Source organism: Rutidosis leptorrhynchoides, chromosome 11 (assembly GCF_046630445.1).
Source record: "Rutidosis leptorrhynchoides isolate AG116_Rl617_1_P2 chromosome 11, CSIRO_AGI_Rlap_v1, whole genome shotgun sequence".
Lineage (NCBI taxonomy): Eukaryota > Viridiplantae > Streptophyta > Magnoliopsida > Asterales > Asteraceae > Rutidosis > Rutidosis leptorrhynchoides.
The window spans coordinates 44,743,156-44,815,244 of NC_092343.1; the positions used below are offsets into that span (position 1 = coordinate 44,743,156).

The following is a 72,089-nucleotide window of genomic DNA, read 5'->3' on the forward strand; positions in this document are numbered from 1 at the left end:
CTAAACCCTAAACCCTAAAACTTAAATTCTAAAATGTAAACCCTAAACCCTAATCTATAAACCCTAAACCATATACCCCAAACCCTATACATTAAACCATAAACCCTAAACCTAAACCCTATATCCTATATCCTATACACTAAACTCTAAACGCTAAACCATATATCTATACTCTAAACCATAAATTGTATAAAGAACACCTGAAACCCAAAACCCTATATCCACAACCTTAAATCGTAAATTCTAAAATCTAAACCTTAAACCTTAAAGTCTAAATCATAAACCCTAAATACTAAACCCGAAACCCTATACACTAAACTCTAAACCCTAAACCCAATATCGAAACCCTAAACCCTAAATCTACCCTAAACCATCAACCCTTAAACTTACACACTAGACCCTAAACTCCAAACCCTAAACCTTAAACCTCAATCCCTTTTAGAAAAAGGTGGCTTAACTAACGAAAGAAAAATTGAACCAGATGCATTCTTACCTAAAATTTAAACCTTAAACCATAAACCCCTAAGCCTTATACCCTAAACCCTATACACTAAACCATTAACCCTAAACCTAAACCTTTAATCCTATACACTAAACCCTAAATCTTAAGCACTATATTTATACTCTAAACTATAAATTGTATAAACAAAACCCTAAGCCCTAAAACCTATATCCTAAACCTTAAACCATAAATTTTAAAATCTGGACCTTAAAACTTAAAGTCTAAACCCTAAACACTATACACTAAACTTCAAACCCTAAACCCCAAATCTAAACCATAAACCCTAAATCAACCCTAAACACTTAACCACCAACCCTTAACCTTAAACACTACACCCTAAACCCTAAACACTATACCATAAACTCCAAACCATAAATTCTAAAATCTAAACTCTAAACCCTAAACTATAAAACCTATACCATATAAACTAAACCCTATACACTAAACTTTAAACTCTAAACCCTAAACCCTATATGTAAACCCTAAATCAACCCTTAACCATAAACTATAAAACCCTAAACCCTAAATCCTAAAGTCTATACCATAAATTCTAAAACTAAACCCTAAACTCTAAAGTCTAAACTCTAAACCCTAAATCCTAAACCTTTAACACTAAACCCTAAACACTAAACCGTAAACCCTATACACTAAATCTTAAACGCTAAACTCTAATACATAAAATCTAAAATCTTAACCCTACACCCTAAATCCTAAATTGTAAACCATAAAGCGTAAACCCTAAATAGCAATTCCTTAACCTTAAACCATCAACTCTCAACGTGAATCCTTTTTATCCATTAAGCTTATAATAGTTGTCAAAATTAATTTAGTTTGTACTATAAGTATATATAATTAGAGTTGTACCAAAAATATTTAAAGGATATTTAACCATAGAACATTTACATCTTAGTCAAATACGTCTCAAGGCTTTCTTGTAAACAACATTCTTGGTGGTATTTAATCATTTCCATTGTCGTCCAGTATGATTTAGGGATGGCAATTATCATCCGATCCGATGGATATCCATCCGATCCGATCCGCTTAAAGCGGATATGGATGATTTAAATGGATGAATATTGGATATGGATATGGATATGGATGTTTTTTGGATCGGATATGGATGACAATTTGTAATCCATGGATGAACCCGATTTCACCCGAAATGATTAAATTTATATACATATAATATATAAATATAGATATATCGTTATAATTACTCGCAATTATATATTATATTTCATTATATATATACATATTCCGTTCACTTTTTATTACATTAAATTTCAATACGTCAAAGTCTTAACGTTGAAATTTTTTTCTACAAAGCTAATTGATATTTCGATCAACGTACCAGTAGAGGTGATCATATTCTTATTTGTATGATGTTTATTTGTTGTTATCATATCGTATATATGTAAATATACACACAAGTTATAACATATTAGTTAGCTAAGTGTTATCGAGCTTTTAGGTATATACATTATGACTTATTTTTAAGTAATTTTATAACAAGCGATGACTTTAACTAGAATTAAGTTGAAAAAAAAGATTAGAGATGACTTATCCAATGGATATCCATTAACCCGAATAATCCATCGGATATGGATATGGATGGATGAAACTTTGGTTAACGGATATGGATATGGATATTGATGAAACTTTGGTTAATAGATATGGATGTGGATATGGCGTAATCCGATTCATATCCTATCCATTGCCATTCCTAGTATGATTGGTTTTATTCCATTTATTGTAGTTAAATACGTATGTCTGCAATGATTGTTTATTCATTTTATTGAAAGAAGTAAATACATATTCATAATTTTTATTTTTTTATTCACACGATCATTCGTAACCTACGGATTTAGTTTCTTAATTCAATGTGACTACATATTTACAATATGCATTTGTAATTAATGGTTAATGATAATAATGTGAATATGAATGATCAAAGTTTAGGTTGTAATCCATACCTTTATTTGTTGATTTACTCTATTTTGAATTTGTAATTACAGTATTTATAGGTGGCCTTTGAGGTTCTATTTTTGTATCAATGCCTGTCTTCTCATTTTCATCATCTGTTGAGTAATTAACAGCATCAAGATCTAAACCCTAAACACTAAACCCTAAACTCAGAACTCCAAACCCTAAACCTCAAACACTAAACCCTATATACTAATCCCTAAACCATAAATCCTAAATACTAAACCCCAAACCCTATAAACTAAATTCTAAACCCTATATCTAAATCCTAAACCCTAAATCAACCCTAAACCCTTAACCACCAACCCTTGACCTTACACGCTAAACCCTAAACCTTAAACACTATACCCTAAACCATAAATTATAAAATCTAAACCCTAAACTCTAAACTCTAAAACTTATGCCCTATAAACTAAACACTAAACCATAAAAAATTAACGAATAAACTCGCGATTTATTCGTTAAAGACCCACAATTTCGCGAGTTTTATGGAATGATAATATTTTAAGACAATCTTCGACCATGATAACACAAATAAACAATAAAACATTCCAAAGGTTCAAATGCGTAAAAGCATAAATAAAAAATCTTGTTCAGAATAAAGTAATGGACTTAAATTCGAAAGTAACAGCTAATAATAGCCCAGCCTGCAATAATAATCACTACTCCGTCAATATGACGCCTTGAATAAGGCTTCTTGGTTGTACGACGCCTCTTCCTCACAGCCTCTTGAGCAATGTCCTGTTTAATTTTTTTTTTTTTTTTAAATCAAAATAATAAATTAGTATCCTTTAAAAGATCAACAACTAATTAATAAATATATAACAAAATGAGCAGTTTAGTAATCCTCTAATAACTTCTTATGCTGCTTTCGGTACATGACAGTCCATGTAAGCTTCGAAGGCTTCAACTTGTTGTGGAAGTACCTCTTACATTTCGAATTTGCAAACAAAAAGACCTATTTTTAAAACACAACATTCAATAAATTTAGAACTTTTAACACAGGGTGCAAGAAATCAAACAAAGAGAAAATGCATTCGTATAAAAATTCATAAATATATAATTCAAACACTAAAAAGCTTATTTACAAACAAACAAAGCATATGGGTGAAAAGCTTATTTACAAACAAACAAAGCATATGGGTGAGTCAGATCTGATGAATCTAATACCCCTACCAGGATAAATCTTTTGGCCACTGAATCGGCATAGCAAAAAAACCATGTCAAATTAAATAAGGGTACACGTTCTGATTCGATATATTAACAAGAAATTATGATTAAGATAGTGGCTAACAGATAAAAGAAATGCACAAATTAGGGTTACAATACAGATTAAAAAGGATGAATAATTAGGTCTCGTTGATGAAAGGAAGATTGAAAATGGACACACGTTCACATACAAGACTATATCAATCACTAATTATTCAAATATTAAAATCAAAAATTCAACAAAAAATAACAGAGTTTTAAAAATTAGCAGCGATGATACTAACCTCGTAAGTCGATAGAAGCTTAACACAGATTTAGGTTCAATAACACCAAGATTATCCACCCCGATTCTTGGATTGAACACACCATTTTTGATTTTGATCATGAGGCGATTTCAGAGAGTTTTTAGATTTTTGCATATGAAATATGAATGTGGTGAATGAATCGGATTATTATCGAGAACCTCTATTTTTGTTAAATTGTCCCGTGTTTAATGTTAAAGATTGGGGTTTAGGGGTAATTTAGGGAGATTAATGTTAAGAATGTATTATAACGACCAGTCCTAATTCATCTGGACGAATACATTACATTTGGTTACATCGCGAGGTATTTGACCTCTATATGATACATTTTACAAACATTGCATTCGTTTTTAAAAGACAAACTTTCATTACATCAAAAGTTGACGGCATGCATGTCATTTCATAATATATCCAACTATAATTGACTTAATAATAATCTTGATGAACTCAACGACTCGAATGCAACGTCTTTTGAAATATGTCATGAATGACTCCAAGTAATATCTCATAAAATGAGCAAATGCACAGCGGAAGATTTCTTTCATACCTGAGAATAAACATGCTTTAAAGTGTCAACCAAAAGGTTGGTGAGTTCATTAGTTTAACATAAATAATCATTTCCATCATTTTAATAGACCACAAGATTTTCATATTTCAATTCTCATAAATATACGTCCCATACATAGAGACAAAAATATCATTCATATGGATTGAACACCTGGTAACCGACATTAACAAGATGCATATAAGAATATCCCCATCATTCCGGGACATCCATCGGACATGATATAAAAACTCGAAGTACTAAAGCATCCGCTACAACGGATGGGGTTTGTTAGGCCCAATAGATCTATCTTTAGGATTCGCGTCAATTAGTAGACTGTTTACTAATTCTTAGGTTACCAAGTAAAAGGGGCATATTCGGCTTCGATCGTTCAAAAGTAGTTTCATGTACTTGTGTCTATTTTGTAAAACATTTATAAAGATTACGCATGTATTCTCAGCCCAAAAATATAAAGGGTAAAAAGGCAAATGAAACTCACTTATTGTATTTTTTAGTAAAAATACATATAACGGCATTGAACAACTGAACAATGCAGGGTTGGCCTCGGATTCACGAACCTATATCATTTGTATATTTATTAATACATGTGATCGAAATTGAATGAATATATATATATATATATATATATATATATATATATATATATATATATATATATATATATATATATATATATATATATATATATATATATATATATATAAATTTATTGGTTACACCATTTTTATGTTAATAATATATATTTTTAATTTGTATATTCATTTAAAATAGTTATTATTTTATAGTTGTATTAATATATGTATATGTGCTTAGTGTTATATTATAAATACCTAACTTGTTATATACGAATATTTCTAAAAATAATTTGTTAATATAGTTAATATATACTTAAAATCTTAACAACGTCGTTAAAACTTTTATTTTCATAGTTATAATTATTATTTTGAATAATAATAATAATAATACTTACATTAATCTAGTTAATATTAATAACAATGATAATAATAATAATATTAATAATAATAATACATGGTGATAATACTAATAGTTATAGCATGATACCAATACTAATACTTATAAACCGATAATAATTTGTATTATTTTCATAATGATAATAATAATACTTATTCTATTAATAATAACTAAGTAAATGATAATATTTAGGATAATGATAATAATAATTACTTTTAATAATAATACTAATTATTAATAATACTAATTAATAATAATAATTCTAATACATCATGATAATAATAGTAATAACAATAAGGATAAGTGTAATAATAATAACAATAATAATAATAATAATAATAATAATAATAATAATAATAATAATAATAATAATAATAATAATAATAATAATAATAATAATAATAATAATAATAATAATAAAAGGAAAACTACCTCATCTAAGTATGCTTTAAAAAGAAAAAGAATGCCACCAGCAGGGATCGAACCTAAGACCTCTCGCTTAATTCAAACACCACTAGCCAATACACTGTATGCTTCATTTTGTGATTTAGATCACAGGCTTATCATATATTTATATATGTATCTATTTATAAATAGTTGTTCGTGAATCGTCGGGAATGGTCGAAGGTCAAATGAATACATAAACACAGTTCACAGTTTTTGAGACTTCAACGTTACAGACTTTGCTTATCGTGTCGAAATCATAATAAGATTAAGTTTAAATTTGGTCGGAAAATTCCCGGGTCGTCACAGTACCTACCCGTTAAAGAAATTTCGTCCCGAAATTTGAGTGTGGTCGTCATAGCTAACAATAAAAATGTTTTCATGACGAATATGAGTTTGATAGATAGGGTTTTATCATCAATGAGTAATATGGATAAAACATTTCGATTATTAGAAGAGTACGAATGAAGCTATCACAAAAGAATGAAATGAGTAAATGCAAGTTCATCTTAACCAGTGACGTAGTCACGGTTGATTTCTGGAATTCAATGGATTTAAGAAAATCTTCGAAATTTAAAAGATTTGATTCTTCGACGAATAAGAAAATTAAGGTCTCTATAATTAAATACGGTGATCTGCCTCGATTACTCTGTCTGATATTTTCATTATAAATTAAACTCTTCCGTTCCATTATTCTCACCATTACTATACTTTCTTTCCTAGTTCATACATTCAAACGATTGTGAAAATGCTTCATCCAGTTCTAATCCTTGATATTTTTCTAATTATCATTTTTGTCATCCTTCTTTTTAATCTCCCACTAGAAGAATCTGTTTACTTCTACTATTACCTTGGGGTGATACTATTCTTAATTCTACCGTGTCTTTATATTGTTATTCGTATTAATATTCACTGTTTGTAACCTCTGTGTAGCTATTGGGCTTTATATTTTCTCTTATATTTTGGAGCTCTTTGCCTTTTTATTTTCCTCTCGACCTCTAGTAAAGCGAGTAATGGTCCAGAATTCGTAAGTATGGAGTTTCGACTGAACATGACTAATGTTCTAAGAGAGAATTTGTAATGGCACGATATTGATTGGTTAAATTACCCGAATTTAAGAGAAAAGATAGAACTATCAAGAAAATATGTTCTTGATATGTTTATAGATTAGATAGAATGTAAGAGTCGTGTAACATGTCACATGATGACGTTATAGTCTGTGAATCATCATGTTTCATTAGAAACTCTGCATGACTTACTGTAATATAATCATGTCGATCAAGTGTCATTATATTATACTAACTCATGCATCAATTCCCAACATTACTTAAAAATCATTCATAATTCAAATTTGAATTTTTAAGAATTTTAGAAACTAAAACAGTTTCTTTTATGATATAACACAGATAGAGCGGAGAGATAATTAATATTGGACAAGAATATTTATGAAAATATCTTCAGAAATATTGAGGATATTAATAAAGAAAGATACGATGATATCTTAGAATTTCAGAATCAAATTGTGATGAAAAAAATTCATTCACGATGATTTAGAGCGATTAAGGAGTAAGGTATACGCTAAAGATTTCATCAGAAATAGAATCATCAGGATTCTTTATGTACAAGTTTAGTCCTTGTAATTTGTCCAGAGTCTCCTTCATGATTCGCTCAATCCATTTTCCAGTTCCAACTTTTCTATCGAGCGTTCCCAACATTCCATTCTTTATTATCAAACTTTTGGCCGTTTAGACCATCTACAATTTTGTTGTTTCCTTTGCATTTAATGCTACCATATATGAATCATCGGTCATCAATCCGAGGTGGTTTCAAGAGAATTGTGTTTTTAGATGATTAAACGCTAATGGTAATATGGTGGAATATAAAAGGTTCCCTGGTAAAAATAAAAGAGCACGCATATATATCAAGGCTATAATAAAGTTGTTTCGAACGAAAAGCCGATGTTGACTTGCTGGAGCTGTGACAAAATTTGCTACTTTGAAATGGATTTTCAAGTTATTTTGGGTAATAATAACACTAAGGAATTAGCATAACTACGTTTTAAACGTTTACTCAATTGCCGAGAGTTTCTCAGGTGCATAATTATATGCATCAATCTTTTCTTCCGTAGATGAATTGTGGTTGGTTCATCCTCTAGATTGAGGTGTTTTCAAGAATTTATGAAGGATTTGAACGCAGATTGTAATCATCAAGATACAAATGAGGTTTAAGATGAAATCAAGTGGCAAACTTGAAGAATTGTTTAGTTTCATATGTTATAATCAATATTTTAATTCATTTTTAATTGTCCAATCTTGATAGTCCACAGTCGATAGTCCACAGTTAACAGTCAAATAATTCATATATAGTTTAATTTATAATATTCGAATTAATTAATACGTGTCGTAACCCGTGTACATGTCTCAGACTCGATCACAACTCAAAGTATATATATTATTTAAGAATCAACCTCAACCCTGTATAGCGAACTCGTGCATTACAGCATATAGAGTGTCTATGGTTATTCCAAATAATATATATAGATGCGTCGATATGATATGTCAAAACCTTGTATACGTGAAACAACCCAACCCGTACTCCGTACGATAAATTTTTTTTTTTTTAAATGATACACATTTACGCGCCAATTAAATATGTAAACCATTCCACACGCTTCATTAAAAACATACTACGAGTTTAATGTTTACAAAAAGGCACAAAGGCCATTAACGAATATGATAAAAGTTTGACCAACTACAAATGATAGTTTATAATCCAAACGACCCCTTGAGCATGGTTTGGGACTAAACTACCCAAAACGTAGGTCAACTTCCAAAAGCTTCATCATAACATCAATAAGGACACCTAGTGCCCAATAACCCCCTTGCCCTTGTCCACACCTGCATCTAAAAAGATAAACAATGAGAGGGGTAAGCTAATGCTTAGTGAGTGCAACAATTATACGTTTACATATACAACCTACTTACTTGCAATCACTTACGCATTTACTGCATACATGCTAGCATTATAAGTATTCATACTATCACAAGTATAACACTAAATCTTCCACCATACGAGCTAGCATAACAATAGCATATAGTTTAAATAATATAATATGCTACAATCCACACACACAACCATGGTTAACCAAACGAACGAGGGAACGGTGTTTAAAAACTGTCGGAGTTCATAACAACCATTAGTGCACTTAACACTTCGTACACTAACCCCACGGGTGGCATCTTAACACGTCGATACTTCACCTCGGGTGGTGCCTTAACACTTCGGCACTTCACCCCGAGTGGTGTCTTAGCACATCGACACTTCACTCGTTACATCTCTCGGAGTGGCATCTTAACACATCGATACTTCACTCCCGAGTGGTGTCTTAACACATCGACACTTCACTCGCCATGTGAGGAGTGGTGTCTTAACACGTCGACACTTTACAACTCAACTACACAAATAAATACATCATATATGCACGCATATAATTATTCCACTCACCTTAACACTTCGGTGATGATTATGCACTTCCGAGCTTCAAAGCAAAGTACCTAATACATAAGTACACATTCCATTACACAACTAGTGGAATTAACCACATTGCACCTACTTGAGCATTTAATGACCCAACTCGCATTAAATGACTCAAACACACCACAACCGCCCCTTTAATGGCCAAGACTCGACTTTAATCACTAAAGCTAGTGAATTAAAGTATAGTAACTTCAACTAGCACCAACTTAGGGTAATTTATACCCATTTCACCCAAACTAGGTCAACTAGCACATTTTGGATCCATTTTAACACTTTCACTACCCAACTTGTCAAACATGACCCAATTAACATCTCTTTCAACTTTAACAAGTGTTTTAGTGACTAAAAACGCCATTTAACATTTACAACTCCTATTTTCATTAGACCAAACCCTAGCTTTTGGCTATTAGGGTTTCATTACAACCACATAACCCAAATTCGCCCATTTTACCCTCAAATGGGTCAAACAAGTCTCTAGTAACCAAAACCCTAACCATTAACCAATTAAAACTCAAAACTTAGAGTTAGAACTTACCGAGACTATCAACGCGTAGCTAGAGACACAAGGAACAACTTTAATTCTTGCTCTAAAGATCAACCCTCAATCCTTCACTCTCAAATCTCACTTTTAATCTAAATGGGTGTTGAGTTTTTGGGAGAGAAAATGAAAGAAAAGATAAAAGAAATTAAATGAAATGGATGAGTGGTTGGGATTTAATGCTCCCATCAGATTTATACGCCAAATTACTAATTTGCCCCTTGAAGTCATTTAATTTGAGTTAAAACCGGCACCAGTCTGGCAGAAATGTCGCGGCGCGGTTCAAATCGTCGAGGCGCGACGAACAAAGGGAAAATCACCCCTTCTTAACCCAGGTTCTGTCCCTGGTTTGCTCGATATGCCGCGGCGCGGACCCGTCTGTCGCGGCACGGCCTAAGGCACTATCTGGCCATCTCGACAACCTTAAACACAAAAATCGTTTTACACAACATTCAAGTCGTTCAAGCTTCCAATACACGTCTAAACATCGTATCTAAGCCACACAAGACTTAACGCTAACCAAACTCATATACAAACTTATATACGCACACGTTAACAAGTATATATATATATATATATATATATATATATATATATATATATATATATATATATATATATATATATCTACACAATTACGCCTAAACGACGAGTTACAAAAGTACAAACGATTAAGTATGTACCTTTCGATACGTACGGGAAAAACGGGATGTTACAACTCTCCCCCACTAGAATCGGAGCGCGTCCTCGCGATCCAAGCCGCATGACAAGCTGGAAGATAAACCAAAACAAACTCTTCGGATTCCCACGTAAACTCGGAACCCTTTCGATGTCGCCATTGCACCTTGAAAGTTCTAATTTCCTTGTTCCGCAACATCTTAACCTTCTCATCAAGGATTGCAACCGGTTCTTCCGCATACTCTAGCTTGTTATTCAACGTAATCTCATCTAAAGGCACCCAAGTCGAGTCATCCGCAAGACACTTACGAAGATGGGAAACATGAAATGTGTTATGAATTCCCGCAAGTTCTTCGGGTAACTCTAGTCGATAAGCAACCTCACCAATACGTGCCAAAACCTTGAAAGGACCAATAAACCGAGGAGCTAACTTTCCTCGCTTTCGAAACCGAATAACACCCTTCCATGGAGAAACCTTAAGCATTACCATGTCACCTTCTTGAAACTCAATCGTTCTCCTACCTTTATCGGCATAAGACTTTTGTCGATCTTGTGCCACTTTAAGTCGAGCCCGAATCATCTCAATTTTACTATTCGTCTCCAAAACCAAATCAGAACTCCCGATTTCTCGTTGACCCACTTCTCCCCAACAAATGGGAGTTCGACACCTATGCCCATAGAGCATCTCATAAGGTGGCATTCCAATACTAGTGTGGTAACTATTGTTGTATGAGAATTCCACCAAGGGTAAGTGCTCATCCCAACTTCCACCAAAGTCAATAATACACGCCCTTAACATATCCTCTAACGTTTGGTTCGTACGCTCAGTTTGACCGTCCGTTTGAGGATGATACGCCGTGCTCATTTTCAATTGAGTACCCATATCTTCATGAAACTTGTTCCAAAACTGGGACGTAAAACGAGTATCTCGATCCGAAACAATAGATATAGGAACCCCATGTCTCGATATCACCTCCTTGATAAACAACTTGGATAAAGTCTCCGATGATATCGTTTCCTGTATGGGAAGAAACAAAGCACTTTTCGTCAATCGATCAACTATCACCCAAATCGTATCATATTGGGTTCTAACCGTCTTCGGTAACTTAGTAATGAAGTCCATGGTAATGTGCTCCCATTTCCATTTCGGGACTTCCAAGGGTTGTAACTTACCGTATGGCTTTTGGTGTTCGGCTTTAACTTGCAAACACGTGACGCATTGTTCAACATACTTAACCACATCACGCTTCATACCGGGCCACCAATAATCTTTCTTCAAGTCATAGTACATCTTTGTTGCACCCGGATGAATGGAGTACTTTGACTTATGTGCTTCATCAAGTAGCACTTGTCGGTTACCACCCATCTTAGGTACCCACACTCTTCCTTGAAATGACAACAAACCACGCGAGCCCATAGCAATGAACTCCATTTGCCCCACAATCCGATCTTCGTGCTTGTTGTGAACATACGCTTCTATTTGAACCTCACCAAGCTTTACAAGGAAATCATTAGTAATAATCATGCGTAACGATCCTACTCGTATCGCCGGATGTTGACTCTTTCGACTCAAGGCGTCCGCGACCACGTTCACCTTTCCCGGATGGTAAAGTATCTCACAATCATAATCCTTTACCACATCCATCCACCTACGTTGACGATAATTCAAATCTCGTTGAGTAAAGAGATGTTTCAAACTCTTATGGTCCGAATAAATCGTACACTTGACACCATACAAGTAGTGGCGCCAAATTTTCAACGCATGAACCACCGCCGCCAATTCAAGATCATGTGTTAGGTATCTCTTTTCGCGTTCCTTTAATTGTCGAGAGGCGTAAGCGATGACTTTACCTCTTTGCATCAAAACACACCCGATCCTATTTAAAGAAGCATCACAATAAACCGTCATGTCTTCTACCCCTTTCGGCAACACTAACACCGGAGCTTGACACAATTTCTCTTTTAACAATTGAAAAGCGATTTCTTGCTCGTTCTCCCAATTGAATCTTACGTTCTTCCTCGTCAATTTAGTTGATGTCAGAGCTAAGGGGTATAAAATACTATTAAATTTTACAAGGAAATACTATTAAATACGATACAATTTTACACAAGATATTTATTTATTTAGAGAATGGATATACTTAAACCTTGCTACAACACTTATAGGCAGTGTACCTAATCGTACAGTAGTGTAGTTTTTAGTAAGTCCGGTTCGTTCCACAGGGAAAATCTTTTAATCAAAGCTTAACGCTATATTAGTTTAATTTATAAAAATACAAATATATATATAAGTAATATTATTATTATAAAGGGGGGTTTTTACCTTTTAATGACCGGTTTGTCGATTTTAAAACTTTAGTTGCAGTTAAAACAAAATGTAAAAATATTAAATAAATAAAAGACTTAATTTAAAGCGTAAAGTAAATAACGATAATGAAATTGCGATAAATAAAAGTGCAATAAAATAAACTTGCGATAATTAAAAAGTACGATAATTAAAAGTGCAATTAAATACAATAACAATAAATAAAAGTGCGATAATTAGAAGTGCAATTAAATATAAAATAAAGGAAATTAAATATGAAATAAGATAATTATGCTTATTTAAACTTCCGTAATCATGATGTTTGACGTGTTGATTTTAGCTTTATGCCCATGGGTTAATTGTCCTTTGTCCTGGATTATTTAATATGTCCGTCTGGTTTTTGTCCATAACAGTCCATCAGTCATAAATATAAAGTGCGAGTGTCCTCGTCAAATTATCCTTATACCCAAAGTTAAATATTCCAACTAATTGGGGACTTAAACTGTAACAAGATTTTAATACTTTGTTTGATAATTACACCAGGTTATCGACTGCGTGTAGCCCAAGGTTTTAATACTTTATTAACAATTATGCCAAGTATCCTTGTACATAATTTCACCCCTGTTTTAATAATTCCATAGACTATTAATCCATTCCCGTGTCCGGTTAAATGAACGATTATTCGTACATATAAATACCCCGCCCATCGTGTTCGATCGAGTGTATATGGTTATTTATAGGGACGTCCAATTGTAAATCTTTATATTAAAATTAACAAATTATCATTTAGTTAAACAAATATAAAGCCCATTAATAGCTCATAGTCTAATTTCCACAAGTGTCGTTCTTTTGTCCAAACCCCAATTATGGTACAAAGCCCAATTACCCAATTTTAGTAATTAGCCCAACATCATGATTACTTCGTTTTAAATAAGCATAATAATAACTTAGCTACGAGACATTAAATTAAAAAGGTTGAACATAACTTACAATGATTAAAAATAGCGTAGCGTTACACGGACAGAATTTCGACTTACACCCTTACAACATTCGCTAACATACCTTTATTATTAGAATTAAAATTAAAATTAAAATTAAAATATAAATATATATATATATATATATTACGTTTACATATAGAGAAAGAGAGATTTTATGGATATTTTTACGATCAGAATTCGCTGGCTTTTATAGAAATTTTCGTCCAGGGGGACTCCGCGAGTCGCGTAATTTTTTGCCTTCAAACTCCGCAACTCGCGGAGTTTGAAATTACAGCTCACCCAGCTTTGGCTCTTTGTTTGCCGACGGATTTTTAATATAAATATAATATATAAATAATTTTAAGAATTATTTAAATATTATATTATATTTATGTGCATAGTTGACTCGTAATTTTTAGTCCGTTGCGTCGAGCGTTGAGAGTTTACTCATGTCCCGGTTCCGGATTTTCGAACGTCCTTGCGTACAATTTAATATCTTGTACTTTGCGTTTTGAATCGTGTACTCTTGTAATTTCGAGACGTTTCTTATCAATAATTGGAACCACTTTGATTGTATTTTGTACTTTTGAGCTTTTTAGACCTTTGCGTCTTCAATTCGTCGAATCTGTCTTTTGTCTTCACCTTTTATTATTTAAACGAATATCACTTTTAAATAGAACAATTGCAACTAAAAGCTTGTCTTTCTTGAGGAATAATGCTATGAAATATATGTTCGTTTTTAGCATTATCATTAGTCAAAGGAGAAGCAATCTTAGAAAAGTTTTAGATGAACCGACGATAATAACCGGCCAATCCGAGAAAGCTTCAGATTTCCGTAGGCGTAGTCGGTTGTCCCCAACTCTTCACCATTTCTATCTTCCCCGGGTCTACTTGAATTCCTTCTTGATTCACAATATGGCCAAGGAATTGAACTTCCCTTAGCCAAAATTCACATTTGGAGAATTTTGCATACAACTTCTCCTTCCGCAATGTCTTCAACACTTCACGCAAATGGTGCTCATGTTCCTTCATACTCTTTGAATAAACAAGTATGTCGTCGATGAACACAATTACCGACTTGTCCAACATAGGTTGGCACACCCGGTTCATAAGATCCATGAATGCCGCCGGTGCATTCGTAAGACCAAAAGGCATAACTACAAACTCATAATGCCCGTAACGCGTTCGGAAAGCCGTTTTCTCTATGTCTTCCTCACGGACTCGCACTTGATGATAGCCAGACCGTAAGTCAATCTTAGAAAAATACGTTGCACCTTGGAGTTGGTCAAACAAATCGTCAATCCTAGGTAATGGATAGCGATTCTTGATCGTCACTTTGTTCAACTCTCGATAATCGATGCACATCCGCATACTTCCATCTTTCTTTTTCACAAACAAGACCGGAGCACCACATGGCGAGGAGCTCGGTTGAATGAAACCCTTTTCAAGCAACTCTTGGGTTTGATTTAACAATTCTTGCATTTCTGTCGGCGCTAAACGATAAGGAGTTTTAGCAATGGGAGTAGCTCCCGGAACCAACTCAATGCGAAATTCTATTTGTCTTTCCGCCGGAACACCCAGTAACTCATCCGGAAAAACGTCTTCAAACTCATTAACCACCGAAATTTTACGAATGGGTGGTGGCTCATCACGAGTATCAACTACATGAGCGAGATAACATACACCACCACTCTTGAGAAAACGTCGTGCCCGAGCATAAGTGCATAATGGTACGAGTCTTCTTCGTTTATCACCATAAATAATCAACTCTCCCCCACTTGGGGTTCTCACATGAATGAACTTATCATGGCATGCAATATCAGCTCTATAACGATCGAGCCAATACATGCCAACAATAATATCAAACTCACCCAAAGTCATCGGAATGAGATCGATTTTAAACGTTTCGGTACCAAACACAACATTACAATCTTTACACACATCAACCCCTAGCACCGTCTTACCATCTGCTATTTCAACTTCTACCGGATGACTTAACTTAGCTAGCAGTTTGTTAAGCTTAGACACAAATCGAGGCGATACAAAAGACAAATTAGCATCGCTATCAAATAATATCCTTGCCGGATTAGAATTAACCATGAAAGTACCTGAGACAACTTCATTGGAATGCCTGGCCTCATCATTGGTCATCAAATAATTCCGTCCCTTAGCCGTGCCCGCCGCCCTTTCTAACCTCTTAACATGATCACCCCGCAATTCGGGACACTCCGGCCTCTTATGCCCTTCTTTACCGCAATTAAAACAAGTGAGCTTGGTTGTGGTTGATTGTTTCGGGCACTCACGAGCCATGTGCCCCCTTTGCCCACAATTGTAGCAAGCATAAGTAAAATCACCGGAAGCACCCTTCTTAACACTACCAACATTCTCGGAGCCCTTCTTGTGCTTCTTGTTAGAAAAGTTCGAGTGACTAATAGCTTCAAACTTCTTTTTGCCGAAGGTAAAGCCACTCTTTCACAAGATGAGCGACTCAAACCCTTTGGCCATATCAAACAACTCATCGAAACTCTTCACCATGTTCACACTAATCTTTTCTTGATAATTGTCATTCAAGATTCGGTAAAAGTCTTCCTTCAACATCTTATCATTCCCTACATACTCCGGGCAAAATTGAGTTTTTGACAAGTAAACGGATTTAAGAGTATTCAAATCCATCGACCCTTGCCTTAAGGAACGCAACTCGTCCTTAAGCCTAGTGAGATCGGCCGAAGTTCGGTACTCTTGAAAGAACTCCGTTTTGAACTCATCCCAAGTAAAATCCATGCATTGTTCCTCGCCATAAACTTAAATTTTAGCATCCCACCATAGCTTAGCATCACCCCTTAACATGCTACTACCATACCTCGCCTTTTTATCAAGAGGGCATTCACAAGTTCGAAAAGCCCCCTCCATATCGGAGATCCACCGGGCACTCTTTAACGGGTCTCTTTCGCCCTCAAAAGTAGGAGGTTGAGCATCTTTAAAATTCTTATAGAAAAAGTCTCGTCTCCCGACAATGTCCCCTTGAAGGACAACTTTAATTTGCTCCTTTACTTCGTTGACTAATTGCTCGTCAATCGTATCTAGAAACATTTTCTTAACATCTTCAAAGAAAGACGCATGATGACTTTTCAAAATGGCCTCGACTTTAGCCGTGAATTCGGGGTCCTCACTAGTGCCCCCATTTTCGGTGTCGTGTCCGTTTCTCATCTTCATTCTATAAAACGGAAAAGATTTAAACGACGAAATGAAACAAAAGGACATAACACGTATGCATATACGTATACCCCACACTATTCCATCTTACTCAACAATCGTCGTACATTACTTGTTTGACACGATTTGCACCCGTAACAATGGTAGCTAATCATTGTTACGCGAACACGTCGCATTAACTTGTTAGTACAACGTCTATCTCGCTTGATGATTGGTAAACACAACACATATCAATTAGCACGAGGTTAATTCACATAAACCAAAGTACTAACCATTCCAGATTAGACCCAAAGCCCTACAAGTCCCGCATAAAAGCGCATGCACAATAAAGTCTAAGTCTAGGAACCTATTTCAAGTCGACTAAATCCCTTAGACCATGCTCTGATACCACTTGAAACAACCCAACCCGTACTCCGTACGATAATTTTTTTTTTAAATGATACACATTTACGCGCCAATTAAATATGTAAACCATTCCACACGCTTCATTAAAAACATACTACGAGTTTAATGTTTACAAAAAGGCACAAAGGCCATTAACGAATATGATACAAGTTTGACCAACTACAAATGATAGTTTATAATCCAAATGACCCCTTGAGCATGGTTTGGGACTAAACTACCCAAAATGTAGGTCAACTTCCAAAAGCTTCATCATAACATCAACAAGGACACCTAGTGCCCAATAACCCCCTTGCCCTTGTCCACACCTGCATCTAAAAAGATAAACAACGAGAGGGGTAAGCTAATGCTTAGTGAGTGCAATAATTATACGTTTACATATACAACCTACTTACTTGCAATCACTTACGCATTTACCGCATACATGCTAGCATTATAAGTATTCATACCATCACAAGTATAACACTAAATCTTCCACCATACAAGCTAGCATAACAATAGCATATAGTTTAAACAATATAATATGCTAAAATCCACACACACAACCATGGTTAACCAAACGAACGAGGGAACGGTGTTTAAAAACCGTCGGAGTTCATAACAACCATTAGTGCACTTAACACTTCGTACACTAACCCCACGGGTGGCATCTTAACAAGTCGATACTTCACCCCGGGTGGTGCCTTAACACTTCGGCACTTCACCCCGAGTGGTGTCTTAGCACATCGACACTTCACTCGTTACTTCTCTCGGAGTGGCATCTTAACACATCGATACTTCACTCCCGAGTGGTGTCTTAACACATCGACACTTCACTCGCCACGTGAGGAGTGGTGTCTTAACACGTCGACACTTTACAACTCAACTACACAAATAAATACATCATATATGCACGCATATAATTATTCCACTCACCTTAACACTTCGGTGATGATTATGCACTTCCGAGCTTCAAAGCAAAGTACCTAATACATAAGTACACATTCCATTACACAACTAGTGGAATTAACCACATTGCACCTACTTGAGCATTTAATGACCCAACTCGCATTAAATGACTCAAACACACCACAACCGCCCCTTTAATGGCCAAGACTCGACTTTAATCACTAAAGCTAGTGAATTAAAGTATAGTAACTTCAACTAGCACCAACTTAGGGTAATTTATACCCATTTCACCCAAACTAGGTCAACTAGCACATTTTGGATCCATTTTAACACTTTCACTACCAAACTTGTCAAACATGACCCAATTAACATCTCTTTCAACTTTAACAAGTGTTTTAGTGACTAAAAACGCCATTTAACATTTACAAATCCTATTTTCATTAGACCAAACCCTAGCTTTTGGCTATTAGGGTTTCATTACAACCACATAACCCAAATTCGCCCATTTTACCCTCAAATGGGTCAAACAAGTCTCTAGTAACCAAAACCATAACCATTAACCAATTAAAACTCAAAACTTAGAGTTAGAACTTACCGAGACTATCAACGCGTAGCTAGAGACACAAGGAACAACTTTAATTCTTGCTCTAAAGATCAACCCTCAATCCTTCACTCTCAAATCTCACTTTTAATCTAAATGGGTGTTGAGTTTTTGGGAGAGAAAATGAAAGAAAAGATAAAAGAAATTAAATGAAATGGATGAGTGGTTGGGATTTAATGCTCCCATCAGATTTATACGCCAAATTACTAATTTGCCCCTTGAAGTCATTTAATTTGAGTTAAAACCGGCACCAGTCTGGCAGAAATGTCGCGGCGCGGTTCAAATCGTCGCGGCGCGACGAACAAAGGGAAAATCACCCCTTCTTAACCCAGGTTCTGTCCCTGGTTTGCTCGATATGCCGCGGCGCGGACCCGTCTGTCGCGGCACGGCCTAAGGCACTATCTGGCCATCTCGACAACCTTAAACACAAAAATCGTTTTACACAACATTCAAGTCGTTCAAGCTTCCAATACACGTCTAAACATCGTATCTAAGCCACACAAGACTTAACGCTAACCAAACTCATATACAAACTTATATACGCACACGTTAACAAGTACATATATATATATATCTACACAATTACGCCTAAATGACGAGTTACAAACGTACAAACGATTAAGTATGTACCTTTCGATACGTACGGGAAAAACGGGATGTTACAATACGTGTCCCGATATTTAAAGTGCGTAAAATAAATAACAGAAATTAAATGACGATAAATAAAGTGCGTAAAGTAAATAACAGAAATTAAATGACGATAAATAAAATTGCGATAATTAAATTGCGATAAATAAACTGCGATAAATAAAATGTAATCAGTTAGCTAGGAACAGTTAGCTGGAAACAGTTAGCGTGGATTCTTAACAAAAAATTTCTCATAGTTAATTCGTTTGTTTCTAACAAATTTTATTTTGTCAAATGTTTTTCTTCATTATGCCACTTGTTGGATTCTGATAAGTCAAAATCCAAATATGAAATTGAATGAAAATGGTTATTCTGTGATGAGCGGATTCGTACTTCTGTGGTTGTAAGTAGGATAGTAAATGACTATTAAATCAGATTCGAAGGATGTACATCCTCGGGTATTACCTACCCGTTAAAATATTTTCAACATTAACAGTTTGTACGAAAGAATTTTTAATTACAATCTTTATGAAGATATACTTACGTATATATTTTTCCTCAGATGTAATCATGGATTTAATGAATTAATATGATATTAACTCATCTGATTTACCGTTAGAATAAGAATATATAATCTCTAAAACATTAGAGGTTACATAACCATCATGTTGAACGAAGATAAATGATGTAGAACGTCATGTAGAACGGTGATTATACTCGAGGTACAGAATGAGATGTTGAGGAATGGATTGTTGATGGTACTGTTGGTGCCGGTGATGTTGCTGAAGCTGGTAAATTTTGCACCATATTCTCCAAATTGATTACTCGAGCGCGAAGTTCGTTGACTTCTTCTATTATTCCAGAATGATTTGTCGGTCGGAACGAGCGGATGAATAAAGTTTAGAATTGTGGATAGAATATAATCATGTCGAGCTACTCTGGAAATGAGGGTGAAAATGATGTTTCGGATTGATTCACCGGTAAGTGCTTCGGGTTATTCGTCAAGAGGGCAATTTGGTTGATGGAAAAGATCGCCTTCTTCGCGTCTCCATTGATTAAGTCGACTATGAACCCATCTCCAATTCATCCAGAATAAATGATGGCTAATTGGTTGATTCATTCTGGTTACACTGCTTTTGGAGCTCGAGTGGAAATCCATATCGGAATAACTATCAGAATAGCTATCGAAATCTGAGGGACTCGAACTGGTTGAGGGATTCATCTCGTACGATCAGATGAAGGATTTTTGATAAGAAATAGATTATAGGATGTAGATTAGTACCCTGCAATACATAATTTACATATGCATATATAATACTAAAATCCCATAAGTTACGGAGGAATCTACGAAAACTGTCAGGCAAAGGTAACAATAACAGATACGCTAATATATAAATTAGCAGATACGATAAGATATGAATTTCGTCTATACACTATTCATGCATTCGATGCAGTAAAATGTGTCTAGACTAAGAATAATAAGCAAGTGATTCCCTAATAATGATAAGCAGGTAATTTCATAAGGATGATAAGCAGATAATTTTTGACACGAAATGATAAGCAAAACTTTTGACATGCGGACACGGTCGAAGTCCAGACTCACTAATGCATCTAAACAACCCGTCCTAATTCATCTAGACGAATACATTACATTTGGTTACATCGCGAGGTACTTGACCTCTATATGATACATTTTACAAACATTGCATTCGTTTTTAAAAGACAAACTTTCATTACATCAAAAGTTGACGGCATGCATACCATTTCATAATATATCCAACTATAATTGACTTAATAATAATCTTGATGAACTCAACGACTCGAATGCAACGTCTTTTGAAATATGTCATGAATGACTCCAAGTAATATCTCATAAAATGAGCAAATGCACAGCGGAAGATTTCTTTCATACCTGAGAATAAACATGCTTTAAAGTGTCAACCAAAATGTTGGTGAGTTCATTAGTTTAACATAAATAATCATTTCCATCATTTTAATAGACCACGAGATTTTCATATTTCAATTCTCATAAATATACGTCCCATGCATAGAGACAAAAATATCATTCATAATGATTGAACACCTGGTAACCGACATTAACAAGGTGCATATAAGAATATCCCCATCATTCCGGGACATCCATCGGACATGATATAAAAACTCGAAGTACTAAAGCATCAGCTACAACGGATGGGGTTTGTTAGGCCCAATAGATCTATCTTTAGGATTCGCATCAATTAGTAGACTGGTTTACTAATTCTTAGGTTACCAAGTAAAAGGGGAATATTCGGATTCGATCGTTCAACCTTAGAAAGTAGTTTCATGTACTTGTGTCTATTTTGTAAAACATTTATAAAGATTGCGCATGTATTCTCAGCCCAAAAATATAAAGGAACTCACTTATTGTATTTTGTAGTAAAAATACATATAACGGCATTGAACAACTGAACAATGCAGGGTTGGCCTCGGATTCACGAACCTATATCATTTGTATATTTATTAATACATGTGATCGAAATTGAATGAATATATATATATATATATATATATATATATATATATATATATATATATATATATATATATATATATATATATATATATATATATATATATATATAAATTTATTGGTTACACCATTTTTTTGTTAATAATATATATTTTTAATTTGTATATTCATTCAAAATAGTTATTATTTTATAGTTGTATTAATATATGTATATGTGCTTAGTGCTATATTATAAATACCTAACTTGTTATATACGAATATTTCTAAAAATAATTTGTTAATATAGTTAATATATACTTATAATCTCAACAACGTCGTTAAAACTTTTATTTTCATAGTTATAATTATTTTGAATAATAATGATAATACTTACATTAATCTAGTTAATATTAATAACAATGATAATAATATTAATAATAATAATAATACATGGTGATAATACTAATAGTTATAGCATGATACCAATACTAATACTTATAAACCGATAATAATTTGTATTATTTTCATAATGATAATAATAATACTTATTCTATTAATAATAACTAAGTAAATGATAATATTTAGGATAATGATAATATTAATTACTTTTAATAATAATACTAATTATTAATAATACTAATTAATAATAATAATTCTAATACATCATGATAATAATAGTAATAACAATAAGGATAAGTGTAATAATAATAATAATAATAATAATAATAATAATAATAATAATAATAATAATAATAATAATAATAATAAAAGGAAAACTACCTCATCTAAGTATGCTTTAGAAAGAAAAAGAATGCCACCAGCAGGGATCGAACCTATGACCTCTCGCTTAATTCAAACACCACTAGCCAATACACTGTATGCTTCATTTTGTGATTTAGAACACAGGCTTATCATATATTTATATATGTATCTATTTACAAATAGTTGCTCGTGAATCGTCGGGAATGGTCGAAGGTCAAATGAATACATAAACACAGTTCACAGTTTTTGAGACTTCAACGTTACAGACTTTGCTTATCGTATCGAAATCATAATAAGATTAAGTTTAAATTTGGTCTGAAATTCCCGGGTCGTCACATGTATTTATTAGCTAATAGTGTTAGATGATGATTTTTAGCCATTAGATTAAAAGGGTATTAGGAGGTAATTTTATGATCTAAGGGTGTTGAAGGAGGTTTTAAAAATATTTATTACTTAATAAAGACTCTCTTTTAATGTATAGAGTGATGATATATATATATATATATATATATATATATATATATATATATATATATATATATATATATATATATATATATATATATATATATGGGCATTATCAATAGGGAAGTAACCAATCGGGGGGAAGCGGGGGGAAGCAAATTTTTTTTTTTTTCGTTTTTTTTTGAATTTTTTTTCCGGCATCAAGATCACACGAAAATATGAACATTTAGAAGAGACACTTCGTGATGAATGTTATTATTTAGGCGGAAAAACGATCGACAAAAATAATATTCAAGATAATATTGTTCGTGAAGAATATGAACGTTTTTTTTCTTCATGTTTTGTGAAGTAAAATTTAGCCCAATTTAGTTTTAGGGTTTAGGGTTTATGGAATAAACTCAAAACACCAAACCCTAAACCCTAAACTCTAAACCGTCCGTATTAAAAACTCAATCTAAATCCTAAATCTTAACCCTAAATCTAAACCCTAAACCCTAAATCTAAACCCTAAATTTCTAAACCCTAATATCTAAACCCTATAAACCCTAATATCTAAACCCTAATATCTAAACCCCAATAGCTAAAACCTCAAAATACGCTCGAAAAACACGATAATTGTTATATATTACTTCCTTGAGCGTTTTCCCGCCAAAATAAAAATATTTATCACAAAGTGTCTCTACTAAATGTTCATATTTTCATCTCATCTATAATGTTCGTGAACAATGTTTTTTCAAAAAACGAAAAAACATCTAAACCCTAATATCTAAAAACAATGTTTTTGAAAACACTTTGTTCACGAACATTATAGATGAGTTGAAAATATGAACATTTAATAAAGACACTTTGTGATAAATGTTTTTATTTTGGCGGGAAAACGCTCGAGGAAGTAATATATAATAATTATCGTGTTTTTCGAACGTATGTTGAGGTTTTAGCTATTGAGGTTTAGATATTAGGATTTAGATATTAGGGTTTATAGGGTTTAGATATTAGGGTTTAGAAATTTAGAGTGTAGGGTTTAGATTTAAGATTTAGATTGAGTTTTTAACACGAACGGTTTAGAGTTTAGGGTTTGGTGTTTTGAGTTTATTCCATAAACCCAAAACACCAAACCCTAAACCCTAAACTCTAAATCGGGCTAAATTTTACTTCACAAAACATGAAGAAAAAAAACGTTCATATTCTTCACGAACAATATTATCTTGAATGTTATTTTTGATCGTTTTCCCGCCTAAATAATAACATTCATCACGAAGTGTCTCTTCTAAATGTTCATATTTTCGTGTGATCTTGATGCCGAAAAAAAATTCCAAAAAAAACGAAAAAGAAAAAAAAAATTTGCTCCCCCGAATGGTTACTTCCCCATTGATCTTGCCCATATATATATATATATATATACATATATATATATATATATATATATATATATATATATATATATATATATATATATATATAATAGAATCGAAATAAAACTAGTATCCTTCATGCTTGAAAAGAGTATCACATGACAAATGCATACACATAAAGGCAAGGTAACATGTTTCATTTCAGTTGAGACAAAATGAGAAACACAACCATGAGTGAGAAATGACAAATAAGTTCTTTTAAGCTTTTACTGTAATAAATACAGTTCTTTTGACCATGATAAAACGTCTTACTGGTCATGAAAAGAAACCATCTTCATTTTTATTGTGAATAAAAAAGAGGTATTCATCTTTTTTGTAATGTTCAAGACACCAGTTGCGAGTGTCGTTCAGTACCTATGCTCCAATTTCTCTGTTTCCTGGTAACTCTTAACGTACCTGCAAACACAAAAAAGAGCATACTTAATATCCAGAATATCAAAAGGTACAAACAAGGAAACATTAATTGATAATTCCTTTGGCCAACTGTATTTTTTTTTATGCAAATATAAGACAAAATTACGCTCGTCGTCCCTGAACTTGTATCCAACCTTCTCATGTCATCCTTAAACTTTTTTTTTTGCTGGCGTCGTCCCTGAACTTGTACTTTATAACTACGGTCGTCCCTCCGTCTATATTCCGTCCAATTTTTCTGTTATCTCATCCCATGTGCAAGACACATGAGGGTATTTTAGTCTTTCTATCAATTTTTGGTGTCCCCTTTATCTTCAACTTCAACAAAAACCTTTAATCAAATACTTCTAAATCAAAACCAAATCAATCTAATCTAATCTAAATTAAAGTAAAAAATAAATAAATCAAAACTTTAAGCAACTTGAAAAAAAAAAGAAAAAAACATCAATCAAACCCATATAAAGATTCATATATCCTTGATATTAAACGTATATCAAAACACTATTTTATGTTGTAGGAATCACTCTCAATACTTGTATATATGAAGATTATTATAATCAGTACATGCAGTTACACAATCAACAATTTTTATTCAATAGAAACAAATATGACACCACAGAGATTAATTGCTTGGCCAACGCCAATTTCCGTAGCCCATAAATATGATTCAACGTTTTTGTTCCTAATTTTACAAATCCACCATGGTTCCTAATTTCACAAATCAAACACTTGTTGTTACCCATATCTTCAAAAATTTAATAGAGATACCAACACAAAGTTAAGTATAAATATAAGACTTTACCGCCACGGCGTTGAATTCCTAAACCAGATCTGTAGCCGGTGAACAACGATGGTGATTTTCGTTCGAACCTCGTTCATCTGTTTCTGATTTTCGTTAGATCCTCGTTCATCCGATTCTGATTTTCGTTAGATCTGGAGGTGAAAGGAGACAGTGATGGTGGTGGGTTTGATTTTGTACTTTGGTGGGTTTGCGATCTGAACAGAAACCGAAAGTGGATTTGATTTTGTAATTTGGTGAGTTTGATTTTGGTGGGTTTGATTTTTTTTTTTAGTTTACATGCTTTTGATTTGGAAAGATAGAAAGCGGGTTTGATTTTATACAGAGAAGATGACACTCCATGATGATGATGAAGATAATGAATGGATGGGGAATTGGGGATGGTGGGATAGGATATTATACAGAGAAAAAAATAATAAAATAAAATTATTTAATTATGGTAGGATAAATTGTCTAAAGTACCCTCACATGATTTGCACATGAATCACTTTAACCGAACAATTGGACGGAATGTAGACGGGGGGACGACCAGAGTTATAAAGTACAAGTTCAAGGACGACACCAGCAAAAAAAAAAGTTTAAGGATGACCTGAGAAGGTTGGATACAAGTTCAGGGACGACGAGCGTAATTTTGTCCAAATATAATAAAAACTTCTAGAAAAGTAAAATGTTAAGATACAAAGTGACAAACCAGGTTACTCCTTACTAGTTATCACTTAACCGTGTGGTTAGAAAGGTATACCAGATTACAATAAACACCTTTAAAAATTTAACCCCGCCTTGCAGTGTCCTACATGTTCATTATCATTATCTATAGTATTTATAATTGAGTTAGAGCTTTTGAATCTAATTAATAAATTACAAAAGAAGGATAAACAACATGAATATGAATATATGTTAATATGTGTTCTGATAGAGAAAGTGAGAAACGGTAAAAAAAAAAAAAAAAAATTACATACAAAATGAAGAAAGACGGAAATGGATATCAAATTCATACGAAAGACAGTAATAATTAAATCAATATTTGATCTTACCTACAAAACATTGCCTAAAAAGATTTTCTAAAATGGGATATATGAATGGCTGCACCCCTGTACCAAACTGTCTCTTTTGACAAGTTTTTAAGGTTGTCATTTGTTAAATGAACATTAAGTTAAAGACTATATAAATGGCTTGTTTCATTTCGTAGTAGATACAACACACATCACCACTACGAATATGATAGCTTGAATATGTAAATAAAATATCACTAGTAACATTTATCTGAGTTCTAATTGCACTGATTTTATAGCTAACTTTCATTGATCATCATATCATACTGAACGTTAGTAACTTTTCCCACACGCCACACATTCAAAATTTGAATGACACCCGCTTAATTATGATGATCACTCATAAGGAAGCCATGAAACCATGTAGATAAAACACAATAATATTCTGTAAAAGATACTAAATTTGTATATACAAAATGCCATTCACATCACAAACTCACATTTATATCTATTGAAAAATCACTATCCGATACTCATTATTAAGAACAGTCTGTTCCGATTTGGTAAAATCTGTTTAATTAATCTGTTAATGCCGATTAATGGGTGGGTCAAAGTCGAATTTGCTGATCAAAGTCCGTCAAAGTCAAAATTGGTCAAACATTTTACAATGAATTTAAACTGAAATTTTGAACAAAATGAACGATTTTAGACAATTATGTTAAAGATTATGCTTATGGTTTTGTTTTATATTTACACACATAATTTTAGAATTTATCATTTAAATGTATAAAAAGTACATCCGATTAATCCCCTATTATTCCCCGAATAGCGAACTTTGCAACCTTGCATAGTATAGCTATTTGGGCCGTAGGGTGTAATGATGAAATGATTTTAAACGCTACAGTTCCTGATAAGTATTAAGGTATGGGTAGCTAAAGATGTGTTTGTCTCCTTGATGATATTGAATGAAATATCCATTTTCGATATAAAAAAATGATATGTAAAACTAACTAAAATGCAAAAAAATATATAATCACAAGTGAAACAAATATTACATAGAATTTAAATTAAAGTTAACTAAATCTAAAACCGCATATTTTTTTTAATCCAATCACAGATAATCAAACTGATATTAGCTAGCACAAATCAAAAATACAAAAATACAAATACATATATATGTAGGTATATATGTATATACACTTACGAGTAAACACCGACAACAGGTCCGACCAGAAGAATGGTGTTAATCCAGTTGTCGGTGACCTTATGAGTAACTTTATGTGTGAATTGGTTCCATAGACCTGGCATCACTTTTTGTTGAAAAGGAGATAATCCGTAAACAACCGATTTGATCTTCACCGGAATTTTCCCCATCGTGAATTGCTCCGATCTGATGAAATGAAATCAAAATTAGGGTTTGAAAACGCAATTATTGGTTATTGGTAAAAGAATAGAAAGCAGAAGTCAAAGTCAATTGTGATTGGAAGGATTGGAATATTAGTTTGGGCTTCATGATTGGGCCCGTACAAGTCTTGTTAGTAAAAATATAAAGGTTTATGCAAATTACAAGTATTTTGTTATGACTGTTTTCGGGAAATCGGTAAATATGCCCCATTTCCAAAAATCTTTAATAATATGTTCTAAAAAATATAAATTGCAACATATATTTTCTGTCCACGCATCACGTATCATGCGTGGATTCTCTTGCGTCATGCGTGTCACCGATCATACTAGCCAAATGAGTTATTCTACGAAACAGGACGTACACGCATAGGACAACACGCACAGTCCATTTGACATCGTACATGGTGCGTGTTTGACGGGATAAAATAAGAATATTGTGGATAAGATTTCCCGATTTTTTCGATTATCAAGATCTTAAAAGGCAAAGCTGAGGTCCCGTATATCACATTTTCTTATTTATTGTCGATAAATAAGGCGTTAAAAATCAAAAGATGTGGGTCCCTGGCACAAATAATGACCATTAAAAGCTAACGGGCACAAATAATGGTCATTAAAAGCCCAAAGTGGGGATCCCTTAGCTCATGGGCACCCGTATCATAAATGTCCATAAATATCACTTTAACACCAACACCACGATTCACATCACAAAACAATATCATCCAACACCAAAATGCATTAGATATCTCTAAACTCCCTTCTCCTATATTCCCATCACCACCACCACTACCAATGTAGTGTGTAACTTTGAACGGGGGTTAAATTGACGATTCTAGTTGTGCTTTAAATGCCCAAATGAACCCGATCAGTGTATTTGAACCATGGAGTAATGTTTGTGCATTGAACACGGAGTTAAACTTACACCGACCGGTTCATTTGAGCATTGAATGGACAGTAATCATTGAATGTGCAACACGTACGCAAGTTTGTTTAGTGAGTTGTGCATGGTGTATGGTGCGTGTTGCACAGACACGAAGCCAGCATCTACTATATTCTTAGACCCGAAGGAAGAAAAGAAAAAAATATGTTTCACGGTCTTAAAACAGCTCATCAACTGAATTTTGAGTTTTTAGAATTACTGATCAACTTATTTATTTTTCAAGGTGATTGATTTTGTTGACGATATTTTAAGTTCTTTAAGTCCACATTGAATAAAACATTTAGCTAGCATTGACCTACAAGGCTGCAAACAATAAGAAGAAATCATGGAAAGATTACATAAAACTCATTACTCAATTTTAACATATTGTTAGCATATCAAACCTCACAAACTATAATTGAATAGAATCCATCGTTAGTGCGATGTAGATTTATAATGATTCTTTTGGGGAAGTAGCGATTATGTCACCTATATGACTATATTTGAGTGGTGCAGGAATGATGTCAATTAGCTGTTTTTTGGATGTGATTGTAAAGTAACTATTTCCATTGTTAAAATAAGTTACGTTAAACCGACTTATTTCTGCCTCATAATATCACTTCACTAGTTCAAGATAATTAGGCTCTTTAAATTAAGGATCATGTAAACATAAGATGACCGTACAACGAATATAGGCAACCACTGTACACCATAATATAATTTCAAGATTATTTTTTTCCTTGGAAATATAAACAAGCTCCTTAGCAAGACGCTAGTAGACCATTTACAAAGGTAATAAAAGCCAAGAATTCCAACAAATCGGATTGGAGTTCTCGGGTTTGTGTTTCATAGTGTCGTGATTTGTTTTTTGTTAACCCCATTTGTTTTGATTATTGGTTCAATATTGTCAAGATGATGCCCGCTATAGATACTTTGTACGTTTGCTGGTTTCTATTTACGAGTCTCATCGGGGTTTTTTCTATTGTATATTTTGTTGAAAGCGTTTTATATTCGAAAACGTTTTTCGTATTTTTATGTCTTCTTTATGTTTGTAAAAAAAAAAAAACTACATTACCTTTACATTTTAGACTTTTAGTCACGCAAAGAATAAAATTTAATGTAATCAAAGATACTATGTACTACATATTAAAACAGAAACAGACTTGTCCTTAGAAAGCATGTACGGAGTATATATCAAAATCGATAGAGTTAAATAAGTAATTAGTTGTATACATATATATTACTTCAGAGACATACACATATGCCAATATAGTGATAGTGATACGCATATGTATTGTGTATCTAAGAATAAGAATATATGAATGCACTATATAATATAATATTTTCAAGAGACATAGGCATATGAAGATATCTGGGGAATTTAATTAAAAACCAAGGAAACTTGTACTTTGGGATCTCGATTGGAACAACCAAACTCCTTTGTATAATCAAAAATACTCACTTTAGAATCTGGAGCTTTAAAGTACTATGTTTAAATATTAACTAAGTCTTTACTGGTTTTGGCTTGACCAATGGCAGTTAATTAAATATTTAAATTTAAATTTAAATATTATTAAAAAATAGAAAAGTGTATTACAACATATAGCAAGACTATTTTTAATGGTGTCATTGACATGCCAATCAGATGAAGGTTTTTTAAGATGATAACGGTGATATGACAAATGTTATGAAGAAAATGAGAATGGTGAAAAGTGGGTGATGAAAGGATAATGGGTGTAGGTCTCACCTTTTTTTTTTAAACGGCGATATCGACATCGAATGCTTTCATTTGTCACCCACACACGCGTTAGGAGAAAACCCAATTCGCGACAATTTTGCCAGTTCCATCGAACTACTTTATTCTGAATGTTTATCATCTTCACCCTGCTCGTGAGAAGCTTTGTGACACCTTCACTCATGCGCTAAAAGAATTTGACCATTGATCAATCCTTAATTAATGAGTTACTTAATTATGGATTGAGTGCAATGAGATTAGGATGGAGGATGGGATGTTTGATGATTATTTTGGGCCCCGATGATCGTCTTTCACTTTGTCAATCAAGTGATCAACCACCCCGACCCGGTCTTGATTGTCAATTAGCATGATTCACCTTAGCACAATGTGGAAATTTCTTGGGCAAGGTCACAAGTGAAAATCACAAAAGGCTTGGGCAAATGGCAGAGAATTAACAACCTATAAATGAGAGGCCAAACTCTCTATTTATAGTATTCGAAATATCCGCGGTCTGCGAATTACTTAACTATCCGCGAAAACTTAGCGAAATGACCCGCAGTCTTTTATTAGCGCGGAAACTGATCCGCTATCTTTATGTTTAGCGAATATTCCAAACCTTTCGACTATACTTCGCGTTACTTCCGCCTTTAACCTGTAGTAAATAAAATATACATATACAATGCTATGTATATGATCAAGTCCCCCCAGTTTATTATGATACATCTTGCGAAGTAAATATATCATGATAAACTCTTAAAAATTTGCAGTTATTCATGACCGCTATCCGCATTATAATATTTTCGCTATTCCTTTGTTACCGTTACAGCAAACAAAGTTACCGTTTGTATTCGTTAGCGAAAATATTACCGTTTAAACCAGCATAACGGACACTTAAACACAATTGATTAGCACTCTTGCTTCCTCTATATATATCGGTGTCCATTATTACGAATTTCCCACTCGCTACTTCGAAACATATCGCAATTAAACAAATATTCATTCCACCTGTGCAACTACTTTCTTACTCGCAACTTCTATTCAATCAATAATGAAGATCGACGAAGTTGATAGCAAGGTTAACCCAAAAACCTTAATCACGAAGCTATTAACAAGCCCGGAGGCTAAATCGACGGCGTCAAACGAGAAGCAAACAATTCCGGTCGTCGACTTGACCTCCAAATCTCCCCTAACGAAGCCAAGCTCCACCAAACTACCATACCAGACGCCGCCACAATCGCAAAGTAAAAAATTAAAGCAACCTGACACCACTCTTTACGATAATCCAATTATATCGGATTATGAAGGGGATCAGCAAACGGGTAAGTCCTGAACATTATCGCATAATTAATGCTCGTATTTTTTTTGCGTATCTTATAATTTTCATGTTTTTGCAGGCGGTTCTACTGGTGACCCCATTTTTGAGAGCCCAAACACTCTTGACCAAATCACAGAGTTATTCCGCACTCCACCCGACTCTTATGGGGCGAGGATTGACGGTTTATCGGGATACACTTATGCCTCTTCTGCTGCAGCACTGGATCAGCATCAACAAATGAAGATGGCAATCTCAGGCGAGCTTCGCCGCGAATTTTCAAAACTTTCTGCGCTTGATGCACATAACAGTTTTGTGCAGAATTTTTACATGTCCTTCAATTCTGCTTATGACATGATCGGCCACCAAGAATAATTCTTTAATGTTCTTGAGGGTGAAAAAGCAAAGTACCACACCGAGAAGGCCAAAGCTGCGGACAGTGAAAAACACTGTGTTGACCTCTCTTACGAACTCACCGCAACAAAAACCACCGTTGATGACTTAAAACAACAGGTTTCTACTGCGGTCGAGAAAGAAAACAATTTTCAGGCCACTATTAAAGCGCTGTTAGAGGATGTGGCGAAGCTAACGGCAGAGCGGGACAGCGCTCTAGCTTCTAAAGCTTCTGCGGAGCTTGAGTTCACCAAGCTCCGCCAACATCTCCACTAATTGGCTAGGAAAATTCTCAACTCCAAGCCTGTTTCTGCGAATTTTTCAACGTTCGCTGCAGCGTTAAAACTACGCGAGAGGGTAGAGTTTATGGATCAGATTGTCATCAACTGCCCATTGCCAGAACCACTACCAACTGCAATAGCTGATCGCCTTTGTTCGTTAGAAGAGGCGCAATCAGCATTTTATGTCGCTCAAGATGGCATAGCCGAAATTCCCCTCCCTAAGATAACAGCGATAAGCGAGCAGGAGGATGTCACTGCAGATGACATCATCAAGCTTGACTTATCCAAGGAATAAAATTTCGCTTTGTATAACAGCGCGCAGCTGCCTCTGCGTCATTATTAATAAAATTTTCGCTGTTCTTATATTTGCAAGTACTTTTATTTAGATAGCGCTTTCATCAATTAATATTCATAACACGGACTTATCCTTTGCAATTTCCAATTTTTATTATCGTGCACATAATAAGTATGTACTTTTGTGAAACAATCTGTATGTGTGTATATTTATACGTTATGAATCTTCTAAGTCCACCAAAGCGATCCTTAGGCAATCAATAAGCATTGTGAAGCATCTAAGTATGCAAATATCAAATACTTAGGATTTTAAGTTCCTTTCGCAATAGTTATTTTCTGCAAAAGTGGGCAATTTCATCACTTCTCCACGTAATTGTCGCGAAACACCTCAGCACTATGAAACAAAACACAATACATTTCATAAACTTTTGGCATTTCATAAACAAACTTTTTGCATATTCTTACAAGTGTCTACTTTTTATACTCTCACAAGTGTGATCAAGACTTGCAAAAATTAAAAATAAAAACACATAGAAAGAATATCAAGTATAGGCCTTGCAACAAATTTCGCACTTTATACATATACATTTTGGCCTTCATGTTATTTTCGCAGAATTACGCATAGTATCGCTTTAATAAAGCAGCATGCCACGCATTAGGTAAAGTCCGCCCTTCCACATCTGCGAGCTTATATGAACTTGCTGCATTAATTGTCACAACTTGATAAGGACCCTCCCAGTTAGGTCCTAATTTGCCAAGTTTTTCTACTCTACTTGCATCATTATTTCGCAGTACCCACTCGTCTACATCAAAAGATAAAGCGCGCACTCTTTTGTTATAATACTTGGAAATTTGCTGTTTATTATTTGCCTCTCTGATAGCAGCCATTAACCTTCGCTCTTCAATGAAATTCAAATTCTCGCCCAATGCATCATCGTTTACTTCTTCCTCAAAGTTAGCGACTCTATGCGTTGGCACAAGAATTTCAGCGGGTATTACTGCCTCAGAGCCGTACACCAAACTAAAAGGTGTTTCCCCTATGCTTTTCTTGAAAGTAGTGTGGTGTGCCCACAAAATATTGGGTAATTCATCCACCAAACCAGTTAGCTTTTCGCACAACCTCTTTTTAATACCGCTTACAACATCACGGTTGGTTACTTCGCATAAGCCATTAGCCTGTGGATATGCCACTGATGTAAACTTTTGGATTATATTTAAATCAGTGCACCATGTTTTAAAAGGATCTTTCGCTATTTGAGCACCGTTATCGCTAACTAATTCACGCGGAATACCAAATCTGCAAACAATATACTCCCACACAAAATTTCTCACTTGCACACCAGTGATAGTGCGAACTGCCTTAGCTTCAACCCATTTTGTAAAGTAGTTAATTGCCACAATCAGGAATTTGACATTGCCAGGTCCTGCGAGAAATGACCCTACAATGTCAATAGCCCACTTGTGAAATGGCCATGGCGAATTAACAGGGATCATATCATGCCTTGGCATCCGATTCTGCGGAGCATGCCTTTGGCAGCTTTTACAACGCTTAACAATTTGTGCAACATCGCGATATAGGGATGGCCAAAAGTAACCCATCCGCATAATTTTCCCGCGATAGTTTTATAGCTTGAATGCAATGTACAAGAACCGTTATGCACTTCATCAATTATCATTTCTGCTTCAATTGGGCCCACACATCGCATCATTGGACCACAGTATGACTTGCGATATAAAATGTCATTTTGAATGATATACATTGGTGCTCGCTCTCTTACTAAGCGAGCTTCGCGCTTATCACTTGGCAAAATATCACTGCGAATGTATTCCAGGATTGGTTCCATCCAATTTGGCTGTTCTTCTACAACGGACGCGGCCATTAAGTCGTTATCTGTTGACTTGCTTGGCAATTCCTCAACCCAAACTTGTTTTTGAAAGTGCGAAAACGTTAGAGCGGCCAACTTACTCAAAGCATCCGCCTTCTTATTTTGACTTCTTGGCACTTGCGCGAGTTCAAAATGCTCGAACCGCACTGCCAATTCTTTCAACAACTGCAAATATTTCTGCATTGAGGAATCATGCGCCTCAAAAGAGCCATTAAACTGATTTGCTACTAATTGCGAATCTGTAAATGCTCACAACTTAGTGATATCCATTTTTTGCCCAATATTTAAACCAGCTAGCAAGGTTTCATATTCCGCTTCATTATTTGTTACATCAAAATCCAAACGTAATGCGTACGTATGCTCCTCACCACTTGGGCTTGCCAAAACCAAACCCGCACCTGCGCCTTCTATACATGAAGCTCCATCAGTAAATAAATCCCCTGTTTCGCCAACTACTGGTTTTAACTCTGTTCGCTCATTAATCACCTCCAACTCCTCAGTCATTTCAGCGAGATAATCCGCCAAAACTTGGCCATTTACAGCGCTGCGCGAAAGGTAAGAAATTTGATAAGCACCTAACTCCACTGCCCACAATGCGAGTCTACCAGATATCTCTGGTTTTGTTAAGACTTACTTGACCGTCACGTTAGTTAACACGTGCACCGGATGCCCTTGGAAATATCTTCTTAACCTTCGCGATGTTAATATGAGCGCATACACAAATTTCTCAATCGGCGCATAGTTTATTTCACTTCCTGTAAGAGATTTACTGAAAAATACAGAGGTTTTTGTATTTTATACCTTTCCGCAGCTAGAACTGAGCCAAAAGCTTCATTTGCTACCGATATATAAATGTAAAGAGTTTCGCCATCAATTGGCGCTGTTAACGTAGGCATAGTTTTTAATAACTTCTTCATTTCCTGAAACGCGGTTTCAGCTTCACTTGTCGAAACAAAGATCTTTTGTTTCAAGCAGCCTTTTAAAGTTTTGAAAAACAGTAATTGTCTTTCAGCGGTGTTAGACAAGAAACGCCTTAATGCGGCTAATTTTCCCGTCAAACTCTGCACTTCCTTGACCGTCTTTGATGCCGTCATATTTTCAATAGCCGCAATTTTCTTTGGATTAGCTTGAATACCTTGCTCAGTAACAAGATATCCCAAAAACTCTCCTTCAGTTTCGCCAAAACTGCACTTTAGTGGATTAAGCTCCATGTTTATCCTACGCAATGTATCAAATGTTTCCCGCATATCGTCAATAATTTGCTCTTGTGTTGTACTTTTAATTACTAAATCATCTACATAAGCCTCAAGATTTCGCCCAATTTGTTTTTCAAACGCGGTGTCAATTAAGCGTTGATATGTCGCACCCGCATTGATTAGACCAAAAGGCATCATTATATAAGAGAATATGCCTTTTCCTGTATGAAAAGCGGTTTTTTCTGCATCTTCTTTAGCCATTGGGATCTGATGATATCCCCTTGCCGCATCTAAAAAATATTTATATGGAAAAGCATGCAAAGATTCCACTTTCAAATCAATTTCTGGAAGTGGATAGTTATCCTTAGGGCACGATTTATTTAAATCTTTGAAGTCAATACACATTCTCCACGAGCCATCAGACTTTTTCACCAAAACTGGATTCGCAATCCATGATTAGTATTGAACTTCGCGCAAAATTCCAGCTCTCACCAATTTCTTTACTTCCTCGCACAGCCACTTAGCGCGGTCTGGAGCCATGCCTCTACGCTTCTGCACTACAGGTTTTAAAGATGGATTCACATTAAGTATGTGTTTCGCAATATGGCGCGGAACACCAGTCATATCATTTTCACACCAAGCAAAAACATCCATGTTCTGCACAAGTAACTGCACAATTTTTTCTTGGCCGCGCTAACAATGCATCCTACTTTAATTTTTTAATCAGGATACGCAGGATTAACCACTACCATGTTGTCCGCAGTATCGGCGGTTTCTTGAACTGGGCTTTTTACATTAACAGTCGCACAAATGGGCATATGCTTGCTGAATGTATTGTAGCAACACCTTTACATGTTGCGAATTTAATCATAACATGAATGGTAGATGGAACAATTCTGAATTTGCCCAAGACAATTCTGCCTGACAACATGTTATAGCGAGATGAAGTCCGCATAACATAAAAATCTAGCCGCGCTCGCCGCACTAAACTATCATCATTTTCATCAAATAACTCAACATCTAAGGGCAACACGCCCATAGGCCATGAAGATTCCCCTGCAAAACCAGTTAGCGAGGCCGCGGTTGGTTGTAAATTTGCCCAAATACCCTCTGGCAGTTGAACAAAATATTGTTCATAGACAATATCAATGCTGCTACCATTATCAACATGAATTTTCATGATCGTGATTCCAGTTTTCGCGACTTTGCACGATACTACTATCGGCATTTCGGAGAAATCGTCACTTTGCATATTTGAAAAAGTAATTGGCACAGACTGCCAATTTTGATACATTTTTGCTGAATTTCGCTTTCTTCCTCTTTTTTGGGCATTTGCTTGTATAGCGACAGCAATACCACTATCAATTCCGATATCGCTCATTACTTCAATTAAACAAGCAATTTACCGCCAATTATTAACGTATTCGCCTGTGAATCCTTAAAACAACGCACGATTGAAATTAAACAAGCCAATTAGTTATTTGACAGCACAAAACAAAAAAATTCCGAGTTTAATTTTAAAACGCGTCCCACGGATGGCGCCAATTGATCAATACTTAATTAATGAGTTACTTAATTATGGATTGAGTGCAATGGGATTAGGATGGAGGATGGGATGTTTGATGATTATTTTGGGCCCCGATGATCGTCTTTCACTTGGTCAATCAAGTGATCAACCACCCCGACCCGGTCTTGATTGTCAATTAGTATGATTCACCTTAGCACAATGTGGAAATTCCTTGGGCAAGGTCACAAGTGAAAATCACAAAAGGCTTGGGCAAATGACAGAGAATCAACAACCTATAAATGAGAGGCGAAACTCTCTATTTATAGTATTCGAAATATCCGCGGTCTGCGAATTGTTTAACTATCTGCGGAAACTTAGCGAAATGACCCGCAGTCTTTTATTAGCGCAGAAACTGATCCGCTATCTTTATTTTTAGCGAATATTCCAAACCTTTCGACTATACTTCGCATTACTTCTGCCTTTAACCTTTAGTAAATAAAATATACATATACAATGTTATGTATATGATCAACCATAACGTCGCGCTGTAAGCGTGATGGAGACGTTTTTCGATCACAATCGAGCTATCACGTTGCATTAGAAATGGTCTAACATGTTTTCTCGTTAGAATCTTTGTAGGGTTAGATCTTTCTCATAGCACCCCATCGTACCAATAAATTTAAATGTAATCCTTTATTATTCGTATGATTTATTTTCTTTTTGGAAAAAGAGATGAGGTCGCGTGCCGATGACACATTAACTTGTGAACCATATTAGCAAGTTTAATAGGGGTTAGGAAGGTTCTTCCCCCATCTCCCAAAAATTTGATCAAGTAGTGAAATTTATTTTGAGTTACGGTTGTTTGGGCTTTTGAATCAATCAAATTGAAATCTGTATAGAAAGGATACGGTCAAAATGGTAATGGCTCGCATAATTTGCAATATTAACAATTACTTCACAAGAATTCACTAGCACCGCATTTAGTGGTGTCGGAGATAATGGCTAAAAACGATCATGAAATAACCATTAAGCCCCGTATATGTGTGTAAAGATACTCCAATTTCTTTGATAGGTTGAACAATAATAATGTATTTATTTACTCGTTTACAATTATTACTATTCATTAATAAATTTCTGCCCCTTAAAATTTTTTGTTCAAGTTACTCACTATGTAGAAGGTGGTTATGTAGAATAATAATTAATCTTGAAACATGATTGTATTAATCATTTTGCTTGATTATACTTTACATACATGTATTAGATCCAAATACAACTTGCAACGAATAATAGTATTTTTCAGATGAAAAACCCAAGTATGAAAACAAAGTTTTAGTGCAAGAATGGGTTATTAATTCAAGTGATACCTTAGTTAAATGAATATTATGCGAATCGTCAGAAATTATTCTAGTCTATCACAATACTCGAATGTATAAGTAAAAATTACTTTTGGGGCGGATCGGGATCGGGTAAAAACATCTCATGGGTTAAATGGGAAAATGTGATGTCACCGTATGGGAATGGGGGGTTAAATATTGGGTCACTTAATAATAAAAACCTTGCTTTAATAGGGAAATGGTGGTGGCGTTTCAAAACCGAGTCGGGGGCTTTTTGGGTTAAAATTATAAAAAGCATATACGGGTCCAATGGGGGTCTTTTTGCTGTCCGTGATTCACATCACTCCCTCTGGGGGAATACTTGGTCGAGCATTATTCATGTAGGTCATATCATAGATAATAGCGGCATACAGTTTCGGGAATTATTTATCAGAGTTGTTGGGGATGGCAATGATACGGCTTTCTGAGAAGACAAGTGGATTGAGAACATATCCTTAAAGGAACGATTTGCCAGATTATATCGTCTTGAGGTAGATAAGAATGTATCGGTTAAATCTAGACTTGAATGGAACGAAGCAAAATTCGGATGGAGATGGAACTGGTGCAGCAACCCCAGGGGACGTACACGAGGCGAGCTTGATGATTTAATCAGTCTCCTTTCTTCATCTTCTTTCGACAACAATAGGAGAGACTCATGGAAATGGTCGCTTTCATCCAATGGTGTCTTTAATGTTTGCAAGCTGTCAGCATTGATAAATGAAGAATCGTTTGGATCATATGCATCATCTATTGCAACAGAGAGAAATAACTTAGTGCCAAAAAAACTCGAGGTTTTCGTTTGGAAAGCAATGAAACGTCGTCTACCGGTTAGGATTGAATTAGATAAAAGGTTCATAGAGCTTCATAGTGTCCGTTGCCCACTTTGTGATGATGATCTTGAATCGGTAGAACATTCATTGCTCTTTTGTAAACATGCTTTTGAAGTTTGGGATAGAATATATAAATGGTGGAATCTAGGTAACGTGTCGAATCTAAGTATCAATGAGATCTTTTGAGGAAAATTAAGGCAATCGATGACTCCATTTAGGGTAAAATTGTGGCAAGCGGTGGAATGGTCGTGTGGTTATTTGATATGAAAAAATAGAAATCAAACGGTTTTTAACGGAAAAGGGTTGAATTCACCGGTAGCCTTAAACGAGATTCAACTAAAGTCTTTTGAGTGGATTGCACATCGAGCAAAGGACAAGAAGATTACTTGGCAAGATTGGTTAACTAATCCTAGTTTGTATGCTATTTAATATGATTCTAGCATACACATTTTGTGCTACTGCTGCTACCTCTGCAGCATGTACTTAGGATTGTGATGCTTCGAGTTATATCATGTTCATAGTCGTGATCAAAGTAGGTGTTTTTCTTTGACTTGTTGTTTTTGTACTTGATCCTTAATTCAATATAATATATCCTACTTGCTTTTTTTAATAAAAAAAAAGAACAACTATGATTTAATGTTAAGATGTTAATAATAATTTATTTGAGAAGATACGATTGCCTTTTTAACCGATAAAAAGTGCAAATTTCATTGTTGGGCCGAAATATGTTAATTTAGTACGCCTTGCTTCCCGTTACACAATGTTGTAAGGTTCATATAAAAATGGATAAACAAGCTAGTTCATGGATCGCAAAATAATCACGGGTTAATTTTCAATGAAGACATCTTTGTAGGTAAAATATATACGAAACTAAAACAATTATACATATTATCACAAACGTAATAATCAGATAGAAGATATGTATAATAAATAATCATAATAAGAACGAAAAGATAGAATGACCTAACCCAATTAAAGGTTGAACCGGGCTTGTGTTTTACACAATTCCATTTAAACATATTCTTTGTCTCTTCTCAGGGTACACCGGTCTGAAGCAGCGTACTGTCGGACTTGAACACTTGCCTGAAAGGTAACCGGAATGGGGAGACCTTGTTGCGGCTGAAACTCAGAACGTATAAGAATGCTTATACAATTTTAGTGTGTTTTTCTACAAACCCTATAAGCCTTTATTTATAGTGTAAATCAAAGCCTTAGGTTTGCTCCCGCTTCCGATGTGGGACAATTGTCAAACCTTCTAGATCTTGCATCAAACAAACTACTTTGAGATTCGATATCTCATTAACCTTTAATTCATTTTGGACACACTTTAGTTCATTGTAAAGTCCTCGTCAAGGACTACAAAACCCACTAAATGTTTATTAATACATATCAATTTATCATATATTAATTAGTGTCCAAAGTTGGTGAAAACACACTTTTTTGACCAATTTTTCCAATAGTCCCCCACATGAATGGAGATCGATCTCAGAAGCAACAATATTTCAATTAAGTTTCAGCAGTTGAATCTTGCATACGATAAGTAGGTGTTATCATTAGAACTTTCGCTTGTGAAAATGCACTTAGTCTACTAGCTTTGAGTAGACGGTGATGTCTTTGAACTCGTCTGCCGTTTGTGTATGCGACAATATGCTTCACATAAGACTCTCCCTGATAACGTCAAGTCCTCATAGTTATGTTCGTTATGGTCATGAACATTAGCCTGGTTTTGCGAGAGCTTATCAAGTATTGTGCCTCAACAATACCCTTCAAAGCGACCCCACTTCTCTCTCACATAGGTGATTCACCACCGAATGGCTACTGATTAACCACGCATAATTATTTCAGTTGAATCATTAAAAACCATGGGCTTATCCCCTAACATGTCACTTTTAGGAATGGACTAGGAAGTCTAATTAGTAAACTCCCTTTTAAAGGTGTAGGGTTTGCTAGTTTAGTAATTAACTCCCCCACAGGGACTTCGCCAGTTCATACAAGTAGGTTGTCCTATTGAACTCAGATATTGGGATCTCTGGTCAACTAAGTTAGGTTTTCCTTCATATAAACTTAGCATTTCAAGGGCTTCAGTCCCATTCCCATGCACAACTGATATACTAACTCTCTGCTTAAGCCTTTTGTCAGCGAATCCAGACATTATCCTTTGACTTCACATAGTCAATAGTGATAATTTATGAAGAGATTAATTTTCATACTTTATTATGTCTACGTCTCATATGTTTATTCATACAATTACACATTATAATATGAGCTCTACCAATCACCGATTGGCTATTACAATGTATATATATGGCCGACACCGGCTTACGCCATCTTGGTATATCCTCAACCGAATTTACGTAGCCATTCTGCCTCTTCACCAGCTTTATTTAAAGCAATGAATTCTAATTCCATCGTTGATCTAGCAATAATAGTTTGTTTAGACGATTTTCACGATATAGCAGCACCTCCAAGTGTAAATATGTAATGTCACGTTTATATTGATTATAAACGATTCAAAATAGTTGATTACATTGCGAGGTTCTGACCTCTATATGATACATTTTACAAATATTGCATTTTTTTAAAAGACGAACTTTCGTTTCAATGAAAGTTTACAAATATGCATACCGATGGTATTATTACGTTTCCCAAATATAATTGACTAATCCATCATTCATCTATCAAAAAACTTTTTGAACTCAAATAATCTGAATGCAACGTCTTTTGAAATATACCATGAATGACTCCAAGTAATATCTTTAAAATGAGCAAATGCACAGCGGAAGATTTCTTTCATACCTGAGAATAAACGTGCTTAAAAGTGTTAACCAAAAGGTTAGTTCATTAGTTTATCATAATCGATCATTTTCATAATTTTAATAGACCACAAGATTTCATTTTTCATAAATAACCTTACACTCGCAAGTGTATAAAAATCATTCATATGGTGAATGCTTGATAACCGAACTAACAGGATGCATATAGAATATCCTCCGCATACAGGCTCATTCACAATCAGTATGCTATATACCGGCCGTCGCAATCAGTATATATCGATGGAAGTACTAAAACATTCCAAATTCTAGAATGGGACTTGTCAAGGTCCATAGATCTATTTTTAGGATTCGCGTCAATATGAAGGAAATTATAACGTCCAACTAATTCTTAGGCTACCAAGCTAAAAGGGGTGATATCCGATTTCGATAATCCAACCATAGAATGTAATTTTCGAGTACTTGTGTCTATTTCATCAAACATTTATAAAAACAACGCATGTATTCTCAGTTCAAAAATATATATTGCAAAAACATTTAAAAAGGGAGCAAATGAAACTCACGATACGATATTTTGTAGTAAAAATATGCATACGACGGTACTGAACAATGCAGGGTTGGTCTTGGATTCACGAACCTATATCATTTATATATATATATATTAACACATATAATTGTAATCGAACAAATATATATATTATTATTAGTGATATAATTTTTATATTAATAACTTATGTATTTCTATATTTAATTAAATATATTCATTTTATATATTTTGAATAAATATTAATATAGTTAAGTTAAATATATTTTTATATGGAGATCATTTGTTTGTGAAATTATTAATTATGATATTACTAATATTAGAAATAATAAGGATATTATATAATATTAATGATAAAAGTGATAATAATAATAATATTAATAAAAATAATGATATTAATAATGATAATAATACTAAATTGTATTATAGTAACTATGATAACAATAGTAATAATAATTTTAATAATAATTCCTTTAAATCATAATAATAATACTAACAATAATAATACAATACTAATAATACTAATAATAATAATAATAATATTAGTAATGATAATACTAATAATTTTTAAATGATAATACCAGTAATAATAATGATAATATTATAAATTATATTAATAATCATTTTGTTAATAATAATAACTAACATAACAACAATAATAATAATTAATAATAATAATAATAGTAATAAAATAATAACAATAATAATAATAATAAGGAAATAATGAAAATAATAAAAAAAACTACCTCATAGTGATAGGCATTTAAAAAGAATAATGACTCAGCCCGGGCTCGAACCCGAGACCTCTCGTTCACCCGACACCTCCCTAATCGTTGCTCTGCTGCTTCTTTTCTGTCTTAGTTACCCAATTAATTTTTATAACTTATATTATCTGTTTCTATCTTCTTCTATCATTCGATCGACCAGTGATAAAAATCATAACAACTAATTAATTGATCGGTTTAGGACTTCAATATAAAACAGATACGACCTGGTTAAGAGTGATTTGGGATCAACAGAACACAAAAAAAAAAAAAAAAAATTAAACAGCGGCTGAAGAACACGACTATGACTAAAAATTGATTTTCGAATTTAAGATCGTTTTAGCTATTGATTTCTACATGAAATAGGTTCAAACTTCTTCCTAGAAACTTTCTAAATCCTTAATTGATCCTAAAACATCAAATTGAATTCGAATTTCGCGATGAACAAATTCTTTTAATTTTTGAAATTGAACTTTAACTTCGAAATTCGGATTTGATTGGAAAGATTGGAGGCTGTAACTTTACAGATAGTTTATATGAACGATTACTAACAACTTTGCATTATTACATTTTGAAATTTTATTCTAATCAAGCCTTTAAAAAAAATTAACTCAAGAATAGAGGTACACGGCTTTTTCTTTATTTTTCTGTTTTAAATTTCGAAATTAATTGCTGTAAGTGGTGTAATGGATATAGAGGGTGGAGAAAACGAATGAGTTGATCAATTGCAAATGAGAATCGATTGTTATATAATCAATTTGTGTCGACAGGTAATATTCGAGCCAGGGAGTATCAAACAAAAAAAATATAAAGCAGATAGGAAATAAATAAATAAATAAATAAATCTGAGGTCGATCCCTAACTGATTTTGTTTGTAATTGTGGACAGGATTCGACATATAACAATTTCAAGGACAGAAAAAAAGATACTGATAGGAAATAAGAATCACGCGTTATATGATAGTTTTTATATATATTGTAATTAATATTAATGATTAATAATATATTAATAATAAAAAAATACTGATAATAATAATAGAAATAATACTAATCATAATGATAAAAATAATTAATAACATCAAATAATGCTAATAATAATAGTAAAGATAAAAGTAAAATAATGATAATAATAATAAAAATGATAATTTTTAATAATAATAATAATAATAATAATAATAATAATAATAATAATAATAATAATAATAATAATAATAATAATAATAATAATAATAACTAATAATATTTAAGTCACAACTAAATTATAATTTATATCAATTTTATACAAACTTTTATATTTAAAAATCTTTATTTTGATAACTCTAAAATTATTAGAATTTTATTAATTATAATTATAACAGTAATAATAATAATAATATAAATAATACTAATATTGATATTAGTATTAATAATAATAAAAATAAAAGTAATAACTATATCATTATAACAACTATATTTTTGAGTTGTAATTACATATTATTAATTATGTAATATTATATAATATTTATATATAATGACATATATTAAATATGTAATATTTATACATTTACATATATATTATTATTGTAAAGCATGTTTTGAAAATTAAGCAGAAATCTCCACTAACTTTTGTCTAGTTTTTTGTTAATTGACACATTTGTTCTTACTTGTAAATCACTTTACCATTTTCCGAATATTGATAAAAAGAACAGATTTCTTAAATCATAGTGGACCTCATAACAGAGACCCGTAATCATATCATAATGTATCTGATAATTCAATCTTGTGATATTATCTTTTAATTCCGTCGATAAATATATTAAACATATATTGAAACAAATACGTTCATGTAAAGTATTATACATCTAATACTTTGTTAATGTTTTCAATTAATATAACTATATACACATAAATGTTCGTGAATCGTCGAGCACAGTCAAAGGGTAATTGATTACATGAATATAATTCCAAAATTTTTGAGACTCAACATTACAGACTTTGCTTATCGTGTCGGAAACATATAAAGATTAAGTTTAAATTTGGTCGAAAACTTTCGGGTCGTCACAGTACCTACCCGTTAAAGAAATCTCGTCCCGAAATTTTATTGGGATCGTCATGACTGACAATAAGTATGTTTTCATGACTCATATGAGTTGGAAATTTGGGTTTTATCATCAATGAGTAATATGGATAAAACAATTTAATTTTGTGAAGAGTACGAGTGAAGTTATGATAAAAGAGTGAGATGAGAAAGGTAAAGTTTCGTCATATCTTTTGACGTAAACACGGTCGATCTCTGGATTAAAGAAAATCTTTATAATCTATATAAGATTTGATTCTTCGGTAATTAAGGAAATTAGGATCTTCTTTGGTTAAATGTAATAATTTGTTTCGATTGCTCTGTCGGATATTTCTCCTTAAATTAACTTCTTCTGTTTCATTATTTCCACCACTCCTACATCTTCTTCCTCATTTCATACTTCTAAAAGATTGTTAAAATGCTTCATCCAGTTCCGATCCTTGATCTCGTTCTGACTACCACAACAATCATTCTTCTATTCCAACTCCCACCGGAGGAATCTATTTACTTCTATTTCGCTTTTGGGGTAGTGGTTTTCATAATCCTTCCTTGCATCTGTCTTTCTATAATTATTGACATTTACGGTTAATGATCTCTTCTATTTACTGCGATTTATACTCCCATTTATATTTCGAAGCTTTGTGCTTTTGTTTTCTCCTCTCGTCTTTGTGTGAAACAAGTAATGGTCCAGAATTCGTGGGTATGGAGTTTCGAATGAACATAACTAATGTTCTAAGAGAGAGATTGTAATAGCACGGTCTTGATTGGTTAAATTACCAAAATATAAGAGAAAAGATAGAACTATCAGGAAGATATGTTCTCGATATAATTGGAGATTAAGTAGAATGTAAGAGTCGTGTAACATGGCACATGATGACATTATGATATGTGAATCATCTCGTTCCATTTAGAAACTCAGCATGACTTACTGTAATATATTCACGTTGATCAAGTGTCATTATATTATACTAACTCATGCTTCAATTCCCAACACTACTTCAAAACATTCATATTTTAAATTCAAATTTTTATTTTATTTTAGAATTTAGAAACTAAAACAGTTTCCTTTATTATGTATCACTGATAGCGCGAAGAGATAAATGATTTCAGATAAGAATAGTTATGAAAATATCTTCAGAAGTATCAAGGATATTTATAATGAAAGATACGATGATATCTTTGAATTTCTAATATCGAAGGATGATGAAGAAGATTTGTCCATAAAGATTTAGAGTTAGGAGCAAGGTATTCGTTAATGACTTCATCAGACACTGAATCATTTGGATTCTTTGAAGGCCGGTTTAGTCTTTGTGATTTGTCCACAGCCTTCTTCATAGTTTGCTCAATCCGTTTTCCAGTTCCAAACCTTCTCTTTTTCTGAGTTTTGCCAACACATTATTCTTTATCATTAAACTTTTGGCTGTTAAGGTTGTCTACAGTTTTTGCTGCTTCATTCAGCTTTTTTCAAAATTCAGAGTATTGATTCGTAGACTGGTTGCTTTTCAAAATTTCGGGATTGAAAATCATAATTCTAGGAGATAAACGTTATATGTATACATATAACTGTTGATGTAGAAACGCTGCGAGATTCGAAATAGTGATTGATGATTCCCGGTATTTGGTATGGAAATTATCTTTACAAAATGCGGATGAGCACATGATAGGGTTTCGATAAATATAATGATTTTTCAGAAAGTCAAAGATCAATAAAGTTGTTGGTGAGTTTGCTGCTAATGTGGTGGGATATAAACGGTTCCCCGGTAATGACAACGAAGGGGTAAACGTATATATCAAAGTTATAATAAGGCTTATTCGAATAAAAAATCAAAGTTGATTTGCTGGAGGTGTGACAAAATTGGCTACTTTGGAGAGGGACTATAAAGTTATTTTCGGTAATAACAACGCCAATGGATCATAGATTTGTGTTAAACTTCTACTTAGGTTCCGGGGGTTTTCAAGAATCGTGAAGAGTTTGAATGCAAATTGTAATCATCAATATACATATGATGTTCTGGAATTTTGAATGATACGAATATTTTTCTGGGTTTTATGAATAGAAGTGATGTTCTATTACAGTTTTGAAGTCAAATTATAGCTTTGAAAGATGTAGGGATTTAAGAGTGATGTCACCGGTTAAAGTTTTGTCTTGGATTCTGTTATGTCAAAATCAGAATATGTAATCAAATTTGAATGCGGTTAGTTGTTATGATTTCTATGAAAGAATGTATATCGTTCTGAAAGTAGCGAGTATAGTTGATGATTTGCTGAATCAGAATCGAAAAATGTAACATATTAATTGTGAATTTATATATCTCTCGGGTATTACCTACCCGTTAAAAGTTTCACAAGTAATATTTTGTACCAGAGAATTTTTATTACAATCTTTATGAAGATATGTATATTTTCTACAGATGTAATACAGATTTGATGAGTTAATATAATATTAAACTCATTTTATTTTTGGCTGGATCTAGAAATGAATAACTTCTAAAACTTTAGAACTTTCGTAATCTTCAAGGATTATCTCTTCAATGTAAATGAAATTATGAATCAATAATTCGTTATTTGTCGATGAATGATGTTGGTGTTTGTGGGATTCTTGTGAACTTCGTAAGACACGAATGATGTTTTTGAATACATCAAAAATGAAAGTGTAAAATTGAACATGTATTTGAATAATACACTTGGTTTATTATGAAATGGAATATATTGAGTTGAAGCAGAGTTTAACGATTGTTAAGTTGTTAACGAAGCATGTACATCATAGCATATTAGTGATTAGAATTTGCCGAGTATTATCTACTCTTTAAATTCACATGTAATAGCTTAGTACGAAAAGATATATTATGGTTTAAAAATTTATATATAAAAAATATACATATAAATTCTTCAGATGGAATGAGTTAATACTTCATGACTCGTTATTACAATATATCCATTAGTGATGGTGGTGTCAGTATCTGAGGTGGTTATAGAGTTTACAGAATTTGTGGTGTTGCAGGCGTTGCTGGTGCCGGTGATACTGTTGGTGATGACGGCGGTACTGTTAGTGCTGGTGATGCTGACGGTATTGCTAGTGCTGGTGATGCTGACGGTAATGCTGTTAATGCTTATGTAACATGTATCGTTTGTAAATCACGCAGGGTTTCTACTCATCTGATTTATGGTTAAGGCTAGAATAGATAATCTCTAAGACTTTAGAGATTACATAGTCGCCGTAGAATATTTTTCCAATGGAGTTATGAATCAATACTTCATCGATTATTGTTATTGGTACTCCTTGGTATATATGGTGCGTATGACGTTGATTGTAACGACCCGTCAAAATCGCTATTGACGCGGCACGTTAATCATTGATTCCAAAGTGAGGTTTTGACCTCTATATGATACGTTTTGATAAAATATTGCATTCATTAAAATAAGTGACTTTCTAAACATAGAAAGTTATAAACATGTGGGCGAGTGCTTAGGTATAAGCAAAACCCCAAAATACATAAGTCTTTAATTTACAGGTTGACATCACAGTCCAATTATTTATTACACAACGCAGTTTTATTTTGAATGCAATAAACTTTGTACAAAGCATGAGAGACTCCATGCAGGCAACAAGCACATCACAGCGGAAGCATTCTAAGGACCTGAGAATAAAACATGCTAAAAAGTCAACACGAATGTTGGTGAGTTATAGGTTTAATTGCTCGAGTCATAAACATGTATAAAGATAGACCACAAGATTTCATCAAAAGTTTATCAATAGATTCTACGTAACAAAGCACCCTGGTAACTAAACTTAACGCTATAGTGATAATTACCCCATTCGTTTTAATACACGCAAACCAACGTGTCTTAAACTCAAATAACATACGTCCGTTAAAAGGCTAGCGCTCTAGCTCGGACGGAGATGTCAAGCCCTATGGATCCATATACAATTATTCGCGCCCACCAGTCCATATCCTATGTACTGGCAGCTACTAGTTACCAAAGCTAAGGGATTTTCGGTTTAACTCAGTGTAGAATTTTGTATGTACTTGTGTCTTATTGCGTTTAAAATAAATTGCATGTATTCTCAGCCCAAAAATATTTAAAGTATTTAAAAAGGGAGACTATAACTCACAGTTCAATATTGAGACTCAATATTGTAGGCAAATTGCGTAGACGTAATGATGGTAGACGACTGTATGGTTGGTCTTGGATTCAAGAACAATACCCCAAACAATACCCAATATTTCTTTAGTTTAAAACGGTTTGAAACCCGAATTAAAAATACTCGTTCATAACCTCTTTTCAATATATTACCACTTATAAAAATATAACATCAAAATATGTAAAAGTATATATGCATGTGTAGTTTAAAAGCAAGAACAAATTCTCAATTTATAGATGAAAAACTTCGATCCTATCATGCATATTTTATTTAAATAATAATATAATAATTAAAGCCGCCATCACTTTTTATGTCGACAAACTTTTTATGTCGACAAACATTACGTGTTTCGCGTAGATAGGTACGCGGTCCGCATATGGTGTCTTCATGAAAGTTGTAGATTTTTGAGTTACGGACGTCTGGACATCGGAATCACCCTTTTTCGAGTCAGTATGATTTAATTATGATTTTTCTCGTGAAAGTACGCAGGTTTAGTGATTTTCATCATTTTAACTTGAAATCTTGATACGAAATGTTGTAGTCTTTTGTTGCTCATTAGAAATCTTTATTTTATATTTAACAAAATTTAAATGAGACTAATTATATACACACACATCAGCTTGCATGATCAAATGTCTAGCTACATTAAATTTTGTCCTCGTCTAATTTCGAATTTATATAGATATGCATGTTTATCAAAAGTGAAAAATAGAAAGTCCCAAATTTTTGTCCAAATACAATCTTGCCATTTTCAATGATATATATATCGAGTTACTTATATAAAATATATAATTACATTATTTATTTAAATCGTTATATATATATATATATATATATATATATATATATATATATATATATATATATATATATATATTAATGTGGAATTTTCTGGATCATTACAGTACCTCCCCGTTAAATAAAATTTCGTCCCGAAATTTTGAGTAGTACCTGTTTCATGAGCGATATCAGTGAACAAATGTGGATACTTTTGCTTCATTTGATCCTCACGTTCCCAAGTAAACTCGGGTCCTCGTCTAGCGTTCCAACGAACTCTAACTATCGGTATTTTGCTTTGTTTTAATTGTTTGACCTCACGGTCCATGATTTCAACAGGTTCTTCGACAAAATGGAGTTTATCATTGATTCGTATTTCGTCAAGAGGAATTATGACATCCTCTTCAGCTAAACATTTCTTCAAATTTGACACGTGAAATGTGTCGTAAACACTACTAAGTTCTTGTGGTAGCCTTAATCGATAAGCAACTGCTCCAATTCTTTCGGTGATTTCAAAGGGTCCTACGTACCTGGGACTTAGCTTTCCTCATTTACCGAATCGTACAACGCCTTTCCAGGGTGACACTTTCAACATGACTTTGTCGCCCACTTGAAATTCTAGCGGTTTTCTTCTTACATCAGCATAACTCTTTTGGCGACTCATGGCCGTTTTCAATCGCTGTTGTATTTGAATGATCTTTTCGGTGGTTTCATGAATAATTTCTGGTCCAGTAAGTTGTCTTTCTCCTACTTCACTCCAACAGATAGGAGATCTGCACTTTCTACCGTAAAGTGCTTCAAATGGCGCTGCGTTGATGCTCGTATGATAGATGTTATTGTATGAAAATTCTGCCAACGGTAAGTGTCGATCCCAACTGGTTCCGAAGTCAATCACGCATGCCCGTAACATGTCTTCCAATGTTTGTATTGTTCTTTCACTTTGACCATCTGTCTGTGGGTGATAAGCGGTGCTCATATCTAATCGAGTTCCCAATGCTTTTTGTAATGACTGCCAGAAACGTGATGTGAATCGAGTGTCACGATCAGATATGATGGAGATAGGTACACCATGCCTGGAAACTACTTCCTTCAAATATAGGCGTGCTAATTTCTCCATACTGTCTGTCTCCTTTATTGGTAGAAAGTGAGCTGATTTAGTTAGCCGATCAACTATCACCCAAATAGTATCATGACTACTTGTAGTCCTTGGCAATTTCGTAATGAAATCCATGGTTATTCTTTCCCATTTCCACTGCGGAATTTCTGGTTGTTGCAGTAATCCTGACGGCTTTTGGTGCTCAGCTTTGACCTTTGCACACGTCAAACATTTGCTTACATAAGTAGCAATTTCTGTCTTCATATTAGGCCACCAATAAAACTTCTTGAGATCGTGGTACATTTTCCCATTTACTGGGTGAATTGAGTACCTCGTTTTGTGTGCTTCATCCAGTACTAGTTGCCTTAGATTACCATGTTTTGGTACCCATATCCTATCAGCAAAATACAGGGTTCCATCGGCTTTTTCTTCAAGCTGTTTTTCTAACCCTCTGCTCATTTCGCCTTTTTCATTTTCTTCTTTTAAAGCCTCTAACTGTGCTGCTTGAATTTGCTTTGTGAGATCAGTATGAATTGTAATATTCAAAGCTCGGACCCTAAGAGGTTTTACTCTTTCTTTTCGACTTAGGGCATCAGCTACCACATTAGCCTTTCCGGGGTGGTAACGGATTTCACAATCGTAATTGTTTAACAACTCTACCCAGCGACGTTGCCTCATATTGAGTTGTTTTTGATCAAAAATATGCTGAAGACTCTTATGGTCGGTGTACACTGTACACTTGGTGCCATATAGATAGTGTCTCCATATTTTGAGTGCAAAAACTACAGCTCCAAGTTCCAAATCGTGTGTCGTATAGTTCTTTTCATGAATTTTTAGTTGTCGTGAGGCATATGCGATAACTTTTGTGCGTTGCATTAATACACATCCTAAACCTTGGCGCGAAGCGTCACAATAGATCACGAAATCATCATTTCCTTCTGGTAATGACAAAATGGGTGCAGACGTTAACTTCTTCTTTAATAACTGGAATGAGGATTCCTGTTTCGTGGACCAATCATACTTCTTTCCCTTTTGAGTCAATGAAGTTAAGGGTTTGGCGATTCTAGAGAAATCTTGAATGAATCTTCGGTAGTAACCAGCAAGACCTAAGAATTGGCGAATTTGTGTTGGAGTCTTCGGGGTTTCCCATTTACTAATGGCTTCGATCTTGGCGGGGTCAACTTTAATTCCATGTTTACTGACAACATGGCCCAAAAATTGTACTTCTTGTAACCAGAAATCACACTTCAAAAATTTTGCGTACAATTCTTCTTTCTTGAGTATCTCCAGTACCAGCCTTAAGTGTTGCTCATGTTCTTCCTTGTTCTTTGAGTAAATCAATATGTCGTCGATAAAAACAATGACAAATTTGTCTAAATACGGTCTACAGATGCGATTCATTAGATCCATGAATACTGCTGGAGCATTAGTTAATCCAAAAGGCATGACTAGAAACTCATAGTGACCGTAACGGGTTCTGAACGCGGTTTTAGGAACATCTTCTTCCTTCACTCTCAGCTGATGATATCCGGAGCGTAGATCAATCTTAGAATAAACACTTGATCCTTGCAATTGATCAAACAAATCATCAATCCTCGGTAATGGGTACCGATTCTTGATCGTTAATTTGTTTAATTCTCGGTAATCTATGCACATTCTCATAGATCCATCCTTCTTCTTGACGAACAGAATAGGAGCACCCCAAGGTGAAAAACTGGGACGAATAAATCCACGGTCCGATAATTCTTGCAACTGGTCTTGTAATTCTTGCATTTCTGAAGGTGCAAGTCTATATGGGGATCGGGCTACAGGTGCGGCTCCTGGTATGAGATCAATCTGGAATTCTACACATCTGTGTGGAGGTAGCCCCGGTAATTCTTCTGGAAATACTCCGGGATATTCTCTTACAACCGGCATATCATTAATGCTTCTTTCTTCAGTATCGATCTTCTTTATGTGTGCCAGAATAGCATAACAACCTTTTCTTATAAGTTTCTGGGCCTTCATACAGCTGATAAAGTTCAGCTTTGAGTTGCTCTTTTCCCCATAAATCATTAATGACGTTTCATCCTTACGAGGGATGCGAATTGCTTTCTCAGCGCAAACAACTTCCGCTTTTGTTTTTAACATGCAGTCCATGCCAACAATTACGTCAGAACTTCCTAATTCTACGGGTATCAAATCGATTTTGAAGGTTTCACCAGCGAGATTCATTTCGCAACCATGGCAAATTTTATCGGCTTTTATCAGTTTACCATTAGCTAATTCTATAGTATATTTATCGTCTAGAGGTAATGATGCACATTTTAGTTTAGAACTAAAGTCTTTACACATATAACTTCTATCAGCACCCGTATCAAACATAATAGAAGCTAGTTGATTATTAACGGTAAACGTACCCGTGACAAGATTAGGATCCTCAAGTGCTTCACTGGTACTAACATTAAATGCCCTCCCACGTGCGGGTTCTTTGTTCTTCTCCTTATCAGGGCATTGATTTATAAAGTGACCAGACTTCCCGCATCCAAAACATTTCTTGACATCGGTCAGTTTTGTCTTTACTTCAGAAACGGTGGCATAACAATCTTTCGCCACATGTCCTTTCTTGTTGCACTTATCACAGACCACTTGGCAATAACCTGCATGATGTGTGTAACATCTTTTGCAGAACGGATGGGGTCCCTTATAGTTTGGACTTGCAGTTGCCCCATCTTGTTTACCTTTAAAAGTTTCTTGTTTCTTCAGTTGAGTACTTTTGCCCTTATAGTCTTCCCATTTCCTCTTTCCTTCAGTTGTCTTGACTTCGGTAATTGGTGCCTTAATCGAACTCTCTGTGATCTGGTCCATGAGTTGGTGTGCCATTGTCATGGCTTCCTGCATCGTATTTGGTTTGGATGATGTAACATTTCCTTTGATATTGATCGATAAACCGTCAATATACATTTCTATCTTTCGTTTATCGTTTGGCACCAATTCGGGACACAACAAGGCTAGTTCCATGAAACGCTTTTCATAGTTATTGAGATTCGCACCGATAACCTTCAGATTACGTAACTCAGATTCCATTTTTCTGATCTCGTTTCGAGGACAGTACTCCTCGATTAGCATCTTTTTCAGTTCTTCCCAAGAGATATCATATGCCGTATCTATTCCTTCCGCTTTAGCATAATTGTTCCACCAAGTAAGTGCACCGTCTTGCAATGTGCACGAAGCATACTTTGACTTGTCTCCGTTCGCACAATTACTGATTTTGAAAACGGACTCCATCTTTTCAAACCATCGGGTTAGACCGACTGGTCCCTCGGTTCCACTAAACGTCTGTGGTTTGCATCCTTGAAAAGTTTTGTATGAGCATCCGTTTCGTGAGTTTGTGTTTATGGCTGCTGCTTTGGCTGCTGCTTCGGCTGTTGCTTTTGCTGCTTCGGTTGCAGCAATTCTTTCATTCACACGTTTCTAGACTAGTTGCTCAAACTCAGCATCCGACATTTGAGACATGTTTCTTCAATAAACACAACAGATATAATTTAATCATATAGAATATTATAGGTAAAATGAGTTGTCAATAGTTAATCGTAGCATATTAATAATATGAACCGATTATTATAAAAGCCTTTTCTTCTTATTAGCATTTTATAATTATTTCTAGGGTATTACCTACCCGTTAAGTTCATATATAATAGCTAGTACCAGGAATTAACTACTAAAATCCTAATAATATTCCACTATGAAAAATTATAGCGAGTTACTACATTATTATGTAATAATAATAATAAGAAGTAGTAATAATACAAATAATCATTCCATGCATTTATTATTAATAAACCAAAATAATACAATACCATACAATACTGATATTTTACATATGCTTATTTTACATAACAAGATAGAGTAGCACACATAAGCAATAAAATAGCGCATGGAAGATTTATGGTTGCGAGGTCGTTCATTCAGAACTATCAGAAACTTCTTCCCATTTGGTTCTCTCTGCCAATTGTTTGTGTGCACAAGGTCCGACAGACATTCTGGCAGTGTATTTTATTTTTAGTTGGGGTTTTGAGGTACCCGTTGCCTCAGTGGGTTTAATACAATAAGGGTGGTTACGGATCGAATGGTCCTGTTCTTTTTTAATAACTAAGGACATTTTATTATTGTGGTTGTTTTTATTATCTATAGCAAGTTGGAATTTCTCCTTAGTGATCTCTTTTATTTCATTAGCGAAATCCTCCTCCTTACTGATCTCGTCTGATGACGAACTGTCTGAGTCATGTGTAGGAGAATATGATGACGAACTGCAAGAATATGTACCGGTGGTCATGAACCGAAATCTGCCAGGCGTAATCGGCACAACCCGCCCGTCGGCGGTATATCTGGACCAATGTCCATATTTGTTTAGAAATGGACGATCCTCATTTACTCCAGGGATCATGGGTCCATGCCAACGATACTGTGGCTCCGGAAAACTAAAGCTGGGTGGAGCTGGAACCTCCTCTGGGTTTACCGGGAGTTGAGATTCCCCGGCTAACACAATTTCTTCTTTAATAGGTATTGGAACGCCCTTTTCAGTTGTGGATAGAATAGATTCAGTGTCCGATTCCGAGTCGTACAAAATGATAGGATTAGAAGAAGTCATCTATCACATAATTGAAACAACAATTACGTTAGCATATAAATATATCACATATAATGTTTTTGACCAAATGATAAGCAAAAATCAGTAAAAACGGATATGGTCATAGTCCAGACTCACTAATGCATCCTAACAATTACCAGTTAAACACACTAATGTAATTTCTGGTTCCCTATGACCTCAAGCTCGGATACCAACTGTAACGACCCGTCAAAATTGCTATTGACGCGGCACGTTAATCATTGATTCCACAGTGAGGTTTTGACCTCTATATGATACGTTTTGATAAAATATTGCATTCATTAAAATAAGTGACTTTCTAAACATAGAAAGTTATAAACATGTGGGCGAGTGCTTAGGTATAAGAAAAACCCCAAAATACATAAGTCTTTAATTTACAGGTTGACATCACAGTCCAATTATTTATTACACAACGCAGTTTTATTTTGAATGCAATAAACTTTGTACAAAGCATGAGAGACTCCATGCAGGCAACAAGCACATCACAGCGGAAGCATTCTAAGGACCTGAGAATAAAACATGCTAAAAAGTCAACACGAATGTTGGTGAGTTATAGGTTTAATTGCTCGAGTCATAAACATGTATAAAGATAGACCACAAGATTTCATCAAAAGTTTATCAATAGATTCTACGTAACAAAGCACCCTGGTAACTAAACTTAACGCTATAGTGATAATTACCCCATTCGTTTTAATACACGCAAACCAACGTGTCTTAAACTCAAATAACATACGTCCGTTAAAAGGCTAGCGCTCTAGCTCGGACGGGGATGTCAAGCCCTATGGATCCATATACAATTATTCGCGCCCACCAGTCCATATCCTATGTACTGGCAGCTACTAGTTACCAAAGCTAAGGGATTTTCGGTTTAACTCAGTGTAGAATTTTGTATGTACTTGTGTCTTATTGCGTTTAAAATAAATTGCATGTATTCTCAGCCCAAAAATATTTAAAGTATTTAAAAAGGGAGACTATAACTCACAGTTCAATATTGAGACTCAATATTGTAGGCAAATTGCGTAGACGTAATGATGGTAGATGACTGTATGGTTGGTCTTGGATTCAAGAACAATACCCCAAACAATACCCAATATTTCTTTAGTTTAAAACGGTTTGAAACCCGAATTAAAAATACTCGTTCATAACCTCTTTTCAATATATTACCACTTATAAAAATATAACATCAAAATATGTAAAAGTATATATGCATGTGTAGTTTAAAAGCAAGAACAAATTCTCAATTTATAGATGAAAAACTTCGATCCTATCATGCATATTTTATTTAAATAATAATATAATAATTAAAGCCGCCATCACTTTTTATGTCGACAAACTTTTTATGTCGACAAACATTACGCGTTTCGCGTCGATAGGTACGCGGTCCGCGTATGGTGTCTTCATGAAAGTTGTAGATTTTTGAGTTACGGATGTCTGGACACCGGAATCACCCTTTTTCGAGTCAGTATGATTTAATTATGATTTTTCTCGTGAAAGTACGCAGGTTAAGTGATTTCCATCATTTTAACTTGAAATCTTGATACGAAATGTTGTAGTCTTTTGTTGCTCATTAGAAATCTTTATTTTATATTTAACAAAATTTAAATGAGACTAATTATATACACACACATCAGCTTGCATGATCAAATGTCTAGCTACATTAAATTTTGTCCTCGTCTAATTTCGAATTTATATAGATATGCATGTTTATCAAAAGTGAAAAATAGAAAGTCCCAAATTTTTGTCCAAATACAATCTTGCCATTATCAATGATATATATATCGAGTTACTTATATAAAATATATAATTACATTATTTATTTAAATCGTTATATATATATATATATATATATATATATATATATATATATATATATATATATATATATATATATATATATATATATATATATATATATATATATATATATATATATAATTTTCTGGATCATTACATTGATGCTCGTGTGTGATGACCCGAAAGTCTGGTCACTTTATAAATCAATGCCCTGATAAGGAGAAGAACAAAGAACCCGCACGTGGGAGGGCATTTAATGTTAGTACCAGTGAAACACGTGAGGATCCTAATCTTGTCACGGGTACGTTTACCGTTAATAATCAACTAGCTTCTATTATGTTTGATACGGGTGCTGATAGAAGTTATATGTGTAAAGACTTTAGTTCTAAACTAAAATGTGCATCATTGCCTCTAGACGATAAATATACTATTGAATTAGCTAATGGTAAACTGATAAAAGCCGATAAAATTTGCCATGGTTGCGAAATAAATCTCGCTGGTGAAACCTTCAAAATCGATTTGATACCCGCAGAATTAGGAAGTTTTCACGTAATCGTTGGCATGGACTGGATGTCCAAAACAAAAGCGGAAGTTGTTTGCGCTGAGAAAGCAATCCGCATCCCTCGTAAGGATGAAACGTCATTAATGATTTATGGGGAGAAGAGCAACTCAAAGCTGAACTTTATCAGCTGTATGAAGGCCCATAAACTTATAAGAAAAGGTTGTTATGCTATTCTGGCACACGTAAAGAAGATCAATACTGAAGAAAGAAGCATTGATGACATGCCGGTTGTAAGAGAATATCCCGAAGTATTACCAGAAGAATTACCGGGGCTACCTCCACACAGATGTGTAGAATTCCAGATTGATCTCATACTAGGAGCTGCACCTGTAGCCCAATCTCCATATAGACTTGCACCTTCAGAAATGCAAGAATTACAAGACCAGTTGCAAGAATTATCGGACCGTGGATTTATTCGTCCTAGTTTTTCACCTTGGGGTACTCCTATTCTGTTCGTCAAGAAGAAGGATGGATCTATGAGAATGTGCATAAATTACCGAGAATTAAACAAATTAACGATCAAGAATCGGTATCCATTACTGAGGATTGATGATTTGTTTGATCAATTATAAGGATCAAGTGTTTATTCTAAGATTGATCTACGCTCCGGATATCATCAGCTGAGAGTGAAGGAAGAAGATGTTCCTAAAACCGCGTTCAGAACCCGTTACGCTCACTATGAATTTTTAGTCATGCCTTTTGGATTGACTAATGCTCCAGCAGTATTCATGGATCTAATGAATCGCATCTGTAGACCGTATTTAGACAAATTTGTCATTGTTTTTATCGACGACATATTGATTTACTCGAAGAACAAGGAAGAACATGAACAACACTTAAGACTGGTACTGGAGATACTCAAGAAAGAAGAACTGTACGTAAAATTTTTGAAGTGTGATTTTTGGTTACAAGAAGTACAGTTTTTGGGCCATGTTGTCAGTAAACATGGAATTAAAGTTGACCCTGCCAAGATCGAAGCCATTAGTAAATGGGAAACACCGAAGACTCCAACACAAATCCGCCAATTCTTAGGTCTTGCTGGTTACTACCGAAGATTCATTCAAGATTTCTCTAGAATCGCCAAACCCTTAACTGCATTGACTCAAAAGGGAAAGAAGTATGATTAGTCCACGGAACAGGAATCCTCATTCCAGTTATTAAAGAAGAAGTTAACGTCTGCACCCATTTTGTCATTACCGGAAGGAAATGATGATTTCGTGATCTATTGTGATGCTTCGCGACAAGGTTTAGGATGTGTATTAATGCAACGCACAAAAGTTATCGCATATGCCTCACGAAAACTAAAAATTCATGAAAAGAACTATACGACGCACGATTTGGAACTTGGAGCAGTAGTTTTTGCACTCAAAATATGGAGACACTATCTATATGGCACCAAGTGTACAGTGTACACTGACCATAAGAGTCTTCAGCATATTTTTGATCAAAAACAACTCAATATGAGGCAACGTCGCTGGGTAGAGTTGTTAAACGATTACGATTGTGAAATCCGTTACCACCCCGGAAAGGCTAATGTTGTAGCTGATGCCCTAAGTCGGAAAGAAAGAGTAAAACCTCTTAGGGTCCGAGCTTTGAATATTACAATTCGTACTGATCTCACAAAACAAATTCAAGCAGCACAGTTAGAGGCTTTAAAAGCAGAAACTGAAAAAGGCGAAATGAGCAAAGGGTTAGAAAAACAACTTGAAGTAAAAGCCGATGGAACCCTGTATTTTGCTGGTAGGATATGGGTACCAAGACATGGTAACCTAAGGCAACTGGTACTGGATGAAGCACATAAAACGAGGTACTCAATTCATCCAGAAAACGGGAAAATGTACCACGATCTCAAGAAGTTCTATTGGTGGCCTAATATGAAGATAGAAATTGCTACTTATGTAAGCAAATGTTTGACATGTGCGAAGGTCAAAACTGAGCACCAAAAGCCGTTATGATTACTGCAACAATCGGAAATTCCGCAGTGGAAATGGGAAAGAATAACCATCGATTTCATTTCGAAATTGCCAAGGACTGCAAGTAGTCATGATACTATTTGGGTGATAGTTGATCGTCTAACTAAATCATCTCACTTTCTACCAATAAAGGAGACAGACAGTATGGAGAAATTAGCACGCCTATATTTGAAGGAAGTAGTTTCCAGGCATGGTGTACCTATCTCCATCATATCTGATCGCGACACCCGATTCACATCAGGTTTCTGGCAGTCATTACAAAAAGCATTGGGAACTCGATTAGATATGAGCACCGCTTATCACCCACAGACAGATGGTCAAAGTGAAAGAACAATACAAACATTGGAAGACATGTTACGGGCATGCGTGATTGACTTTGGAACCAGTTGGGATCGACACTTACCGTTGGCAGAATTTTCATACAATAACAGCTATCATACGAGCATCAACGCAGCGCCATTTGAAGCACTTTACGGTAGAAAGTGCAGATCTCCTATATGTTGGAGTGAAGTAGGAGAAAGACAACTTACTGGACCAGAAATTATTCACGAAACCACCGAAAAGATCATTCAAATACAACAGCGATTGAAAACGGCCATGAGTCGCCAAAAGAGTTATGCTGATGTAAGAAGAAAACCGCTAGAATTTCAAGTGGGTGACAAAGTCATGTTAAAAGTGTCACCCTGGAAAGGCGTTGTACGATTCGGTAAACGAGGAAAGCTAAGTCCTAGGTACGTAGGACCTTTTGAAATCACCGAAAGAATTGGAATAGTTGCTTATCGATTAAAGCTACCGCAAGAAGTTAGTAGTGTTCACAACACATTTCACGTGTCAAATTTGAAGAAATGTTTAGCTGAAGAGGATGTCGTAATTCCTCTTAACGAAATATGAATCAATGATAAACTCCATTTTATCGAAGAACCTGTTGAAATCATGGACCGTGAGGTCAAACAATTAAAACAAAGCAAAATACCGATAGTTAGGGTTCGTTGGAACGCTAGACGAGGACCCGAGTTTACTTGGGAACGTGAGGATCAAATGAAGCAAAAGTATCCACATTTGTTCACTGATATCGCTCGTGAAACAGGTACTACTCAAAATTTCAGGACGAAATTTTCTTTAACGGGGAGATTATGTGATGACCCGGAAAATTTCGACTAATTTAAACCAATTCTCTATATGATTTAATATTATCTAAATATACACATATATATATATATATATATATATATATATATATATATATATATATATATATATATATATATATATATATGTACAAGTAAAAATGACTTTGCTACAGTAAAAATGACTTTGCTACAGTAAAACACTATTTGCTACATTTGCTACAGTACTACAGTGAAAACGACTTTGCTACATTGATTTGCTACAATAAACACTATTTGCTACAGTAAACACTATTTGCTACAGTAAACACTATTTGCTACATTAAACACTATTTGCTACAGTAAAATACTATTTGATGTCGACGAACTAGCAAACAAAAACGGAAAAGGCGGCCATGCGATCGCATGGCAAAAACACTGAAAACTCATGCGATCGCATGAGCTACAGTAAATCGAAAAGTACTATAAAAGGTCAGTTTTGCTCGACGAATTTTTCATAATCATTCTTCTTTAATTTATTTATATTTATATTATAATTATAATTTTAAATTTAAGTTTAATAATAATAAAGTATATTCGAGGGTGTTTTAATTCGGGTTTCAAACCGCTTTAAGCTAAGGAAATATTGGGTATTATTAGGGGTATTGTTCTTGAATCCAAGGCCAACCATACAGTCGTCTACCATCATTACGTCTACGCAATTTGCCTACAATATTGAATCACAATATTGAACTGTGAGTTATAGTCTCCCTTTTTAAATACTTTAAATATTTTTGGGCTGCGAATACATGCAATTTATTTTAAACGCGATAAGACACAAGTACATACTAAATTCTACACTGAGTTAAACTGAAAATCCCTTAGCTTTGGTAACTAGTAGCTGCCAGTACATATGATATGGACTGGTGGGCGCGAATAATTGTATATGGATCCATAGGGATTGACATCCCCGTTCGAGCTAGAGCGCTAGCCTTTTAATGGACGTATGTTATTTGAGTTTAAGACACGTTGGTTTGCGTGTATTAAAACGAATGGGGTAATTATCACTATAGCGTCAAGTTTAGTTACCAGGGTGCTCGGTTACGTAGAATCTATTGATAAATTTTGATGAAATCTTGTGGTCTATCTTTATATATGTTTATGACTCGAGCAATTAAACCTATAACTCACCAACATTCGTGTTGACTTTTTAGCATGTTTTATTCTCAGGTCCTTAGAATGCTTCCGCTGTGATGTGCTTGTTACCTGCATGGAGTCTCTCATGCTTTGTACAAAGTTTATTGCATTCAAAATAAAACTGCGTTGTGTAATAAATAATTGGACTGTGATGTCAACCTGTAAATTAAAGACTTATGTATTTCGGGGTTTTGCTTATACCTAAGCACTCGCCCACATGTTTATAACTTTCTATGTTTAGAAAGTCACTTATTTTAATGAATGCAATATTTTATCAAAACGTATCATATAGAGGTCAAAACTTCACGGTGGAATCAATGATTAACGTGCCGCGTCAATAGCGATTTTGACGGATCGTTACAGTTGGTATCAGAGCTTGAGGTCATAGGGAACCAGAAATTACATTAGTGTGTTTAACTGGTAATTGTTAGGATACATTAGTGAGTTTGGACTATGACCATATCTGTTTTTACTGATTTTTGCTTATCATTTGGTCAAAAACATTATATGTGATATATTTATATGCTAACGTAATTGTTGTTTCAATTATGTGACAGATGACTTCTTCTAATCCTATCATTTTGTACGACTTGGAATCGGACACTGAATCAATTATATCCACAACTGAAAAGGGTGTTCCAATACCTATTAAAGAAGAAATTGTGTTAGCCGGGGAATCTCAACTCCCGGTAAACCCAGAGGTGGTTCTAGCTCCACCCAGCTCTAGTTTTCCGGAGCCACAGTATCATTGGCATGGACCCATGATCCCTGGAGTAAAAGAAGATCGTCCATTTCTAAACAAACATGGACATTAGGCCAGATACACCGCCGACGGGCGGGTTGTGAATATATTGTCTGGCAGATTTCGGTTCATGACCACCGGTACATATTCTCGCAGTTCGTCATCATATTCTCCTACACATGACTCAGACAGTTCATCATCAGACAAAATCAGTAAGGAGGGGGATTTCGCTAATGAAATAAAAGAGGTCACTAAGGAGAAATTCCAACTTGCTATAGATAATAAAAACAACCACAATAATAAAAAGTCCTTAATTATTAAAAAGGAACAGGACCATTCGATCCGTAACCACCCTTATTGTATTAAACCCACTGAGGCAACGGGTACCTCAAAACCCCAACCAAAAATTAAATACACTGCCAGAATGTCTGTCGGACCATGTGCACACAAACAATTGGCAGAGAGAACCAAATGGGAAGAAGTTTCTGATAGTTCTGAATAAACGACCTCGCAACCATAAATCTTCCATGCGCTATTCTATTGCTTATGTGTGCTACTCTATCTTGTTATGTAGAATAATCATATGTAAAATATCGGTATTGTATGGTATTGTATTATTTTGGTTTATTAATAATAAATGCATGGAATGATTATTTGTATTATTACTACTTCTTATTATTATAATTACATAATAACTCGCTATAATTTTTCATAGTGGAATATTATTAGGATTTTAGTAGTTAATTCCTTGAACTAGCTATTATGTATGAACTTAACGGGTAGGTAATACCCTAGAAATAATTATAAAATGCTAATAAGAAGAAAAGGCTTTTATAATAATCGGTTCATATTATTAATATGCTATGATTAACTATTGACAACTCATTTTACCTATAATATTCTATATGATTAAATTATATCTGTTGTGTTTATTGAAGAAACATGTCTCAAATGTCGGATGCTGAGTTTGAGCAACTAGTCGAGAAACGTGTGAATGAAAGAATTGCTGCAGCCGAGGCAGCAAAAGCAACAGCCGAAGCAGCAGCCAAAGCAGCAGCCAAAGCAGCAGCCGTAAACACAAACTCACGAAACGGATGCTCATACAAAACTTTTCAAGGATGCAAACCACGGACGTTTAGTGGAACCGAGGGACCAGTCGGTCTAACCCGATGGTTTGAAAAGATGGAGTCCGTTTTCAAAATCAGTAATTGTGCGAACGGAGACAAGTCAAAGTATGCTTCGTGCACGTTGCAAGACGGTGCACTTACTTGGTGGAACAATTATGCTAAAGTAGAAGGAATAGATACGGCATATGATATCTCTTGGGAAGAACTGAAAAAGATGCTAATCGAGGAGTACTGTCCTCGAAACGAGATCAGAAAAATGGAATCTGAGTTACGTAATCTGAAGGTTATCGGCGCGAATCTCAATAACTATGAAAAGCGTTTCATGGACCTAGCCTTGTTATGTCCCGAATTGGTGCCAAACGAGAAACGAAAGATAGAAATGTATATTGACGGTTTATCGATCAATATCAAAGGAAATGTTACATCGTCCAAACCAAATACAATGCAGGAAGCCATGACAATGGCACACCAACTCATGGACCAGATCACAGAGAGTTCGATTAAGGCACCAATTACCGAAGTCAAGACAACTGAAGGAAAGAGGAAATGGGAAGCCTATAAGGGCAAAAGTACTCAACTGAAGAAACAAGAAACTTTTAAAGGTAAACAAGATGGGGCAACTGCTAGTCCAAACTATAAGGGACCCCATTCGTTCTGCAAAAGATGTTACACACATCATGCAGGTTATTGCCAAGTGGTCTGTGATAAGTGCAACAAGAAAGGACATGTGGCGAAAGAAGAAGGATGGATCTATGAGAATGTGCATAGATTACCGAGAATTAAACAAATTAACGATCAAGAATCGGTACCCATTACCGAGGATTGATGATTTGTTTGATCAATTGCAAGGATCAAGTGTTTATTCTAAGATTGATCTACGCTCCGGATATCATCAGCTGAGAGTGAAGGAAGAAGATGTTCCTAAAACCGCGTTCAGAACCCGTTACGGTCACTATGAATTTTTAGTCATGCCTTTTGGATTGACTAATGCTCCAGCAGTATTCATGGATCTAATGAATCGCATCTGTAGACCGTATTTAGACAAATTTGTCATTGTTTTTATTGACGACATATTGATTTACTCGAAGAACAAGGAAGAACATGAACAACACTTAAGACTGGTACTGGAGATACTCAAGAAAGAAGAACTGTACGCAAAATTTTCGAAGTGTGATTTTTGGTTACAAGAAGTACAGTTTTTGGGCCATGTTGTCAGTAAACATGGAATTAAAGTTGACCCTGCCAAGATCGAAGCCATTAGTAAATGGGAAACACCGAAGACTCCAACACAAATCCGCCAATTCTTAGGTCTTGCTGGTTACTACCGAAGATTCATTCAAGATTTCTCTAGAATCACCAAACCCTTAACTGCATTGACTCAAAAGGGAAAGAAGTATGATTGGTCCACGGAACAGGAATCCTCATTCCAGTTATTAAAGAAGAAGTTAACGTCTGCACCCATTTTGTCATTACCGGAAGGAAATGATGATTTCGTGATCTATTGTGATGCTTCGCGCCAAGGTTTAGGATGTGTATTAATGCAACGCACAAAAGTTATCGCATATGCCTCACGACAACTAAAAATTCATGAAAAGAACTATACGACGCACGATTTGGAACTTGGAGCAGTAGTTTTTGCACTCAAAATATGGAGACACTATCTATATGGCACCAAGTGTACAGTGTACACTGACCATAAGAGTCTTCAGCATATTTTTGATCAAAAACAACTCAATATGAGGCAATGTCGCTGGGTAGAGTTGTTAAACGATTACGAATTTACGATTGTGAAATCCGTTACCACCCCGGAAAGGCTAATGTTGTAGCTGATGCCCTAAGTCGGAAAGAAAGAGTAAAACCTCTTAGGGTCCGAGCTTTGAATATTACAATTCGTACTGATCTCACAAAACAAATTCAAGTAGCACAGTTAGAGGCTTTAAAAGCAGAAACTGAAAAAGGCGAAATGAGCAAAGGGTTAGAAAAACAACTTGAAGTAAAAGCCGATGGAACCCTATATTTTGCTGGTAGGATATGGGTACCAAGACATGGTAACCTAAGGCAACTAGTACTAGATGAAGCACACAAAACGAGGTACTCAATTCATCCAGGAAACGGGAAAATGTACCACGATCTCAAGAAGTTCTATTGGTGGCCTAATATGAAGACAGAAATTGCTACTTATGTAAGCAAATGTTTGACATGTGCGAAGGTCAAAACTGAGCACCAAAAGCCGTCAGGATTACTGCAACAACCGAAAATTCTGCAGTGGAAATGGGAAAGAATAACCATGGATTTCATTACGAAATTGCCAAGGACTGCAAGTAGTCATGATACTACTTGGGTGATAGTTGATCGTCTAACTAAATCAGCTCACTTTCTACCAATAAAGGAGACAGACAGTATGGAGAAATTAGCACGCCTATATTTGAAGGAAGTAGTTTCCAGGCATGGTGTACCTATCTCCATCATATCTGATCGCGACACCCGATTCACATCACGTTTCTGGCAGTCATTACAAAAAGCATTGGGAACTCGATTAGATATGAGCACCGCTTATCACCCACAGACAGATGGTCAAAGTGAAAGAACAATACAAACATTGGAAGACATGTTACGGGCATGCGTGATTGACTTTGGAACCAGTTGGGATCGACACTTACCGTTGGCAGAATTTTCATACAATAATACGCAGCGCCATTTGAAGCACTTTACGGTAGAAAGTGCAGATCTCCTATATGTTGGAGTGAAGTAGGAGAAAGACAACTTACTGGACCAGAAATTATTCACGAAACCACCGAAAAGATCATTCAAATACAACATCGATTGAAAACGGCCATGAGTCGCCAAAAGAGTTATGCTGATGTAAGAAGAAAACCGCTAGAATTTCAAGTGGGCGACAAAGTCATGTTGAAAGTGTCACCATGGAAAGGCGTTGTACGATTCGGTAAACGAGGAAAGATAAGTCCTAGGTACGTAGGACCCTTTGAAATCACCGAAAGAATTGGAATAGTTGCTTATCGATTAAAGCTACCGCAAGAACTTAGTAGTGTTCACAACACCTTTCACGTGTCAAATTTGAAGAAATGTTTAGCGGAAGAGGATGTCGTAATTCCTCTTGACGAAATACGAATCAATGATAAACTCCATTTTATCGAAGAACCTGTTGAAATCATGGACCGTGAGGTCAAACAATTAAAACAAAGCAAAATACCGATAGTTAGGGTTCGTTGGAACGCTAGACGAGGACCCGAGTTTACTTGGGAACGTGAGGATCAAATGAAGCAAAAGTATCCACATTTGTTCACTGATATCGCTCATGAAACAGGTACTACTCAAAATTTCGGGACGAAATTTTCTTTAACGGGGAGGTTATGTGATCCCGGAAAATTTCGACTAATTTAAACCAATTCTCTATATGATTTAATATTATGTAAATATACATATATATATGTATATATATATATATATATATATATATGTACAAGTAAAAATGACTTTGCTACAGTAAAAATGACTTTGCTACAGTAAAACACTAGTTGCTACAGTGCTACAGTAAACATTATAAATACTATTTGCTACAGTAAAACACTAGTTGCTACAGTGCTACAGTAAAACACTAGTTGCTACAGTGCTACAGTGATTTGCTACAGTAAACACTATTTGCTACAGTAAACACTATTTGCTACAGTAAAATGCTATTTGATGTTGAAAGGACCCGTTTATATACATTATAAACGATTCACAATAGTTGATTACATCGCGAGGTATTTGACCTCTATATGATACATTTTACAAACATTGCATTCGTTTTTAAAAAACAAACTTTCTATACAACGAAAGTTGACGGCATGCACACCATTTCATAATGCATCCAACTATAATTGGCTTAATAATAATCTTGATGAACTCAATGACTCGAATGCAACGTCTTTCAAAATATGCCATGAATGACTCCAAGTAATATCCTTAAAATGAGCTAATGCACAGAGGAAGATTTCTTTAATACCTGAGAATAAACATGCTTTAAAGTGTCAACCAAAAGGTTGGTGAGTTCATAGGTTTATCATAACAATCATTTCAACATATTAATAGACCCCAAGATTTCCGTTTATAAATATATGTACACTCGCAAGTGTATAAAAGTATTCTATAAGTTGTAGGCACCCGGTAACAAGCCTTAACGTTCATGTTTTACCCTCTGAAGTACACCAGATCAGGTGTGTTTAATATAACCTCGAAGTACTAAAGCATCCCATAGTCAGGATGGGGTTTGTCAGGCCCAATAGATCTATCTTTAGGATTCGCGCCTACCGTACATAGACAAGTAGTTTAACGTTACCAAGCTAAGGGTATATTTCTGGTTTAAACCCATGTAGGATTAGTTTTAGTACTTGTGTCTATTTCGTAAAACATTTATAAAACAGCGCATGTATTCTCAGCCCAAAAATATATATTGCAAAAGCAATTAAAAAGGGAGCAAATGAAACTCGCAATACTGTATTTCATAGTAAAAATACATATAACGTCATTTAACAAGTGCAAGGTTGGCCTCGGATTCACGAACGTATCAATATTGAGATTCAATATTGCAGGAAAGTACGTCGACGCAACGGAGATGATAAATACTAGATTGACCTCACGAGCATACCCATGAACCATACCCATCACCTCCATAGCTATAACCCATAATTTCCTTAGCTTCGAATCATTCAAAAAAACTATTTTGAAATCACTCGGACAGCACTCCGTCGTAATATTTTATGTATACTAATAATATCTTGAAATAATACAGAGCAAATATATATATATATATATATATATATATATATATATATATATATATATATATATATATATATATATATATATATATATATATATATAAATCGATTGAGAGAGTTTAGAGAAATATATTTTCAAGTTTCTATGAAATAATGAAACCTATTGAATTCTATTTATAATAGATTTTTGAATTATTAAAGTATAAATTATTAAAGTGAATTATTAAAGTATGAATTATTAAAGTGAATTATTAAAGTATGAATTATTAAAGTGAATTATTAAAGTATGAATTATTAAAGTAAATTATTAAAGTATGAATTATTAAAGTGAATTATTAAAGTATGAATTATTAAAGTGAATTATTAAAGTATGAATTATTAAAGTGAATTGTTAAAGTTAAAGTAAAGTAAAAGTAAAAGTAAAGGTAAAGTTAAAGTATAGTAAAAGTATAAAAAACTATGTATGTATAATACGCGTATAAATATATATAATATTAATTTAAATCGTTATATATATTTAATAAAATAAAATATAAATATCGTTATATTTATTATACTGGTTAAGTAATGAGTTGTCAAAAGTGATTCTAGATATTTATAAAAGTTATATACATTTTAATAATAAAATTCTTTTTAAACTGAAAACGTCTTTGTACGTTTGAAAATAGATTAATAGAATATTATGGAAACCAATTCTCCACTAACTTTTGTCTAACTTTCGTAAATGACACTTTTTGTTTTTATTTATAAATAGCTTTACAAATTATTCTGAATATCGTTAAGATGAATAGATTTTCTCAAATCATAGTGGACCTCTCAACAGAGACTTGTAATCATAATTCAATGTTTCTGATAATTCAATCATTTAATATATTTTTTTTTCGATGAAAATCATATTGAAACAAATACGTTCGTGTAAAGTATTATACGTTTAATACTTTATTAATATTCTCAAGTTATAATATATATATACATATACATATCTATTTATATATAACGGTTCGTGAATCGTCGAAATTTGGTCGAGGTTATAATGAATGTATGAACGCAGTTTAAAATTCTTGAGATTTAACTTAACAAACTTTGCTTATCGTGTCGGAATAATATAAAGATTAAAGTTTAAATTTGGTCGGAAATTTCCGGGTCGTCACAGTACCTAGCCGTTAAAGAAATTTCGTCCCCGAAATTTGATAGAGGTCGTCATGACTAACAATGAGAATGTTATTATAACGATTATAGAGTTTTATCATGTTCAAGAAGAATGGATAAAATAATTCGATTACTCGAAGTGTGTGAGTGAAGTTATCGTAAATGAATGAAATAAGATAATAGTGATTCGTCGTATCTTTTGACGTCATCACGATTGATCTCCGAAAAGAAAATCTTTGCAATCTATATTGGATTTGATTATTCAGCGATTAAGGAAATTATGATCCTCTTCGAATTAATGCGATAATCCATTTTGATTTCTCTGTCGGATATTTCACTATAAATCCACCTCATTTGTTTTCTTACAACTCACACCTTCTCAACTCATATTTTAAAGTATTTGTCAATATGCTTCATCCAGTGCTGATTCTTGATATACTCCTCACTTTCATATCTGTCGCACTTCTTTTTCATCTGCCTCTGGAAGAATCTATTTACTTCTACTATACTCTTGGTTTTATAGTGTTTTTAGTTCTCCCGTGTCTTTATATTGCTATATGCATTGATATATACGGTTTGTGATTTCTGGGTTGTTGTTGGGTTTTATATCTTCCCTTATATTTCAAAGTCCTTGCTTCTTCTATAATCATTGTCATC

At 34.4% G+C, this 72,089-nt stretch overlaps 3 protein-coding genes and 1 long non-coding RNA gene across 4 annotated transcripts; 1 reads left to right on the top strand and 3 right to left on the bottom strand.

The window, feature by feature from the left end:
* Positions 1-3,188: 3,188 nt before the first annotated feature.
* On the bottom strand, positions 3,189-4,151 carry LOC139877804 (uncharacterized). The gene is made up of 3 exons (XR_011768782.1): positions 3,979-4,151; positions 3,343-3,443; positions 3,189-3,226 (listed from the first exon to the last, which is right to left on the bottom strand). It is a non-coding gene; the product is annotated as an uncharacterized lncRNA (long non-coding RNA).
* A 20,772-nt stretch (positions 4,152-24,923) lies between these two features.
* Positions 24,924-28,504, bottom strand: LOC139877252 (cytochrome b-c1 complex subunit 8-2, mitochondrial-like). The gene is made up of 2 exons (XM_071864665.1): positions 28,280-28,504; positions 24,924-25,269 (listed from the first exon to the last, which is right to left on the bottom strand). The coding sequence occupies exons 1-2, from the start codon at positions 28,447-28,449 to the stop codon at positions 25,221-25,223; spliced, it is 219 nt and encodes a 72-aa protein (XP_071720766.1). The 5' UTR covers positions 28,450-28,504; the 3' UTR covers positions 24,924-25,220.
* A 5,521-nt stretch (positions 28,505-34,025) lies between these two features.
* Positions 34,026-35,479, bottom strand: LOC139874511 (uncharacterized). The gene is made up of 3 exons (XM_071861937.1): positions 34,939-35,479; positions 34,703-34,834; positions 34,026-34,600 (listed from the first exon to the last, which is right to left on the bottom strand). Exons 1-3 carry the CDS (start codon positions 35,477-35,479, stop codon positions 34,026-34,028), a joined length of 1,248 nt encoding a protein of 415 aa, XP_071718038.1.
* Positions 35,480-39,500: 4,021 nt separating this feature from the next.
* LOC139874512 (uncharacterized) lies at positions 39,501-49,496 on the top strand. The gene is made up of 4 exons (XM_071861938.1): positions 39,501-39,713; positions 39,834-40,350; positions 49,338-49,403; positions 49,480-49,496. Exons 1-4 carry the CDS (start codon positions 39,501-39,503, stop codon positions 49,494-49,496), a joined length of 813 nt encoding a protein of 270 aa, XP_071718039.1.
* The last annotated feature ends 22,593 nt before the right edge of the window (positions 49,497-72,089 follow it).

Coding starts and splice junctions, on each gene's coding strand:
- LOC139877252 (XM_071864665.1), bottom strand. CDS start 28,449: ATGGGGAAAATTCCGGTGAAGATCAAATCGGTTGTTTACGGATTATCT. Junction 25,270..28,279: donor CCTGTTGTCGGTGTTTACTC/GTAAGTGTATAT, acceptor TTGTGTTTGCAG/GTACGTTAAGAGTTACCAGG.
- LOC139874511 (XM_071861937.1), bottom strand. CDS start 35,479: ATGCAGAAATATTTGCAGTTGTTGAAAGAATTGGCAGTGCGGTTCGAG. Junction 34,835..34,938: donor CGTTGTAAAAGCTGCCAAAG/GCATGCTCCGCA, acceptor CATTTCTCGCAG/GACCTGGCAATGTCAAATTC. Junction 34,601..34,702: donor GTATATTGTTTGCAGATTTG/GTATTCCGCGTG, acceptor AGTTTACATCAG/TGGCATATCCACAGGCTAAT.
- LOC139874512 (XM_071861938.1), top strand. CDS start 39,501: ATGTCACCGTATGGGAATGGGGGGTTAAATATTGGGTCACTTAATAAT. Junction 39,714..39,833: donor CTTGGTCGAGCATTATTCAT/GTAGGTCATATC, acceptor ATATCCTTAAAG/GAACGATTTGCCAGATTATA. Junction 40,351..49,337: donor ATATAAATGGTGGAATCTAG/GTAACGTGTCGA, acceptor GTGGTGTTGCAG/GCGTTGCTGGTGCCGGTGAT.